The sequence below is a fragment of the Canis lupus genome, chromosome 7 (assembly GCF_048164855.1).
Source record: "Canis lupus baileyi chromosome 7, mCanLup2.hap1, whole genome shotgun sequence".
In the NCBI taxonomy this organism is placed as follows: domain Eukaryota; kingdom Metazoa; phylum Chordata; class Mammalia; order Carnivora; family Canidae; genus Canis; species Canis lupus.
In genome coordinates this window covers 71712648-71779398 of record NC_132844.1, presented here as the reverse complement: position 1 = coordinate 71779398, position 66751 = coordinate 71712648, and the positions used below count along the sequence as shown (strand labels likewise).

The window sequence follows — 66751 nt, the reverse complement described above, 5'->3', positions numbered from 1 at the left end:
ATATGATCCTGTTACTCCCCTGCTTTAAATTCTAAATTCCCATGGTTTTTCAGATACTGATAAGGCTGCCATAACAAAGTACCATAATCTGAGTGACTTAACAGAAATGTGTTGTCTTACCATTCTGGAGCTAGAAGTCTGAACTCAAGTTGTCAGCAGGATTGGCTCCTTCTGAGGCCTGTGAGGGAAAATCTGTTCCATGGCTCTCTCCTAGCTTCTGGTAGCCTTGGGTATTCATTGGTTTGTAGATGACCTTATCCTTGTGTATTTACTTTTCTTCCATCTGTGTGTACTTGTGTCCAAGTCCCCCTTCACCTTTCTAAAGATTTTATTTTTAAGTAATCTCCACACCCAATGTGTGGCTCCAACTCACAACCCAAAGATCAAGAATCATGAACTGAACCAGCCAGGTGCTCTTCCTCCTTGGTATAGGAGCACCTATAAATGAGGTCCTGATGACCTCATTTTAACTCGATTGCCTCTGTAAAGATCCTCTTTCCAAATAAGATCGTATTCTTAGGTACTGGCAGTTAGGACTTACACATATATTTTTTGGGAGACATAGCTCAATCCATAACAGGGTTGAATATGGTCTCACCCCAAATGAGTATAGCTCAAACAGGCCCTACCAGGTAGAAATATCCCTGAGCACTTCATTCTATCCCAGTCTGATGACTTCAAAATCTCTGCAGTGAATTGGCTCCCAATCCTAGCCTCGGTTTACCTGAATGTTGCCTAATTCACACCCTCTAACCCTTCCCCCAACCTACATGAGCTTTCACATGTGCCTTCACTTCATTCTTCCACACAACCTGTCCAGAGTATGTTCCCCTCCCTTAGTCTCGGTGATGTTAAAATCTTCATGGTTAATGGCACGCATATCTGATAAAAGTAGGAAACAATAAATATGTCATGTTAAGTTAGCGAACTCAATGTAAGTCTATCTAAAAACTGGCCAACACATCAGGGAAATACAAATCAAAACCACAATGAGATACCACCTCACACCTGTGAGAATGGGGAAAATTAACAAGACAGGAAACCACAAATGTTGGAGAGGATGTGGAGAAAAGGGAACCCTCTTACACTGTTGGTGGGAATGTGAACTGGTGCAGCCACTCTGGAAAACGGTGTGGAGGTTCCTCAAAGAGTTAAACATAGACCAGCCCTACAACCCAGCAACTGCTGGGGATTTACCCCAAAGATACAGATGCAGTGAAATGCCGGGACACCTGCACCCCAATGTTTATAGCAGCAATGTCTAAAATAGCCAAACTGTGGAAGGAGCCCCGGTGTCCATCGAAAGATGAATGGATAAAGAAGCTGTGGTCTATGTATGCAATGGAATATTACTCAGCCAGTAGAAATGACAAATACCCACCATTTGCTTCAACATGGATGGACCTGGAGGGTATTATGCTGAGTGAAATAAGTCAATCAGAAAATGACAAACATTATATGATCTCATTCATTTGGGGAATATAAAAATTAGTGAAAGGGAATAAAGGGAAAGGAGAGAAAATGAGTGAAAATATCAGTGAGGGTAACAAAACATGAGAGACACCTAACTCTGGGAAATGAACAAGGGGTACTGGAAGGGGAAGTGGGTGGGTGGTTGGGGTGACTGGGTGATGGGCGCTGAGGGGGGCACTTGGGGGAATGAGCACTGGGTGTTATGCTATATGTTGGCAAATTGAACTTCAATAAAAAAAATTTTTTTTAAATAAAAAGTGGCCAACAGAGGAGGTAGCATTTTTTAAAAAGATTTTATTTAGTTATTTGAGAGAGAGAGAGCATGCATGTGCATGAGAGGAGGGGAGAGGCAGAGGGAGAATCAGACTCGCTCCTGAGCAGGGAGCCCAAACCCAAGACCCCAGAATCATGACTTGAACAGAGAAGGCGGATACTTAACCAACTGAGCCACCCAGGCATCTCAGAAAGTAACATTTTTAATTGACTCTCGTATGGACACCCAACACCTTGCCTTTCTTCAAATACTACTCTTACCTGAAAGAAACTAGGACCCCTTAGAATGCAAGGCTTGGATGATAACAGATTCCATATCTTAGGGAAGAGAAGAATCAGGACAGAACTTGAATGTTCTATTATTACCAGAAAGTGAGGATGCTTCAAGAATAGCAAGGAAAGGGGATCCCTGGGTGGTGCAGCGGTTTAGCGCCTGCCTTTGGCCCAGGGCGCGATCCTGGAGACCCAGGATCGAATCCCACATCAGGCTCCCGGTGCATGGAGCCTGCTTCTCCCTCTGCCTGTGTCTCTGCCTCTCTCTCTCTCTCTCTCTGTGTGACTATCATAAATTAAAAAGAAAGAAAGAAAAAAAAAAGAATAGCAAGGAAAGTGTTAAAAAGGACAAAGGAAAGTGAAGGGATGGAACTCTTCAATAAATGGTGTTGGGGAAACTGGACAGCAACATGAGAAAGAATGAAATTGGGCTACTTTCTCACACCTTGCATGAAAATAAACAAAAAATGGAACATAACACTCCTTGAAGAAAACATAGGCAATAACCCAAAGAAAATGAAACCTCTGACTTGAAAAAATACATGTACCCCTACATTTACTGCAGCATTCTTTACAGTAGCTAAGATATGGAAGCAGCCTAAGGGTCCATCAGTAGATGAATGGATAAAGAAGATGTGGTAAACACACACACACACACACACACACACACTATGGAATGTTACTCAGCCATAAAAAACAATGAAGTCTTGTATTTGTAATAACAATGATGGATCTAGAAGGTATAATGCTAAGTGGAATAAGTCAGAGACAGACAAATACTATATGATTTCACTCATATGTGGAATTTAAAGAAAAAAACAAATGAGTAAAGGAGGGGAAAAAAAAGACAAACCAAGAGACAGACTCTTAACTATAGAGAACAGCTAATGGTTACTGGAGGGGAAGTGGGTAGGGGAATGGGGGAAACAGGTGAAGGAGATTAAATGTACCCTTGTCATGATGGGCACTGAGTAATGTATAGAATTGTCGAATCACTATATTTTACACCTGAAACTAATATAACACTGGTATTCTGTTAATTAAAATTTTCAAAAGAGGTTAAATAAAAAAAATTAAAAGGACAAAGGAGTCAACTTAAAGGAGCTCTCATTGTTCACCTGAAGACAGTTGAACCTGAGAAGAAAGGATGAGAAGAAAAATGATAATTGGGGTTCATTGAATTAAATTAAGGCTGTTGAATGCTGTGAGATTTTACAATACTCAAAGATAAAAGTTAATATAAAGTGCACAAAAGATGGCTTGTAATAGAAAAGAATATTCTGAAAATTGATTTTAATAAAAAGGGAATTGTTCATTTTGTCTCTTGTATCAATTATGTGTCTGTTTATGAAGCAGAGAGATGTGCACTTTCATCTAGGTAAGCAGAAAAGAATTCTCAGAAAGCCAAGAAGCCCCACTGTAAATATGAGCTTGGCAGAAATGAGAATGTCTGACAAGGGGTGGGGTCAGACGCAACAATGAAAGAGAAGGTGGTTTCAATAGGAAAATAAATCAACCAAAACATCACTGAAAAAGAGAGCTAATAAAGTCAAGCCAGTTAGATCCTTATCTTCTAGAAGATTCTAGATCGCCCTGCTAATTATAACAAACTATAAATAAAGAATGCATCAGATTTAATAATGCTAACAGATCTAGTCAGTATATCATAATGAGAGGAAATGCATTATGCAACATTGGTCAAGAGAGATTTGTTAAGCATGTTATATTAAGGAGAGAAAATGGATTGCAAAATTCTAAAATCCATGCATTTTGAAAGTTTTACTCATCACCGAGATACAATTTCACATCCATAGTCCCGGCTATATAAATAGAGTAATAATAAGTGCTGACAAGAACATGGAAAACTTGGAAACTTCATACACAGCTGGGGGGAATGCGAAACGGTGCCATGGGTTTGCAGGACACTCAGGCAATTCCTCTGAAGGGGGAGGAATGTGAGCAGAAAGAGTAGCAGCTCATACTGGTTACCAACAGCCCAGATTTGAATTGTAAGCTGTACAACCAGCCTCACTTCCAGCCCAAGTCCAGGTAGTCAAAATGCAGATCCTAAGATTATTGAAACCTCAGGGTGATAGGAAAATAAAACATACTGATGTCCTAGAAAGGTAAACCAAGAATGGAAGAGTAAAGAGAAGAATGAAGAAGTACATTTAAATCCATAGAACTAGCTTTCTGATTTTTAGTGGAAATGAAGTGATCAGTTTTATAATCGTTAAAATTTGTGCACTTGTTTGCTTTATTAGGGATTTAAGATATTTAAGAGCATCTTATATATCAGACATATGATTTTCATTAAATATATAAATTAGTCTAGGGATGCCTAGGTGGCTCCCAGGCATCCCCTTAAATAAATTTTTAAGATGTATTTTTATGGGTGGCTCAACGGTTTAGTGCCGCCTTCAGCCCAGGGTGTGATCCTGGAGACACGGGATCGAGTCCTGAGTCGCGCTCCCTGCATCGAGCCTGCTTCTCCCTCTGCCTGTGTCTCTGCCCCACCCCCTCTCTTTCATGAATAAATAAATAAATAAAATCTTTTTAAAAAAAGATGTATTTTTATCTCATAAATAAATAAATAGTCTAAATGTGAACCAATATTAAATGTCTGCATAAATTTGGTTTATTAAACCATAAGTTTTTACACCGTAGTTGTGTAAACAGCACGTAAGCAGGAGTGTTTTGATGCTTAAATATGAATTGTTTAATAAATTCATAAGGGTAACAAACTTTAAACAGAAGTGCCTTTTTTTAAAAAGATTTTATTTATTTATTCATGAGACAGAGAGAGAGAGAGGCAGAGACACAGACAGAGGGAGAAGCAGGCTCCATGCAGGGAGCCTGATGTGGGACTCAATCCCAGGACTCCAGGATCAGGCCCTGACCTGAAGGCAGACGCTCAACCGCTGAGCCACCCAGGCATCCCTAAATAGGAGTGCCTCAAGTCCTTTAGACAAAGGCAGTCCCAGGAGTGGAGACCCTGTAGTTGGAAGCTGGGAGACAGGCAGGTAAGGGTGCACTAACAAACAAGGTTGGTTTTCTTCCTAAACTCATCACGAACAGTTAGCTCTTCTGAATTCAGCATTACAGTGTCCCAGTGAACAGGGAACCCCAAAGCAATGGGTATAAGGAGAGGTGGGTTTGGGTGGGCAAAGTCCAGTGCATGGGATGGGCAGTCAGACCCAGCCAGAGGTGAGCACTGATGGGTGGTCCTGGGAAGCCAGGAGCAGTTTGAGCACAGGAGTGGAGAGGGAGGGGTAGCGGGAAAATGCTACAGGACACAGCTTCCCCTCTGTCAGTCATGAGTGCCGTGCTGAGGCCAAGAAGGACGAAATGGCCTGGAAACTCTTTCACAATTTGTTTCTCCCACATTTCCACAAGTGACGCTTGCCTAGGTGGGCACCGCCTGGGATCAAAACTTATTTCACATCAGCACAGTCTGCTCCTTTAGAATGAACAACTCCCAGAGCAGAGCGCCAGCTTACTAGCAGCTTGGGATAAACCATATCCACCCCCTTGATCTCTGTCTATGCGGGCCTGGAACCACCCTAGAGCAGCCATTGCTCCTGAGAGCGTGAAGGTGGCTGTTCCTACATAGCCACAGCCACACCTCTGAGACCTCCCTGCATCCCACTACCCCTTCACTGAACTGTACCTCCTCCACCACCAGGATGCTCTGAACACGGAAGGCCTGGTGTGTGACCGAAATTCCTGGCAGCTCGTGTGCTCACTCTCCCGTGTGACAGTATGGGTTAGTAAAGATGTCCCCAGGGTGTGCTCACCAGCTTTCCGCAGCAAAAGGGAAACGCTGACCTAGAAAGAGATAGGGCAAAGATAATAGGGGACGTCTTTCCAACCGAATAAGAGAAACACAAGAGGTAAGCGTTTGATCTAGAGAGAGAAAGAAAACCAAAATCTGACTGCCGGTCTTCAGGTGACATGAAAAGATGGGTGGATGTGGATTTGTTGGAGAAAGAACTAAGGTGGCCACGTGGCTCTGGGGGCTAGAGAATCTCTCACCTGCCCTGTGCACTCTGCCCACCTGGGTTTGCAGTTTCTAAAGGGTACCGTGACCATGCTCCACTGCGTATCGGCTATGTGACGTTGGGCAAATTACCTACCCTTGCCGAGCCTAAGGTTCTTTGCCTGGAAGGTGGAAATAATAAAACCTTATCTCTTTATTTACTACTTTATCCAAGCACATCCTACAATTGTTGGAACAGAAATAACCCTGCAACACATTTCGTCTGTGGTAAATACACAATAAAGAGGCTATTCCTATTACCGCCCAACAGTATGTGTGTAAGTCAAGAACATCTGCCTGAACACCGTTTGTGAAATACTTAAATAAAAAGCCAACTCTCCTTTCTGGATCTTGGAATAATTCTTGAGTGTAATTCCCATTGGGAAGCACCACGCCAGCCCCAGCCATCAACTGTGAAGTCAGCTGCGGCCACGTCTCCAGACCAGCCTCCTGCTGGGGCCCAGAGCCGTCCTTCTGTGCGGTCTGGCCAGGACTGCCTCGGAGGGACTGTGGACCGCACTGTAATCAGTGCTTTGCAGTGCTTGGGTTTCTCAGTCTCTCCTGCACTTTGTCATGATCTTAATTCTACCAGTCGAACAACCCTGTGAGACAGATAGCATATCTGCTTTTCGTGCTCTTTAGAGATGCAAAACTAAGGTCCACAGAGTTAAGTGGCGAGCTCCCATGACAGAGGCCATGTGGACACACAGAGGGGAACCTCGACCTCCTGGCCTCTTAACGGGTGCACTTCATGCCACAGCACCTTCCTTCCTAGGAGCAGGGAAATGACGCCTGCTACTCCAGCCACCACATCTACCAATCTACCAATGAATGACTACAAGACGCAGAAAAATCATTACACTGGCAGCAACTGCTCCTAAAAACCTTGGGACCTTCATCATGTCACCAATTACTGACTTTTCCCTGTTTAGTTGTTCGGTTCTTTTTAAGCAACAGCTGGCCATAAGGCTAAGACCACTCAAGTGGGGCTGGCCGCAGGTACCCTGGGTGAACCTCACTCCCTTGGCTCAGTGTTACTCTGTGAAAACCCTGGCTCTCTTCCCTCTCTGGGCCTCAGGATCTCCACCTGTGCAGTGGGCCGAGCAGTGCCTACCTGATGGAATTGTGGGGATTGGCTGGAGGGGTATGTGTGAGAGCACCCTATCCAGAGTCTGACACATAGTAGGTACTCAATAAAAGTTAGGTGGGTTTTTGTTTATTACATATTGTACTTGAACACTCCCTGCACGGATAATGAGAAAAATTCGGTTAGAGTCACTGACTCTGTCACTTGTTAGCTATGGAACCTTATGTAAATTGCTTAAGCTGGCAGCCCGGGTGGCTCAGCAGTTTAGGGCCGCCTTCAGCCCAGGGCGTGATCCTGGAGTCCTGGGATCAAGTCTCATGTTGGGCTCTGCCTCTGTGTGTGTGTGTGTGTGTGTGTGTGTGTGTGTGTCTCATGAATGAATAAATAAAATATTTTTTTAAAAATTGCTTAAACCCTCCGGGCCTCAGTTTCTTCATCTTATAATACCTTCCTCACAGATAGTAATGAGGGTCAAATATGGAGTATTCAGAGCATTTTATGAGCTGAGAAGGGCTATGTGAGGTTTGTAAGGAAATGTCAGAGAGGCTCTGGGAAAGCCAGATAGGAGTACAGATTAGACTCGGTACGCAGCCCTGTGGCTCAGGAAAAGATAGAAGAGAGAACAGGGAGTCAGAGAGAGGGTTCCTTGATCCAGCCTTGGTCCAGACTTGCTGCTAGGGGTGAAGCAGTGAACAAAATAGACACATGGTGTTTACACTCTAGAGAGTATGGGGAGCAGAAGAGGAGGGTACTGACTTGGAAGTCAGAAGTGCAACCAGAAAAGGGGACAGAGAGAACTGAGACCCCAGGCCTGAAAGAATGAACTTGGATTTGTGGGAGAGACAGGTGCTGAAAACAGAACCATGTGCCCCAGGACAGGGAGAAACCAAGAGTCCAAGGTAGGAAAGAATTGAGGGAGCGAGGTTGAGGTGATGTGGAAGGAGTGTGGTTGGTGATGGGAAGCTGTCCTAAGAAGGAATTCCTGACATAGGGAGGAGTGTAGTAGTAGACACTGGGATGGGAAAACTTTCTCTGAGAACACCCACCTCTCAGGCAGGCAGCTCCCCATCCCTCCAATTCTGATATTTATTCTTCTCCTACTTCCTCCTCACAACCTGACCAATTCCTATGACTTGGGGCAATCCCCAAGCTATCTGAGGGTACACGCACCTGGATCACTCTGGTGAATTACATGCATGGCATAGGGAAAGACACGGCGTAGCCGCTGGAGTGTGCCCTTCTGGAAAGCCCTTCACCTCCAGATGGCTCCTGCTAACTTCCATCTGCACTTCTTACAATGACCATCCCCACTTCACTCCAACTCCTGTACGGGATGCTGAGCTCCAGGGAAACCAAAGAGTAGCAGAGAGACAACTACGTGACCAAAAGAGGAGACTGTGCCATCACTTGGGAATAAAAGCAGCAAACGCAGCTGCAGGTAGGATCGTTGACTCCAACGGGTTCGCCCCCCTTTCCTTCTCCCTTTTACTTCATTCCTTTATTGGAGTCTACTATTCATTCAGCAAATGTTCAAAGTCTTGGTTCTCTAGGGCACAATGTGCCAAGTGATGCGTGTAAGGGAGGAGATCAATGCATCCTCTGTTTCTAAGAGGCTTACATTTCTGAGGAAGAAAAAATAAGCAGAGGCAAATGACTTTCTCTGACTCTGTTTCTCTGCGAATCAAAGGCTATTCATTTCCCACTTGGCCCTGGTACTAACTTCTTGGACATCATCCTTCTCCTCAGCCACAGGTACCATCTCAGTTGGTCCTGCTGCCCCTCCTCCCCTCTTCAGATTTCAGGACAATTCTAGAGCCAGCTCTCCCACCTGGCTAGGGTGAGAGCATGGAGCTCCACCCTCAAACACCTGGGCTTTGATCTTCTCCAAAGGATAGACGACAGCAAGAGAGCATCTAGAGACCCTGGAGAGACAGGAGGGTGGCTAGAAAATGGGGATGGACAAAATGCACTTCACTTTGCACCCAGAAACAAAGACACTGCGAAGGAGCAAATTTAATAATTGCTTGTGTTTTATTGGATATCAGCATGAGGGGAGCAGGGGAGGCAGTAAAAAGTAGAGAGGATGCTAGAAAACACACTCATTGAATCTTCATTTAGCTCACACTCCATTCTTTTGATTTCCAACTTAGGGTGTTCCCCTCTGTCATTCTCCTAACCCCACTGTGACCCAGGGTTTGGAGGACTGAGGAAGCCAGCTGGGATGTTCCAAACAGAGCCAGTAGGATGAAGAACTCTGGGAGGAAATTAATTAATACCTGGGCGTAGATGAATATTTCCCCAGCTGCCTCCTGGATACCGGTTAACATTCCCCCAGCTAGTACCTGGATACCGGTTAATATCCCCCCAGCTAGTACTTGGGTATCGATTATTGATACCCCAGATTCCCACAGAGTGTGGCATGAGCCTGGTGCCCCATCCAGTTCCAGGACCTCCACTTCCCCAGGACACTCCTGGATTCAGGGTTCCCCAGGGGTGCCCAGGCATAGGTGGCTGTCGAATCCTGTTAGTAAGAGAAGGTAGGTTTCGGGCAAGGACTTCTCTGTGGGCTCCCAGCACATTAGAATGGAGTGGCTGTCTAAACTTAGACTCCTGGTAGAGTGAAGCCTCAGGTATGGGGCCTGCGGAATGTGCAGAGGGTCCTGCGGGCAAGAAACTGCTGCCCAGAGTGGGGGCAATGGCACCAGAAAGGAAAGACTGTTTTTCACGCAGCACTTCACCTATGTGGTCCTCAATGGCAGCAGCCATCATCTGCCAAGGATCCTCAGGGGGCCAGGAATCCATGGAGGGCAGTCTCTCAGTTGGGGGCCACCTCTGAACTCCAGAACCTCCTGCAGGTAGGAAGCCATCTGATGGAGAAACGTTGAGCTTCAAAGGAACCCTTGTTAAATCATTTGGCCCAGGGTCTGGTTTGGACTGAGGAAGTTCAGAGTTGGAGTGGCTGGTCAAGTAAGGTTGTTCAAGCAGAGGCAAGTTGGCTCCCAAGTGTTGGATTACTTTCTCCTCCACTGCACCAATGCTTCGGCCAAAGAAGCCTGAGGGAAAAGAAAGAGGAGGCCACAGAAGGACTGGATATTTGGTTCCAATGCCCACCTTGGATTCTCTTTGCTCCAAATTCCTTCATTTTCCCCAAGGACCCAAGGGACCCTCTTGCCTTTACCTCTTCCCTCAATTCCAGTTCCCCTGGAGCCTTCCAGTTTCCACCTGTGCAAAGGGTTGGGTACAACCTCCATACCTGGGAGATGAAGACAGATCAGAAGAAGCAGGCCCAGAGGAACTCCGCTCCCTGCCATGCAGCCCTGCATCTTGCTCAACTCTAACATCTCTCTCTCTCTGCCCCAAGACAGCCAACCCTTTATCCTCTTGGTGGGGTGAGGGACAGCAGAAACAAGCTGAGCCAGTGGTTGTGCAGATAATAAGGCTGTACATTCCACTCTCATTCCTAATTCAGTCTGTGGCAACAGGTGCCACTTGAATGTCCTAGGGAAGCTGGGTGTGTCCACCCCGGTTTCTTTCCTAAAGTTCCCCACCCCTTCCTGACCCAGGTGTCCTGGTTCACTGCTGGTCACTGATTGCCAGCCCTGCCCTGCCCACTCTGGCTTCCTACACCAGGCACAGGAGTATCTTCAATCTTGGGGTCCTGATCTCATCATTGCCTTTTCAGCAATAGAAACATTCAATTCTCTTTACTTTCTCTTTGGGATCCAGATCATTCTCTTCCAGCACTCTTTTCTCATACATCGCCATAGCTCCTTTACCTTAACCACAACCTGTAGGAGCTCAGGAGTACAGAAGTGCCCCACATTGGAGAGGCTGCTCCTGGATAAGATCTTGTATGTAAGGAATAGGCCTGGTTCCCATCCTTAAGAGACGATGGTGTATTAATTTCCTACCACTGCTATAACAACCACAACCTTAGTAGCTTACAACAATACAAGTTTGTTACCTTACAATTTTGAAGATCAGAAGTGGGCTCCCAGCACATTGTTCTCACTGGGTCAAAATCAAGGAGTCACCAGGACTGTGTTTCTTTCTAGAGGCTCTAGAGGAGAACCCATTTCCTTGCATTTTCTACCTTTTCTTTTTAAATTTTATTTCAATTGTATTTGCCAACATACAGTATAACACCCAGTGCTCATCTCATCATGTGCCCTCCTTAATGCCTGTCACTCAGGCATTTCCTAGCTTTTAGAAACCACCTGCATTCTTTGGCTCATGGTCCCCTTCCTCCATGTTCAAAGCCAGAAACAGAAGATCTTCTTACATTGCATGACTCTGACCTTTTCTTCTTCTTCTTCCCTCTTCCACACTTAAAGATCCTTACGATTACACATTGACCCATCCAAATAATTCAGGATAATCTCTCTACTTTAAGGTCAGCTAATAACCTTAATTCCATCTGCAACCTTAATTTCCCTTCACTGCGTAACCTAACATATTAGCAGGTTCCAGGGATGATGTGGATATCTTTGGTGGTGCTAGGGAGGACACCATTCAGCCTACCACAGACGGTCAAATGGGTCCACAGAATATAAGAAATACTGAGAGGGAGTAGACGTTCCCAACTAATAATAGAGGAAGATATTTAAATGCTATTGTCAGGGACTCCTGGGTGGCTCAGTGGTTGAGCATCTACCTTCAGCTCAGGGTGTGATCCCAGGGTCCTGGGATCAAGTCCCACATCAGGCTTCTCTGCCTGTGTCTCTGCCTCTCTTTCTCTGTGCGTGTCTCTCATGAATAAATTAATAAAATCTTTAAAAATAATAATAAATAACAAACTCTGTTGTCAAATGGCCCTGAATTGATAATTGTTGAATCTGTGTGTGGGAGCATAGAGATTCATTAATTCTTTTGTCTACTCTTAAATATGTTTGAAATTTTTACAATAAAAAGTGTACAAATGCCTTCATTTTCCCTGTTGCTTCCAGGAGGCACCCAGACTGGGCTTCCTGGTTACATGAAGTCTAAAATAAGCTGTTAGATTTTCCTTTTCCATCCTCATCCCCAGCTCCAGATTGCTAGCTACTGGATGAGTGGGAAGCTTTTTTCCAGAACTGGGCAGGGGAGGGCATTGTCCTTTTTCAGTGACATCCACCAGATTTGCAAAAATTTTTGACCTTGACCATACCAGAGACTAAAGACTGCTGACTAAAGGAATTCCCACATCAGAGTCTGTATCCTTCCTGTAAAGCCTATAATTGGCTGAAATCCAGGGCCAGATGCCTGGCCAAGTGTGACTCACCAGTGGTAACAAAAACAGGACTATTCTGCAGCCTTTCTCTGTCTTCAATCAACCCTGCAGGTTGGCTCAGCTGCCAGGTCATTTTTGATCAACAATAGATCAAAATTTGGGACCAGTTAATACCATCCAATAGGAGGGAATAGATTAGATCCTAGGGTAGGGATAAATTCCTTTGTAGTCAAACAGAGGTTCTGAGAGGTAGCCTTGCTTTGGGGTGAGGCCCTTCCTAAAGGGACAAGCATAGCTCACTCTCCTGTCCTTGGGTGATGAGAACTTCCTTGGCCTCACCGTCTCACTACCACTGCCTCAATCTGCAGGACACAGTTTGCCTGGCCCTTACCACCCTCTGCTTTCTCTCTCTTCTCCTATGGAGGCCACTCTCCTTCTCCACTATAGTGCTCTACCTCTTACCTCCCATAAGTCTCTCTCTAGAACTGCAGAAGTAGCAGCAAAAGTGTGGAGGTGGAGAGGACACCTGGCTCTGTTCTGCCATAGGCTGTGGCATTTTTATGTAGGCTAGTGAGTCACCATGCTTGGCTACACTCCCTATCATGCTACCATCCTCTCTGTCTTTTATTCTCTCCACCCGTAGCTCCCAGAACAACGCCCACCTGGGCTCCCACCCAGTCACCAGGAATCTGATCTGGTTGTTGTATTCCAGCCTTCCCAAGGTTTTCCAAGTGTCCCGGAAAACCAGGAAATCAATGCTCAGATTCCTAGAGAGGATGGCTTCTAGTAAGTGAGGCAAACTAATGGTAGAGAAGTAGGAACCTGCATGGGGCGGGAAAGGGAATAATTAGGGCCCTATATAGGGAGAGGGAAAGACCTCAGGTGAATGGGGAATAGAGACAGAATGGATTTCCTGAGCAGTGAGAGAGAAAAGAAATGGGAGGAAGGATCTTGGAGACCAGCCTCTGCTTTCAGTTAAACAAATATTTATTGTTTTCCCTTTGTGGGTGTAGCTATAAAGTATAAGAGAAATACTGTTCTAACTTACGAGTGAAAATGAGGGACATGGGGATCTCTAGAGATATAAGAGAGCACCGTGCAGGTCCTAAGGGGAGACCCAGGACTCCGTGCAGGTCCTAAGGGGAGACCCAGGACTCCAAGTCCTAAGGGGAGACCCAGGACTCCAAAAGTCTCCATCTAGTTCACACAGTTTATTGAACCATCTGTCCAGGGTCCAGAGAGAGTGGGCGTCTACTCCAGTGTCTGAGGCTCCCCTGGTGTCTCCCTCACACAGGGAAGCATCTGACCATTGAAGGAAGTGGCAGCCAGGAAGGGGTTCTGAGACAGAGACCTTGAGAGGCAAGAAGGAATGTTAGGAACCCACAGAGACTGTAGTGAGCTCTATAGGGCAGGGTGGGAGTGGAATCAGGAGTGTGAGAACCCCATGGCATTGGTTAACCAGATAGATGGCAAAGAGATGTCAGTGAAAAGTGGTCATTGCTTTCAGGCAACAGTTTGGACTATGCTTTATTTGGCAAATAAAGAAAGGGGGAGGACGACTTGTCCAGGAACCAGAGTTACTATGGGACATTTCAGGGGTTTCCCAGTCAAGAATCTGAATGGGAAGGGTTAGCTACTGGATTGTACCATCTCAAAGACATGACAGAGGAAACTTTAGAGAATGGTTATCTGGCAGGGAGGGCACTGTAGTACCAGGGGAATCTAAGCAGTAGGAGAGAATGAGAAAAGGGATTTGGAGTCTACAATTTTGGGAAGTAAAGAAAAAAGAGGTGTTACGGGGCGTCTGCCATATTAGAGCAATGAAGGAAATAGAGCAGCTCTCTTGGGAAGGAGGAGGGAAACTGAGCTAACCCCATGCCGGCCTCTGGACTCCCAACTGAGATGTGTTTGCGTGTGTGCCCACACATGCATATATGCAAAAGCTAACTTATGGACTGGTAAGTGACTCTCCCTGGGGTAGGAAAACTTCAGGGTCGGCTAGCTGGGGCCCCAGAGGCTTCACTTGGGCCAGAATGTCCCGGATACTGCGGCAGGGGAGCTTTCCAGAGCCGCAAGACTTGGCACCAGCTGAAGGATCAGGTTGAGGAGAACCATCCGGACCCCCACTCAATGTTGAGGAGACAGAAATGCAAGGGTGACCAGAAGAACTGGACTTGCTGCCGCAGGGCTGAAGGATGATTTTGCCACTGGATTGGGAGCTGGAGCTGCCGCCAAAGGTGCCAGTGCCTGGTGGGGAACAGGGCCCCTGTGAAACACCACCACAGGGATGGAAAGATGAACTACTGGAAACACTAGAACTACTGTGGACTCCAGAACCAGAGAGGGAGCAGGGCCCCTTAGAGCCACCTCCACAGGGCTGGACCCCACCAGAGCCCACTGGCTGGAACACAATGGCTGAGGAAGCTCCTGACTGGTAGATGCTGGAACTAGAAGAGCTATGGCTGGGGATGATGGGATTGCTGGAGAAGTATTTGCCCTCAGAGATGGGGGGCCCAGCTGCAAAGGAAGGGGCGCCTGGAGAGCCTTTGACAGGGTTATCTTTGGTGAAGTAGCCCACAGGGTAGATTTTGCCCCTACTGTAGGTCATGCCTGGCACCAGGTAACTGTCAGAGGAGCCACCCACCACCTCATAGCTGCCATAGGATTTGTCTACAGAGGTTATGGGGGGGCAGGGCTTGCCCGGAAGGCCACCAGTGCTGCAGGGGGCACCTTGAACCCCTCCAGGGCCACCAGAGCCATGCTGCTCCACCACCACCACCACAGGCCTTTGACCTCCTGACACGGAGTGGGAGCTGGAAATGTAGGAGCCAGAATGGGAGACAATAGGCCCCCCACTGCAGGGAGAGTCAGGGACATCTGAAGTACAGGGGCGTAAGTTGACCCTTTGGCCACCGCTGCTGGATATCCAAGAGCTTGGGGAAGCGGATAAGCTGGAGCCTCCTCCAGACTGGGAAGAGCTGATCAGTAAACGGGAAGAATCATCACTGATTGGTAGGGCTGAGCCAGCCCCTGGCTGGGCGCTGCTGCTTCCCGACTGGGAGGAGCTGGATCCGGAGGAGTAGCTGATCTGGGAATACCCGGTTCCTGGCTTAAATAATGAAGATCCCAAAGAACCACCCTGGGCGACACTGGATCCGCTGGAGCCACCACTGGAGCCACCGGAACCACTAAGGCCACCGCTGGAGCCACTGGAACTGGAACTGCTGGAACCGCTGGAGCCACTGTGGCCACTGAAGCTACTGGAACCACTCTTCCCAGTTAGGCAGGGGTCACTGGGGGAGGTGATACGCGTGTCCTTGCAGGGGTCTGAGAGGGTCGCGATGCTCTTAGCCAAGGCCCCTGGGGAGGAAGTAGTGGTTAGTAAAGGCAGAATGGCTTGGCCTCCTCCCTCAGCTTCCAAGCCCGCTCTGTCACTCTGTCTTCTGCTTGGGATCTCTCCTGGGAGGGACCTGGGAAGAGCGTGGGGTGGCGAGAAGTGCTGCTGTCTGTTAAGGAAAATGAGTCAGCAGAGGAAGGGCTGTTTCGGTGTTCCGGGAGGAGGCAGGGACAGGGAAAATGAGACTCCAAAGGAGGGGCTGTCAAAGGAAGAGAAGAGGGGACCAAGTGGCAGGGGCTCATAGGTCCAAGGGTCCAGAATAGAGGCAGGGCATGGGGGAGACTGCTGCTCCTCAAGAGGGCGCCTAAATCCCGAGGGGAAGAGTCCCAGGTAAGACTGAGGGACCCAGGGAAGGGGGAGACAAGACAAAACAATAAGTGGGGAAAGGAAAGGAATACGGAAAGAAATAAGCGGGGAAGGAAAGGAAAGGTAGCAATGGAGATGTGAGGAAAGAGGCATCCAGGGGCTGGGGGACTGAGGTTAGGGTTCGGGTGCTGGAGGACTGAGATTCCATCACCAGCCGCCTTGAGAGAGTCTGGGCTTGGGCAAAGGGTGGGAGCTCTGATCCCATCTCAGTGCTGCCAGTGCCAGGAAAGCTGGGCGGGGGCCGGGATGTGGGGGCACCGCCGGTGCTTCAGAACCTGCCAGTTCAGCGCGACAGGACACCGCACCCAAGCCAGCCCTGGGTCCTGGCCCAGCCCAGGCACCCTAGGAGGAAACCTCCAAGGCTCACAACCAGCATCCGCTTCCCTCTCTCCGCACCCAGCCATCACACATGCCACCTGCCCCCGGGGCTCCCACCCTTAGGTCCTGGCAGGGGTGAGACCACTTCTTTCTGTTACCAACCCTGTGCCTCTCCTCCCAGGCTCACCTCACCCTATCCTTCCTCTGCTCCCCATCTCAACTCCTGCAGGTCCTGAGCAAGTTCTAAACCTCTCCGAACTTTAGTTTATACATTCGGAGAGGCCGAATCTGTCCCCCCACAAGCAGTGCCCGTGATGTCCCCATCCTCTCCCCAAAGAGAAGTCCTGTGTCCCCCTCCATACCAAAGCCAGCTCTGTCCACAGCCCCCCTCACTCGGCAGCGCTGCTCACGGAGAATGCCTCCTCTCCTCCTCCGCTCCGGCCACGGCCCCCGACCGGGCAGGCTCACCGCTCACCTGCTGGTCCACGGCACAACCCCAGATTGGATTCCGGCTTTGCCACTTTCTAAGTTGTGATCTTGAGCCAGTTTCTTTTCTTTTCTTTTCTTTTTTAAGATTTTATTTATTTAGTCACAAGAGACACACAGAGAGAGGCAGAGACACAGGCAGAGGGAGAAGCAGGCTCCGTGCAGGGAGCCGGATGTGGGACGTGATCCCTGGACCCCAGGATCACGCCCTGAGCTGAAGGCAGACGCTCAACCACTGAACCACCCAGGCATCCCTTGAGCCAGTTTCTTAACCTGCCCTAGCCTCAGTGTCCTCACTGGTACAGTGGGAATAACGAATCTCATACAGTGCTGATGATCAAAAGTGCTAACGTGAAGTGCTAGGATAGTGTCTGACACATGAAAAGTACTCAGTAAGTGGTAGCAGTTACTACTATTAAAATCCGGTCTTCATCTTCTAGTGCTCTGATAATTGACAAGAGCAATAACAACAGTAACCAATAGTTATAGAACTCTCTAGGATTCCCAAAGCACTTGTCACATACATTATTTAATTTGAGACTCAGGAAGACTAGAGGTAGTCTGGTTGTAGAGTTTCAGGAAGTTGAATACCTTGCCTGGAGTGACAAGGCAGGGAGGAGCAGCCCTCAGACTCAGGCATCAGATGCCAGAGCCCATGCTCTTTGCCCTTGCTGGGTCGTCTCGGGGTTTCTCCCTGGATGGTGATTCCTCCCAGCTCCCAGCACCCAGAGCACTGGAACCCTCCAGCCTCCTGTGACCTGGTGTCTGCATCCTGCCTCCGCCACAGCTCCCCGTTCTCTGACTCCCAGGGTCCCAGCCTCCTACCTGGCAGGAGGAGACCAGCCAGCAGCAGTGCCATCATTCCTCGCCCTCCCACATGCCCCTCCTGGGGTGCCTGCGAGGAGCCCATCTTGGACTGTGCAGCCTTCTAACAGCAGCTCGTGGACACCCAGGGCCTTTATGCCAGGGCTGGACATTCTCCGGGCAGGAGTCACCAAGGGGAGGGGTGGGGAGGTGAAGGGGCAGGTGCCCGGGGCACCTTGGTGTGGCTGGGAGGAGCTCAAGTAATCAGCTGGGGCATCTGCCTACTCAGCGGCAGAGGTGGCTCGGTGCGGGGTATCCGCGGCCACGGGGCCTCCAACAATCCTGCCTTCCAGCCCGCTGACGGGCCTGCCCATGGCTCGTCATTGCTTCACCTGGAACCAGGCACTCTGCCCACTCAAGCGGCCACTCTCCCCACAGACCCAGTCACCTGGCTCCTGTCCCACTCCCCATCCTCCTCCCATGCACAGACGTGGACATTCAACTTTCCCAGGTACCCGCTCTGGCCCCCCACCACTACCCCATGGCTAACCCCACCTGGCTTCCCGTCCATGGCCCCTGGATCTGCCCCTTTCCTTGGGATCTGTCCCTCAGCCTCCACTTTCCTCCTGCAGCTCAGAGAATCTGCCCTGCACCCCCAGAACCCCCTGTGGTCACTGTCCGGGTCGCATGCCTGCCACATGCCTAGTATGTGTCCAGCAATGAATGAGTCCTCTCCCTCCTACCCACTAGGAATCTGCACTCCGAATACCAGCTCCCTGACCTCTCCCTTCCGGGGGCGCTCCTGGGATAGGGTGAGGGGTGCTGGGTGCCAGGGCCACAGCCTGGGGAGAGGCCTGGGCTGGGAGCCCCTGTCATAGCTGGGTCTGAGGTTACTCACAGGCCACTCATGGCCTCTCCCGCACAGCTGGTGACCCTGACTCCCGGGCGTGAGCCAGAAGCTAATGAGGCTAATTGGGAAGGTGGTGGCCCTGCAGACCATTAGCTGGCTCCCTGGCCTGGATGAGGGGACAGGAAGCAGCCAGCCCTGGTCTGAGGGTGGTGAAGGAGGGTCAGGCAGAAGGCAGACTTCAGGGTCCCCTAGGATGAAAGGCAGGACTGGCCGACCAGAGTCCTGAGTTCAGCTGGGAGGGAGGCCGGTCCTCCTCCATCATGTTCCCCTCCTCCTGCTTTGGTCCTGGCCCCACCCCAGCCAATTAATTGCTCACTGGTATTGCCCAGAGTATCAGTATCGGAGGGAGAGGCCTGGGACCAGGTCAAGCTGCCTCTCCTCCTCCTCCCTGCACCCCTCACCCAGACTCTCACCTCCATACCTCCCCACAAAGACTGCCTATGCCCCAGCCCTGATTGCCTTCTCTCTCTCTCTCTCTCTCTCTCTCTCTCTCTCTCTCTCTCTCTCTCCTGTCCTGCCTTTCCCTCCAGCCCAGTGCTGCCCCTAGGACTTTCTTTGATGATAGGAATGTTCTGTTCTGTATCTGTGCTGCCAAATACTACTAAGCATTTGAAATGGGGCTAATATGGCCAGCCTAAGGAACTGAATTTTTTTATTGTACTTAATTTTAATTTATTTTTTAAATATTTTATTTATTTATTCATGAAAGACACAGAGAGAGGCAGAGACACAAGCATAGAGGGAAGCAGGCTCCCTGCAGGGAGCCTGATGTGGGACTCGATGGGAACCGTGGAATCATGCCCCTGACAGAAGGCAGGCACTTAACCCTGAGCCACTCAGGCGTCCCCTTAATTTTAATTTAAATGTGAACAGACATGTGCAGCTAGTGGCTACCATGTGCAGCTAGTCTAGCCCTTGATTTTACCAGCATTCAAAATGGGATTGGGAAGGAAGAGGGGCCAGGAGCTAGGGAGACAGGAGGTAACAGGACAGACTCCCCGAAGAGGGTTGAGGCAGTGGGAGAAAAACAAAACCACTGGCTTAGGACCAGGATGACCTGGGTAGGAGTCTCAGTTAACTTCCTGGCCTCCGGCAAGTCTCCCAACCTTTCTGAACGTCAGTGTCCTCCTCTGTAAAATGGAGATACTTTGAGTCAAGCCTACCTGACAGGGGGTTTGCGAGGATCAAATGGGAAATGAGGGATCCCTGGGTGGCGCAGCGGTTTGGCGCCTGCCTTTGGCCCAGGGCGTGATCCTGGAGACCCGGGATCGAATCCCACATCGGGCTCCCGGTGCATGGAGCCTGCTTCTCCCTCTGCCTATGTCTCTGCCTCTCTCTCTCTCTCTCTGTGACTAACATAAATAAATTAAAAAAAAAAAAAAGAAAGAAAGAAAACAAATGGGAAATGATCAGAAAGATTCGGTGAGGCTGAAGATGCAGCCCTCCGGGCACAGGAGTTTAGCAGATGAAGCCCCACAGCGCCCCACCTGTGTCCTCCCCTGGGGACAGCGAGCAGGATGGCCCACTCCCCAGCCCCAGGCTTTCCCTTCAGAGGCTCCAGCCCAGCTGACCTGGAGGGGACCCAGAGTCTCCCCCCACCCCCGCCCCGCCCGCCCCACCCCTATGGAGCAGCGAGCAGCGTCACCCAGGGGTGCTACTGAACATGGTGTCAGTTCCTCCAGAGCCCATCCCGGCCACCTCTGTTCCCTCCCTGGACTCCCAGCCGCTGGCTGTCTCAGGGAAGAGGGGGGCGGGGTGGGCTGGGAGCAGAGAGGGGAGTGCCCGAAAGAAGAGGCACAGGGAGCCTTGTGGGTGGGCAGAAGGGGAGGAACGTCGGCAAGGCCTGTGGGATAGTCTTTCCCAGCGCAAACAGAGGTGGCAACGTCTGTCCTGTTTTCTCTCTCTTCATTCCTCCCAGATGCCGTCAGACCTTGGCCAGGACAGCCAGGGCTGGGGGAGGCAGAGTGTCTCGGCCTCTCTCGACAGCTGCAGCCGCTCGCGCAGCCTGGTGTTCAGCCTCCGTCCTTCTCCCACCTGCTGTGCTCCTATCCTCCTGTCCTCTCTGTCACCTTTCTCCCTGATCCCACCAGCGCGTCTCCCCATGTGTGGGCCCTCCCAGCAACTCTCCTCTCTGCTGTTTTACTATGTCCCTTGGACTCATCATGAACACTTCTTTCAGCTCAGGCAGTAAAAATCTGAAGCTAATGGGGCTGAGGAGGGCAGGAAGGGCCATTGGCTCGGCACCTGCCAGGCCTGGGCTGTCCCGTGGGACATTCACCAATGCCTACAGAGGTGAAGGAGGTCTGCTGTGCTCCCCAGCAAGTGCCCCGGCCAACACCTGGACTGAGGGAGAGAACATGGTGGCCCGAGGCAACCCCACACACACCAGAGAATATCAAACATTTTTTAAGACTTTATTTATTTATTAGAGAGAGAGAGAGAGAGAGCACAAGCAGGGGGGAGGTGCAAAGGGAGAGGGAGAAGCAGGCTCCCCACTGAGCAGGGAGCCCAACGTGGAGCTCCATCCTAGGACCCTGAGATCATGACCTGAGCCACAGGCAGAAGCTTAACCGGCTGAGCCACCCAGGTGCCCCTAGAAAATCAGACCTAAGGCACATGCCTTCCAAGGGCAAGGGATTGGGAGTTGGTGACACGTTTATGAAGAAGGCAGGTTGTGTCCACTCAATTGAGGCTGCCTGGGGCTGCTCGGGGCTGCTGCTGCTGCGTCCAGCATTGGGCACTGGTTCAGTACGCTCAGCCTACACGGTGCTTTAGACTTTGCAACAAGGAGGGCGATGAATTGTCCTTGACCGTGAGGAGCTGAGGTCCAGCTGGGGATAAACACACAGCCCAGAGAGAAGGCTAGCATGGAGAAAAGAGAAGCACTTGGTTCCGAGGTGGTGTCAGGACATTCCCTGGGCCTTGGGGAGTGCTGAAGGCAGGGAGTCAGCAGCTCAGACTCCAGGCCCTGGCTGTGCTGAAGGGGTGTTTGGAACAAGTGGCTGGCTTGGAAAGTATAAATGGGAGCAGCAGAGTGGAGGCACAGAGGGGCTACTTGGGCCAGCATCACAGGGGATGCGTAACAGCAGGTAAGGGAGGAATATGGTCAGTGTAGGAGGATGCAGGGATTGGAGGGTTCTGAACAGGGGGAACAGTATAGTCAGAGGGGAGGTTTGGGGTAGAGAACCACCATCTCCTGAGGGCCAACGGTGGGCCAGATACTGTCCCGGCTACTCCAACTGCTCTGGTGCTTAGACCTCACAACAGCTCGGCAGGGTAAGAGTTTTTCTGCCCCAATTCACAGACAAGGAAACTTGAGTTTAAATTGGTTGCTCAGACCAGCGGGTAACTAGCACGAGAGTTTGGAAAGGACACACACTCAAGCCTGTTGGACTCTAGAGGCCGTGTAGGTCCCATCTTTCAGCTGACACCAGGCCATGAATCAATGGCAGTGGTCCACAGACAGATTTCAGAGGTTCCTTAGACCCAGTAAGGGTGTGTGCAAAATTCCTTGTGTGTCATCAAAGTCTCAAAGCTGAGAGGTCCCAAGCAAGAAAGTCAACAGCACATCCTGTCCCTCCCACTCAATCTTGTCTCCTTTGTGTTTTATCCACGGCCCTCAAAGTCAGGACAGAAGTTTTGGAACAAGTGTCCCATGCAGGGGTGTTTGGTAGACCTAGGACTTCCGCTTGAGAGAAGGAACGGGGAATGAAAACACAGGGGAGAAGAAGCCCAAGAGAGGGGCTTGTTTTGTGGGGGCAGAGGGCAAGAGGCTGCTCTGCACCCCAGGGCCTGAGCCTCTCTGCTCTGCTCCAGCCAAAGGCACTTCCGTCTCCTGCCCTCTCTTCCTCCCTCGCACTTTCTCTGCTGGGGTGGGCTCCTCTGTCCAGCTGTCACCCAGGGCAGGCTCACACCCCTGGCCCGCTCCCAGAAGGTCTCCCTGGGCCATTGCCCTGTAGTGGGCGTGGGTGCCCCTGAGTCACCCACACTCTCCACCTGGTCCTCTTGTGGCTGAGGACACGGGTCCAGGAAGCAGAGGACGAATCTGCACGTGGGAGTTCCTGCCCGAACCATGCCCACCTCAGCCCCGCTGTGCCCACGTGACTGGCTAAGTGTCACTCCAGTGTGGTCTCTCTCCTCCACCTGCCTCTGTGCTTTCTTCCCTGTGGTAGATGATGCAGCCCAGGACCCATGTTCCACATGGCCGGCCCCCTCTGAGCAGACAGATCCCAGGGCAGCTTATGTGTGCAGCCCGGCACGGCCATCAGCCCCGGATCTCGGATCTCCGAATGCCAGGCCCGCGCCCCCAGCAGGCGCTCGGTGGTTCTTCCCCCGCTGCCCCACTTCCCCTGGATCCCCCCTCTCGGCCTTCAGCGCCCTCCCAGCCGCTCGGCGCCCGGTGGGATGTGGCAACGGCTGAGGCCTTGCCCCCAGGAGCACCCTGTCTGTCCAGGCACATGAACTGGGCTCCCATGTGAAGCTTCTCAGCTCCACTGTGTTGGGGGCCCATCCGTCCCACCCTCATTCCTCACGGGTGACTGTCTCCCCGAGCCACTCGTCGCCCCCCTGGACGTTCTCTCTCCTCTGGGGGATGCAGCACACCTCCATTTAAAGAGCAGAGCTCACATGGCACCCCGAGGGAGTCCTGGGAACTCCCCTGCACCCAGCCTTACTCTGGAGCCGAGGGTGGAGCAGGACGGGGCCGTGTTCCCTAACAATCCCTTAGGTGAGTTATTGGGAATCCCACCCAGGATAACACGCCACCCTTAGCTAAGAATCACTGGGGAGCAGTCTGCACCTCATCAAAACGTTCAGCGGTGTGCTCTATGCTCAGCTCCACCTGGTCCTCCTCCATCAGCTCCAGCCCACCCGTGCCTCCTCTGGGACTGACCTCCTGGAGTTTGGCCTGGTCAGCCTCCACTTCTCCTCTTCCCATGCCCCACCTTCACCCTCTCCGAAGCCTGCCGGCACCCTCCCAGGGACCCAGGGCACTGCAGCTGGAGTGAGGACTGGAGCCCGAGGCAGGGGCATCTTTGGGCAGTGAGTCTCCGTGAGGAAGAACTCTGCCCCCAGCCTCCCTGCTCCCCCTCCTGTCTCCACCCCGCCTCCTGTAAGCAGCAGCAGGGAGTCAGCTGAGTGCGGGTCATGCTCCCAGCCTGAGACCCGCTGGGTTTAAGTCACATCTGATTTGGCCACCACCTCTCTTGCCTTGTGAGGAGGTGACTACAGAGGCTGTGATTAGCTGTCCGAGCAACAACAATATTTGTCCTCTTCTCTGTTCTGTGGAATGAGCGCCAGGGAAACCAGCACTCATTGCTCATTATGTTTACCTTTAAAACAGTCGTTCTTTCCACTGTAGCTATTAATGCTTCTTTATTGTTATTGGTCACCCAGGACTAGTGCCTCCCAGCTCCCTGGCAGTCCAGAGGATGGAGCCAGGGAGGGTGAAAGGGAAGGCCAGGGTACAGTCTGAATGAGCTTTTGGGAGCAGCAGGAAGGCGGAAGGCGTTGCCCCAAGAGGGACTCCCAGGCCAGGTGTGGTTCTCGGGCTGCTGGGGGCGGATCGTGTGGGCCCGTCTTCTGGACTTCTGCCTGGCTGGGAGCATCACTCTCACAGGGAGCTTCTCCTGTCCCCCGAAGTGTCCATCCCTGGCACCTGATGCATCACCCTTCCACACAGGTGGCCAGAAAAGCCCGAATCATGTTGGAGAGGCTGGCATCCCTAGTCCAGCTCTGTTCTCCTGGACCCCAGGACTAGAACCAGAGAGTAGCACTGAGTCCTCAACAGTGTGTAACAGATCCTCACAGTCATCCACATGTGCGGGGTTGATTCGGATCCTCTCAGTGACCCCAGGAGACAGAAATTATCACTTGTCCTTTGGAGCTGCAGAGGGAGCTGCAGACACAAGTCCAGGGAGGTAAGGTGATGCTCACCCTAGTGGCCTGGGCTTCCCATGCACTCAGGATGCCCTAAGCTGCTTTCTCCTCTTCTTCTTGGGTATTCCCATAGCCTGACTTCCTCCTTCACTTCATTCACTTCTTGTCACCTGCCATTTCCTCAAGAGGCCCCCCTCTATCTTTTCTATTTAAAATCGCACCCCACCGCTAAATATGACCCATCATGCTCCATTTCCTTCCTTTTCCTGAATTTTCTTCAGAGCGCTTATCCCAGCCTGACATCCCATTACTTCTGTCCTGTGTCCATCTGTGGGATGTTCCCTTCCCCCACCACAAGATGAGCCCCGTGAGGGGAGGGCCCTCCTCTCTTTGACTCACCACTGCATCCACAGCCCTAGAGCACCGCCTGGCTCATGGGAGGGACATAATCAGAGAACGAAGAAATAATGAATATGTTAGGCCACAGGCCAAGCAGCCTGTGCCTGAATTTTCCTGAGGGCTCCAGAGCCTGCCTCATCTCACCTCATGTGCCTGACTCACCTCAGAGAGGTCACCCTGGCGACCAAGAGGGTACTAGTGGGGCCTGAGTGAGGCCTGGGGAGTGTATGATGTCAGAGGCAAAGGGCAAAGAGAACTCTGGATGGAAACATCTTGGGGGGGCCTCTAGGCCGCCCTCTGGTGGAAAAGCATAGAATACCCAACACAAGGAAAGCCTCTCCGCCTGGGGTGGAAATTTGGAGATTATTACAGAAATCCCGAAAAGTCACATCCCAAGGTCACACAGAAAATATGTAGCGGAGAAGGGACAAAAACTTGGGTTACAATCGGATGCTTTCACCACTATGGGATTCGGTCTTCCTCCAACCACAGTTGAGATTAAGCTGTCAAAAGGAAGGCTAAGGATTTTTGAGGCTATGGTGGGGGTAGGGGGAAGCTGGGAAGGTGGAGTTGGTTTAATCCAACAAGTTCTTTGAGCTAGTGCCAGGCACCCAGTGGGCACGCAATTGAAGATTAGAGGAAGAAAATGTATAGCAAGAGAGCTTAACTTTATACTGAAGCAAGTTTTCAAATGAATTTGAAACATAAAATTGGCAGAGGAGTTAGGTCTTCCCCTCCTCAGCTCCTACAGAGGGGTGTGCCCCTCTGTAATTTAACTTTTATCACATTTTATCGCCATGATTTACATGTTTGTTTCCTCCCCAGACACACAGCTCCTTGAGGGCAGGGAGGACTGAAGCTGCTTCCTGGGATTGTCACCGCAGTCTAGCACCCCACACAGTAGATGCTCAATAAATTATTGTTGTATGGGCAAGTGGATGAACAAATGAGTGCCTTGGAGTTTCCCTGCCTAGAGATCTTCAACGAAGTGCAGACAACCATCTCTTCTGTCTAATCCAAAGACATGATTGGCCTGCCCAAAGGCTGAGCACTGTGCCCGATGCCTTCTCAAGTTAACTAGGCTTCTATAATTAGGTTATACCATGATACAAGTTCTAGGTTCTTCTCTTTCATTGGCCAAGCATTTACTGACTACCTGCCATGTCCGAGGTACTGAGCTATTGTTCTCTAAAACTGTGATCCTGTTCTATTATTTAATTCTCTGACTCCATGTTGACATAAGATGCAACACTGTCCCCACCGCATTCACTCCTAGGTGAGGTCAGTCAAAGTAGACAGGAAAGAAGCAGTATTGTCTAACCTCAATGATAGGCTGGCACAATGGGTTCCCCCACTGTGTTAATACTCCATACCCTTCAGTACCACTCAATCTCCTTCCCAGCTAATAAGCACCCTGTGTTTGGGTGTCAATGCCTGCTGCCTATCAATAGGTATTAAAATCTCCAATTACCTCATGCTTCCCCCTTCTCTCTCCCACTCACCCACCTGTTGTGTCAAACCGGAAAGAACTGATTTGGAGCCAAGTCCTGGATTGTCTTCACTTTGGCACTTGGGTGATGTCTTTTTTTTTTTTTTTTTTTTTAAGATTTTATTTATTTATTCATGAGAGGCAGAGAGAGAAGCAGGTTCCATGCAGGAAGCCCGATGTGGGACTTGATTCTGGGTCTCCAGGATCACGCCCTGGGCCGAAGTTGGCGCTAAACTGCTGAGCCACCCGGGCTGTCCTTGGGTGACATCTTAAACAGATGAGTTACCTCTCTCAGAGTAGTTTCCTCATCTGTGAAGTGGGGCTAATAACTTGCTTTCTTGAACACCTTCAGAGCCAAGTACGAGGATAAGAAGTAAGACCTATAAACACAGACAAGGCACCATCTCTGCCCTCCAGAACCTCATACTTTACAAGAGGAGAAACATGGAAACCACAATAATGTGGAAATTAAATAAGACGGAACCCTAGGTCCTTGCCTGGGCCACACTAAGGACTCCGTTCCTTTGCCTCACTTTCTCTCTCCTTTAAGAATGCTTTTCTCTTTCTTTTCACAACGAACTTCATCTCACTGGCTTGGGGGGTTGCTAGGGGTCCATTTGAGGGGTCCAGACTTCTTCCCTTCCTTCCCATACCTCCCTGCCCGAGCACACCCAGGCATGTGTGTGAGCCTCCTTATCACTGGGCACGACTCTATCAGAGGACAAAGACTTTTGATATGAGCTCCCAAGCTTGGCTTCCCTGATTTCCCCCCAACTCTCTTGTCCAACAATATCCCCTTCCTTTCCAGGTTATAAAGCCCTTCACTCTAATCATTACAGTCTATTTCTGTTGCCCAAACTTGCTATTTATTAATGAATTCAGCCACTCATAAAACATGTATGCAATGGTTAGTTTTATCTGTCAACTTGACTGGGCAAAGGGATGCCCAGGTAGCTGGTAAAACATTATTTTGGAGTGCATCTGTGAGGTGCATCAGCGAGGCGGTTTCTTGGAAGAGAGTAGCATTTGAATGGTGAACTGAGGGAAGAAGCCTGCTGTCACTGGTGGGGTGCAGGTAGGCATCATCCAACCTGTGAGGGCTGAATTAATTGAACAGATAAGAAGAAGGATGAACTTGCTCTGTTTGAGCTGGGACATCGATGTTCTCCTGTCCTCGGACATCATCAACACCCCTGGTTTGCTGGCCTTTTGACTGGGACTGGTACCTGCACCAACTGTTCCCCTGGTTGTCAGGCCTTTGGGATTATTCCACTGCTTTCCTGGGTCTCCAGCTTGTAGATGGCAGACTGTGGGGATTCTCAGCCTGCACAGTCTCAAGAGCCAATTCCTGTAATAAACCTCCAGGTATATTCCATTGGTTCTGTTTCTCTGAAGAACCCTCATATAACCACTGTATTCGGTGTCAGGGTTACACAGATGAATAAAGGGATGGGAAGCTATAGTGATTAAAATCAGAGACATTGCTGTAGGATAGATCTGAGTTCAAATCCCAATTTTGCCATTTGTTTCTCCTTGTATGCTCCTCACTGTACCTGTCTGGATCCAAAACGGTGATAAGGGGACACCTGGGTGGCTCAGGGTGATCCCGGGCCCGGATAGAGTCCCACATAGGCTCCCTGCATGGAGCCTGCTTCTCCGTCTGCCTGTGTCTCTGCCTCTCTCTCTCTCTCTGTGTCCCTCATGAATAAATAAATAAAAATATTTTTTTTAAAAACGGTGATAAGGATGGGGTTATTGTGCAAATTAGGTGAGAGCTTACTGTGTAGACATTTCACAAGGGTGTCCATACAGTACATGGGGGTCACAGGTAACTGCGGTGGCTTGTAGTAAACTGTACTCTGCGTCTTACGCTGGGTTGCCCAGATCCTGAGACAAAGATTCAAAACAAAGGGGACTCAGTTTAAAAAGGCAAGGGGGAGGGGACAACCGGGGCTCGGAGGACCGGAGTGTGCACGCCCCGCATCTGTGAGTCGCCCTTGAGGGGCTGCGGGGAGCTGCGGGGGAGCGCGAACGCCAGGGGACGCCGCTCAGGTGCTCCCAGCGGGCAGAGGCGGTGGCGGGCTGCCGGGGTGACAGCACTTTGCGGGCAGAAGGCTCTAGGCGCTAACCAGGTCCCCGAAGAAGCGCCCCGCCCGCGGCGAGCAGCCCGAATAGGTCATTTCCCGCCCGAGCTCTGGCGCAGGCCCCGCTGCACCGCGGACCGCAGGCGGCGGGGGACAGAGCAGCGGCGACGCGGAGAACCACCACCGGGCAGCCCGGGTGTGATCCTGCGGACACGGGATCGAGTCCCACGTCGGGCTCCCTGCACGGAGCCTGCTTCTCCCTCTGCCTGTGCCTCTGCCTCTCTCTCTCTCTCATGAATAAATAAATAAAATCTTAAAAAAAAAAAAAAAAAAAAAAAAGAACCACCACCGGCTGCGGAGAGGGAGGCCTGCGCACACGGCGGGCGGCGCGGGGCACACGGCGCCAGGTGCCCGCCAGGTGCCCGCCAGGTGCCCGCCGCCGGAGCTCGCAGGGGCAGGGCCCGCCCTCTGCGCCTGCGCCGGAGTCCCGCAGCCCCTCCCCCGCAGCCCCCAAGCCCCCCGCAGCCCCCCGCAGCCCCAAGCCTCCCAAGCCCCTCCCCCGCAGCCCCCAAGCCCCCCGCAGCCCCAAGCCTCCCAAGCCCCTCCCCCGAAGCCCCCCGCAGCCCCAAGCCTCCCAAGCCCCTCCCCCGCAGCCCCCAAGCCCCCCGCAGCCCCAAGCCTCCCAAGCCCCTCCCCCGCAGCCCCTCCGGGCCGGGCCGGGCCGATCCCCCCGCCGCTAGGAGGCCTCCCTGGACCCCCTCTGAGCCCGCGGCGTTGCTTGCCCAGGCTGTTTGGGTTCCTTCTCAGAGTGATTTAGTCACACACATCCTTCCTGTGTGGGACATTGTTTAACTTTAAAGGCAAAACCTTTCTTCCTCAGCTGAATTTTAGACTTCCTGAGAGTGGGAACCGTGTATTTTTTACTATATTCCCCTGTGTCACGTGGCACTGACGGACACACTGAGGGTCTATAAGATCATGCCCGAGGGACTGAGGGCTGGCTCAGCGGAAGAGCGTCGGCCTTCGGCTCAGGGCCTGATCCTGGAATCCCACAGGGAGCCTGCTTCTCCCGCAGCCTGTGTCTCTTCTCTGCCTCTCTGTGCCCCTCATGAATAAATGAATAAGATCTTAAAAAAAAAAAAAAAAAAGATCATGGCTGAATGAATAAATTTCGTGAACCAGGCCCCTTTGAGGCCTATTGAATTCTACTAGGCCCACCCCTACAACCCTGTTACTTTCCAGGATTATTTCTAAATTCTAAAACTAGGTTTGGTTTCGTTTTGTATTGTTTTCAAACTGGTCACCTACAGGTTTTGATGGGAGTCGCCACATAAACAAATGGGTCCTAAGTGGTGAATGTTAAGGTCATGCACATTCAATTGCTTTTAACCCTTCTCAGCCCCACCCTGGTAAGCCACTTGCTCCACATTAGGTCAGGGTAATCTTTTAGCTCTTGCCTTTTGAACTTTCCTGCTCAAATACTCCTTTAAAGAATGGTTTTAAATTATGTATTTATTTTTTTAAAGATTTTATTTATTTATCCATGAGAGACACAAAGAGGCAGAGACAGGCAGAGGGAGAAGCAGGCTCCATGGAGGGAGCCTGACGTGGGACTCGATCCTGTGACTCCAGGATCACACTCTGGGCTGAAAACAGCACTAAACCACTGAGCCACCCACCCAGGCTGCCCTGAATTATGTATTTTTAAGTCAACGGCTAACATTTTTAATTATAAGTTAAAATATTGCAAAGGGTATACTTTCCAGGAAATTGTACATACTTACCTGTTAAAAGCCACATCACTCAAATATAGCAGATGGGACATAGCATAATATTTTTGTACCCACAACACCCTTTTAATAAGTGAGCAAGCCCTATAACCAGTCCACAAATTTAGCTTATATTTCTTTTTAGTTTTTTCCATTCCACTCTCCCTACAGTTCTATCCTAATGAAATATATTTCCATTGTGTCACTTTCTTTTTGTATTTTATTGTATTTTGGGGAAGTCCTTTTGTATATCTCCGTAACAAAAACATGTATATAGATTGAAATGTATTTCCTGTGACTAGAAGACCCGAAGTGTTGAAAACAGTTATTCGGCAGCGGGTTTATAACTACAATTACTACAGGACACAAGTTGTCAAAACTACAAATATTGACAGTGATTAAACAGAAAAGCAAGTTTGGTTTTTTTTAAGATTTTTATTTATTTTAAAAAAAGATTTTTATTTATTCATGAGAGACACAGAAAGAGAAGCAGAGACACAGGCTCCATGCACGGTACTGGATGCGGGACTCGATCCAGGAATTTCGGATCACACCCTGAGCCACGCAGGTGTCCTGAAAAGCAAGTTTTTATTTAAGATGCCTCCCTTGGAGGGCCTGCCTTTGGCCCAGGGCGTGATCCTGGCGTCCTGGAATGGAGTAGCATCAGGCTCCCGGCAAGGAGTCTGCTTCTCCCTCTGCCTGTGTCTCTCATGAAATAAAGTCTTAAAAAAAAAAAAAAAAAAAAAAAAAAAAGATGCATCTCTTAATGAGATGGGGGAAAGGGCTGACTTCTGTTTCCCCCTGACTCTTGTTTGGCAACTCCAGGAAGGGCACTCGGGTCCTGTTTAGGGTGAAAAAGAGAGCCCAGCCTCTCTCTGTCAAGAGGGAGTAGAGTGGTTTGTTAATGGAGGCAGGTAGAAAACAGTACGGTCCTCGGCAGATTCATTTTAGGAAGGGGATACATATACTTCTGGAAATTGATCCCCTTAGAACTTAGTCTTGCCCACATGCCCTTGGGAAAAAGTTTTCTTTTTTTTTCTAAAAGATCTTATTTATTCACGAGAGAGACACAGAGAGAGAGAGAGAGAGAGGCAGAGACAGAAGCAGGCTCCATGCAGGGAGCCCGATGTGCGACTCCAGAACCACACCCTGGGCCAAAGGCAGGCGCTAAACCGCTGAGCCACCCAGGGATCCCCGCGAAAAAGCTTTCATGTTCAGTGCAAATCAAAAGCTATTTAAAAGAGACTTAAGGGCGGCCCCGGTGGCACAGAGGTTTAGCGCCGCCTGCAGCCCAGGGCGTGATCCTGGAGACCCAGGATCGAGTCCCACGTCGGGCTCCCTGCATGGAGCCTGCTTCTCCCTCTGCCTGTGTCTCTGCCTCTCTCTCTCTCTCTCTCTCTCTGTGTTGTTGTGTCTCTATGAATAAATAAATAAAATCTTAAAAAAAAATAAAAGAGACTTAATATGGTTTCTCATTCTCCAAAATAGGGGTTCCAGAATGGGAGAAATGTGGGTCTGAATGTCCTTGTAACTCTGATGGTTACATTTCCAACTTCCTCCTGCTGAGCTCCACGTCCTTACGCATATGGGCAAGACGGGAACTTAAGAGTACTTCCAGATCTCCGTAGCTTTGTGCTCTGGGGAGGGCATCTCATTATTCAAAGACCTAATCATCAGCAAAGCAGCAGCCAAGATTCAAAATGAAGAAAACATGGTTTTTATTTTTCCATTTCATGGAAGAATGGTCTCCGTCTTCCGATAGTTCCCAGCTGTCGGCCACCAGGGGGCAGCAGAGAACACAGGGCCACCAACCTGGCCCCAGGAGCCCCAGGGGTGGGGAGGAGGGACCAGGTTGGAAGCAGGTAGGTGGGTGGACTGGGCATGAGGTAGGGGTGTATGCTTCAGCTGTCAAAGAAAAAAGGAGGGGGAAAGGGGGCTGGATCTCAAGAGAGGACAGATAAGAGAATGACGCTTTCAGAGTTCAGAAAAAAATTGAAGAGGAAGGGGATTGAGGCTGATGGGAGAACTGGAGAGGAATCAGAAAGGTATACTTGGGATACTCAGCCTGGAGCCCTAAGAAGCCTCTGGGGGAGTCCCTTTATCTGTACTCTTCCCGGGGTGGGTCAAGATCTGGGTCCTCTTGAGGTCCATGGTCCACTTCAGGGGCAGGTGGCCAGGGGTTTTCTGGAGGCTGGGGTCCTGCTGGCCAGGGGTCATCAGGCCGGGGAGGCTGAGGGGGGTCGGTTCTCGGGGGTTCAGGAGGCCAGGCTCCGGATTCAGGCAGGTCTCTCCAGGGACGACTGGGGCCTGGAGGTGGAGGGTCCTCAAAGAGAGGGGGTGCCCCTGGCCAGGGATCACCAGGGACTGGGGGGCCCTGCGGCAATGTTGGGGAGCCCTCCTCCTCTCCAGTCTCTGTGAGTGGGGGACGGGGGTGCTCTCTGCTGCCTGAGATGCCTGTGGAAGAGGAAGGGGAAAGGTAGAAGGTGGTGAGGGCCAGATCTCCCTGCCCCAGCTGGTCAGGGGGAATAGGCTCTCTGGGATAGACCACAGCCTGAGCAGACATCACAAACCTACCTCAAAAGTCAGTCTCAAAGAGCTCTCCACACATTAACAACAGACCGAAGTGATCTTAAAATGACATAAAAACCTTGTCCGGAATCATTAACTTGACCTACTTTAAACCAACAGAGCGGGCAGCCTGGGTGGCTCAGCAGTTTAGTGCCGCCTTCAGCCCAGGGTGTGATCCTGGAGTCCTGGGATCAAGTCTCAAGTTGGGCTCCCTGCATGGAGCCTGCTTCTCCCTCTGCCTGTGTCTCTGCCTCTCTCTCTGTCTCTCATGAATAAATTAAAAAAAAAAAAAAAAAACCAACATAAGTTGACATAAGCTCCATTCAGCCAGGGTTGGGACCCTCACTGGCATGGCCTCTGTGCTGGTCTACACCTCCAAAGCCATCTACACCTTGGGCCCATGTGGCAACCAGACCCCACCCTTTGCAAACACATCCACCCTCCACAGGCCTCAGTCGTGATGCATACTCACCCACACACCTGGATTCTGATCTAAATTGCCACATGGACCTACACTTCAACCAGCAAAAACATTCTGAGCTAAAATGCATTTTCCTGCATCACCTTCAACTTCTTAACTCCCTCCTTCATGTGAAAACCCAGAATCTTCTGAAGTCTCCTCCATCCCTAGGCATCTAATTCACCCTTGCCCCACCTGACCATCCTCCATCACCCCAAATTGCACTCCTTGCTCTGTTCCCAGATTACCTCCAGCACACAGGTAAAGGACCAGGATCCCCAGTAGCTTCCAGTTGAGCATCATGGCTGTCTCCTGGCCCCCAAAATTGGGGGTGGGCTGAGTGTAGGTGCCTAGGAACCCCAAGAGGCTTTATAGGGATTGAGAGGAGGTGTCCAATCTCTGGGGAGGGGCCAGCCCAGTGACACAGGAATCCCATCAGAACCTAACTGGTTGAACCCGTTTGGAAAGCCAGGGCTAATGTGTAACCTCTGACGGTGGCGTCCCTCACTTTAGTGCCACCCCTCCTTCATTTTGGGATTCAGCCACCCCAGCTCTATTGATGACCTAGACCTCGGTCACCCCACCCTTGTGTTCATGTCCTCCTCCACACACTCTGCAGCCATCAATACCTACCTGTCATCTCTAGTCACGGGGACTTCCACCTTTCATTCCTTGGCACTACTGGAAGCCAAGGAATGGAAGCCAACCATGCGTGGGGAAGCAGTGTAATTACAGGGGCCAGCAGGCAGGACGCCGCGGCAGGAGCAGGGAGAGATGCTCCTTCTAAACATACGGAACGCAGCTAGGATGGCCCCAGCCAGCACCCCGAGCTTCCCCCTTGGGACTGTTTTGTCCTTGGAACTCCCAATCCCCCCTCCCCTCAGGACTGGGACGTGCAGTAGCACATGCCTTCATCAGGCACTCAAGGGGCCTCCCAAGCTATGACATCAGAAGAATTACACCCAGGAGCCATGTGGGAGATGGCAGGCCAGGAAGTATGAGGACACCCTGATTTCTTCCCCCACCCCGGAGCTAGCTCCATCCGTCCCAGCCCAGAGGCTCAGGAGGAAACTGCCTCTGCTTCCTGTGGATCTCCGCCCCTTCCTCCTCCCTCTGGAATCCTGCTCACTGCCCCTCTGGCCACTGCCTGGTCCTCCCTGCCCTTCCCCCTCTGCCCCCAAAACCCCCCACCCCATCTTGTAGACCTCAGTCCAGTTTTGTCTCCGTCTCTTGGAGCCCTCAGAAAGGCTGCCCCTGGTCTGGAGGTCCAGTAAGCCTCTAGGAAGTAATGCCTCCCTAACACATCTCCCACCCTCCCCAGGCTGTTCCCCACCTGGTCTGCTCCCTCCTGGTGAGGGACACCACTGTCCCTCTGTGGCTCACTTTGAAGCCTTCATTTTGCTCCTTCCCCCAACCCTGCCCCAAGCCCAGCTCAGGAGCCCATCTCTCCAGGCCTCCTCAGTTACCCTGCTAACTGGTCTCCCCACCCCCTCTTCTTCCCTCCCCAACCCAAACCCCAACTTCCACAGCCAGCCTACCTAGCTCTTAAGAATGTCAGCCTAGGGGATCCCTGGGTGGCTCAGCGGTTTAGTGCTTGCCTTTGGCCCAGTGTGTGATCCTGGAGTCCCGGGATCAAGTCCCACATCAGGCTCCATGCATGGAGGCTCCATGCATGGAGCCTGCTTCTCCCTCTGCCTGTGTCTCTGCCTCTGTGTGTGTGTCTCTCTCATGAATAAATAAATAAAATCTTTAAAAAAAAAAAAAGAATGTCAGCCTAGGGATCCCTGGGTAGCTCAGTGGTTTAGAGCCTGCCTTTGGCCCAGGGCATGATTCTGGGGTCAAGTCCCACATCTGGTTCCTTGCATGGAGCCTGCTTCTCCCCCTGCCTGTGTCTCTGCCTCTCTCTCTCTCATAAATAAACAAAATCTTTAAAAAAAAGAAGTCAGCCTAATCATGTGGTTGCATCCCTGCTACAAGTACTCCAAGGGCTTTTTACTGACCTGGAATAAAACCCGCACCCCACCAGGTCCCCCTCCATGCTAGCCTGCCATCTGCAGGACTCCAGCCAACGCCGCTGCTTGCTTCCCCACCTCAGGCAGGTCCTCCACACAGCCCCTCCTCAGGGAGGCAGCATCGGGTGGCCCCTCCCTGGTCAGGTTCTATCACCTTGTATGTCTTTTCTCTTCCCAAGGACGCCCGTCCGTTCACTTAGGTACCTGTCCATCATCTGTCTCTACCACCGGGACAGCAGTGCCTCGGCAGCAGGGACCCACTCAGCAAGCCCACCACTATGGCCCCTGAGCGAGGACACTGCCTGACTCTGAGCAAATGAGCGATGTTTTATATTCCTCACTCTGGGCAGTGGTCTTCTTCCAGAAGTAGAGTTTTAAAACAAAAGTTGAGAAAAAGAAAACCTGGGGCTTGCCAGAAACTTCTCAAGCAGCCTGGGGAAGGGGTTTTGAGAAAGGCACTACCTAGAGAAAACAGCTGGGGACCACCTCTCGCATTTTCCGGGTGGATGGAGATGGCTGCAGGGGAATTCCCTCTCAGTCCCAGAGAAAACATGGCACACTGTAATCACCTTTATTGAGCCACAGCATTCAGACATCCTGGTGGCTGGTATCCACGAGGGCAGCTGGCCGGCCCCCCACCCTGAGCCCCCAGAGGCAGAGTCCCCAGCTGTTCACCCTGAGCCCCCAGAGGCAGAGTCCCCAGCTGTTCAGCCACACACTGGAGCAGGACAGTTCGGGTTGCCTCCTTGAGAAATAGCTTCCTCTTTGGAAATGGCCTCACTCAGGCCCTGCAGATCACTGAGCAGGACAGAGAGGGATCCTAGGAAAGAAGACCCCCAGGGATAGCAGCCAGACAGACAAGGCTGTTGCAGCTCCGGTTGCAGAGAACAGGACTGCCATCAGATGGGAGGGTTATGAGGGAGGGTGTTCTCTGGCCCAAGGTGGGCATGGATGAGGGGCTGTGGGCCTCCAAAGGTCATGGAGAAAAATGCTCACACCATTAAGAGCACCTGGAGGAGAGATTCCTTAAGTCCTGTACATCCATCCATCCCTTCCTATCTAGACCATTACCTTTTATGGACTCCCTGGTGGTGGGTGCTGCCAGAGGCACAGCTGCTGAAGACCCTGGGTCCCTGGGGCTGGACTCCACAGACTTTCCCTTATCCAGGAGGGAAGGAAGAACTGCCAATAGTCGCTGCTGCTTGTAACGGGAGAGGAGACCCTCCTGCTGCAAGGTGGCCTGGGAAGGAGAGGGTCAAATGCCACCTAGCCCGGGCAGAGCCACCCCTCCCCAATGAGGCCTCTACTCCCCAGGCAGCTCCAGGGCCCAGTCTCTGACCCCCTACCAGCATAACGTTCTTGTCCCTCTCTAGCTCCTGCAGGCGCTGGGTCAGCCGCAGCCCCTCCTCCTTCCGGGCCTCATCTTGCAGGCGCCTGAGCTCCTGGTTCCGCTCCTTCTCCCAGGTGGCTTTGCGCTGCATCTGGCGCAGGGAGACCACTAGTGGAAGCCAGGGTACAGAGGGCACAGGTGTGGGGCAACCCAGAGGTAGTGAGGCACCATGAGAACAGCTGGAATTGTGGGCAGAACACTGGGGGGCTATGTCTTCTGCATGCTGGGCACAGTGGCTGATGCTCCACAACCCCATCCCTGAACCTTCCTGGACTCATTTAGGGAGAATCTGAATGTGTACTGAATATTCAATTTGGTGCAATCAATGTCTTCTTAATGTGTGCCAATGACACTGAGGTTAGGGACGCCTGGGTGGCTCAGCTGTTGAGTGCCTGCCTTTGGCTCAGGGCATGATCCTGGGGTCCCAGGATCAAGTCCCATATCCGGCTCCCTGCAGGAAGCCTGCTTCTCCCTCTGCCTGTGTCTCTGCTTCTCTATGTCCCTCATAAATAAATAAAATCTTTAAAAAAAATCTTTAACAAAAAATAGATGAATAGCTGTTGCATCTAGTTAGAGGAAGTACACAAGTGGGCACTGCATGAGTCTTGTAATTTGGCTAGGTATTTGAACTTTTCCCTATTATGACATTGGGGGGAAGCCTCTGGCTGGGTCAGTCGGTAGAGTACATGATTCTTGATCTTAGGTAAGTTTGAACCCCATGCTGGTTGTAAAGATTACTCAAAAACAAAATCTTTTTTAAAAAAGTTGGGAGACGGACACGTGCAGCACAGAACATCATGTAAAGATGGACACACAAAAGAATGATGTGCCAACAAACCAGGGATGCCACTGATTGCCAGCAACCATGAGAATGCAGGAGAGAATCATAAAATAGACTCTCAGAACCTCTAGTAGGCACCAACCCTGGCCAGCATCTTGACTTCAGACTTCTAGCTTCCAGTACTGTAAGAGAACAATTTTCTATTGCTTTAAGGCAAAAAAAAAAAAAAGAAAGAAAAAGAAAAAAGAAAAAAGAAAAAAGAAAAAAGAAAAAGAAAAAGGAAAAGGAAAAGGAAAAGAAAAAGAAAAAAGTTGGGGGTAATGGTTGGTGTGAGGTTGGGATGGCCGTGGCCTTGTGGAGGGGGGTGGCTGGGCAGGGCTCAGGGGGCACTAGGGCTGGCCACCTGCTGGTGCTCCTATGTGTGCTGGCTGAAGGAGTGTGTTCACCGCCTCAGAATGTATTTGTGCCATTTCTTGGTAACTTCATTATTTGCATACTTCAAAAACAGCTTTAAGATCCTTGGACACCTGGGTGACTCAGCAGTTGGGCACCTGCCTTTGGCTCAGGGCGTGATCCCAGGATCCGGAATTGAGTCCCACATCAGGCTCCCAGTGGGGAGCCTGCTTCTCTCTCTGCCTGTCTCTCATGAACAAATAAATAAATCTTAAAAAAACAAAACAAAAAACCCTTATGTCCAACACTGCCTTCTCCCCGGACGACCACAGCCACCCAAGCAAATCTCACCTGCCTTGCCATGCTCCCTCCGAGCCTCATTCAGTCTCCTCTCTGTTTCTAAGAGCTGTTCCCGCAGCCTGGTTTCCACTTCAGCCACCTTCTCTTGCAGAGCTGGGGGGGGGGGGGGGGGGGAGGGTGGGCGGGGGTGCAGATGGGATGTGTCAGAGGAAGCTTTGCTTCTCCGTTCCTCACAGCCCTCCGTGGTAAACAGACTCCGCATCCTGCACACCTTGCCCATAGAGCTCCTGCTGCTGGGTCAGTTCCTGCCGGAGATTGGCAGCCTCCTCTGTGCTCTCCTGCTGGCCCTGGCGAGCAGCCTCCAGCTGCAGCCCCACACTAGCCAGGGACTCCTGGGTGCGTTGCAGCTCCTGCTCTAGCTGCTGGGCGACCTCACTCAGCTGCTGCCGCTCCGCCTCCCCTGGGAAGAGATGGCACTCAAAGGTCTCTCCGTGGCCAGACTCCACTCCTCCCTCCCCAACACACCCAACTCTGGCCCCTGCTCCAGCTCTGTAACGCCAGGACCAAGCGTACCTTGCTCCCGGGCCCGGCCCACCTCCTGCTGGATGATGTGGGCACTCAGCTGCAGCTCTGCATCCAGGCGGTTCCGTTCTTCCCGCAGCTGCTCCAACTCAAGGCTCATGTGTGTGGCTGGCGGGGCTGGGGGGCAGCTGCAGCAGGGAAGGGAAAGAGTCAGGGGCAGTCACCTAGCCTGATCCCTAAGCCCCCATCCCCTTCAGTCCTCACTGTCTGGGGTCCCAGCAGACACCACCTTAACCCCCTCCCATCCACCGCAGTGCCCCAGGCTTCACCTCTCCTGGCGCAGCTGAGCAAGGGCCAGTTTTCGAGCCATCAGGCCTGGGGGAGAAAAGGCAGAGAGCAACGGAGAGGAGCTTGAGGAGGGAAAGGGGAAGGGATGCATGGTCTGGTGACAAGAAGGCATGAGGTCAAATGTGGGAGGCAAGAGCTGGGGAAGGCAGGGGCAGGAGTACAGCGTGTCTGGCAGTTGCCCTACCCACCCCGAATCGTGTGGACCCTGCGGACGGCATAGCTGACTCGGCTGCTGAGGCAGGGCAGCCGGGCTGCAGCCCCTTCCACTTCAGCCATGGTGCTCTGGAGCCAGGTCTGAAAGCTGGAGAAGGCACACATCACTGACCCTTCCACCCCACTCATCCCCTGAAGGACCTGATGTGACTCGTAGGAACAACTCCTTCTATCCTATACTGCTGAATATGCAGGGAACAGGCAGGGAAAACCATAGCAGGGAAAAGAGAAGCTGAGGCCGAGGGCTGGGGCACCAACTCTGTCCCACCAGTCGCATCTGAGCCCCTCGGCCTCGGCCAATGAGGAAAGCCTGAGCGCTCACACCCTTTAGTGTCTGTTAGATAAAAATGATCCCATTGCTCCTAAGGACCACATGGCTTTGCTTGGTCCCAAAACCTACAGCAAGCTTCTCCTCTGGGTCCTATCAATCAGTATCTTTAATAAGAGCCCTGTGGTAAAAACAAGAACGAGCTTCATAGGGTCACACACCTCATCCTGACCCAGAGCCCATAACACACAGAGTTCAGTACACATCAGTACAAACAACTCTATGGGGGCTGACACCATAAGGATGGATCATCTCTAGCTCATTTGGACTTTTTTTGCCTGCAGTCCCTGGACATGTCTCCTGGTTTTGGAAACCTCCTGGCACTGTACGCCATGTGTGGGTATATGAACTTAGGTACATTTTCCCTAAAGAACAAGGCACACAGTTTCCAAGAAGGTATCGCCTATGTATCTTTTATCTTTCCAAGCAACCTGCAGAGTTTATTTCTCATAACCTATGTTTTGGTCACTAATATGCATTACAGATCAAAGCTACCCTCACAATTCCCTGACACTAGTGAAGGCCAGACCCATGAGCATTATGGGCTGGCCGTGCCCCAAGCGGTACAGCAAAGGCTCATGAAAACTGAGCAGGGCCAAGGCAAGGGCAGAACTCTCCAGGAGAGTCCAAGTCTGTATTGACTGAAAAACACATAGATGATAAAGGCTGATGATAAAGGTTGTATCCCTTGCAGCACAGCAGAAACCCATTATTCAAAAACCTCCAACACCTCCTGTGGCTCTTATTAAAGCAATTTCCTGATGAAGTTTCCAGACCATCTAGAGATAGACAAACAAACATGATTAACAATCTGAGTGTGGGTTGTTTTAAGCCTCACGAACTTTCTGGCAATCAGTCATTGGCAAGGACCATTTCAGTGATGTCCTGGTGCCAAAGTAAAGCCCTGTGCACAGTGCAACCTTCCCATTCTCCTGGGAACAGGAGGCATGCACGATGAGGTGAATCTGGGTGGTTCATTATAAGTCTAAGTCCATGAGAAGTGGAAATTTTTCATGATTATTTTAAAGTGAAATTAATCCTCAAGGTACAAACCCAACAGAAAGTGATGGTGGACAAGGACCTAGCCAGCCTCACAATTTTCTACACCAGTAATTCTTCTGTTATCCACCCAGAACAGCCTCGTGGTAACAGTCAACATTCAGAGTGCGGATGACAAGCGGGCACCGTGCCAGGAGGCCTATGGGGGCCCACCTCAGTATTCCCAAGTCCAAAGCTGACAAGGGGCTGTCACCAGCACAAAGAAGCATGCGTTCCGCTTAGAGGCCCTCCTACAGGTTGTAAAACAGGAGTTGAGAAGGACACACCTAGGAAGTTGGTATGAGAGGCACTGGCTTGCAAATGATTAAGGAGGAAATTGGCATACATGTCACAGACTATCTAGTAAGCCAGGAGGTGTACAGCTTTAAAATAAATACATTAAACTTGGTGTATCCACACTCTGCATCTTCCAACAGCTCTGAAGGTGGAGAACCTCCCAGTGAGCGGCACTATAGGAGGAAGCACGGTCTCACCTCCAACCAAACATGCATGGGAGTTGTAACAAGCGACCCTCCTGAGTGTGGAGCAGGTCGCCCCAGGGAAAAACAAACACAGGGACTTTTACAGTAAAGGGCTGGGTACCTCTAGCCCTGCATCCCCCAATTGCCAGCTTTCCAGCCCCTCTTGCCTAAGCTCCTAAACTTCCGGCTACCCAGGAAACCAGGGAAGCAAAAATGCTACTCCGCCTATCCTCCATCCCATATACCTGCTGACAAAATTGGCCACAAGCCTCAGCTGCTCCTCGGCTGTGGCTGTGTGCTGCTGCCTCCGGCGCTGGGCCTCCTGAGCACGGCTGAGCTCTAGCTGCAGGGCCTGGGAAGGAGGCAGTGAAGACAGGGGTCCCCTCCCCAGGGCTCGTGGGGGGCAGTGGTGAGGCACGCCCGACCCCACCCAGCCTCGGCCTGGCTCAGCCACTACCTTGGTGCTCATCCGCTCCACCTCCACCTCTGCGGCTTTGTCCTGTAGGGAGCGCTGCAGGATGGCCTGCTCCTGGCTCTGAGCCACAGCTCCCTCCTGGAGCTCTGCCACCTGGGCAGGGTGGGGAGGAGGCAAGACGGGGCACAGCTAGGGCAGAAAGCTGGAGGGGGGCACTGGGAATGGAGGGGCTGGTGTCAAAGTCTCTGAAAGAACATCATGCAGGGAGACAAGCTTGGGTTCCTGAGATGGAGTCTGAGTCCAGGTTTCCTTCCAGAAGCATGTTCCACATGCCCACACCTTGAGGAACCACACTGTGACATACCAACAAGGATGCACCACCTCAGCCCATGCCACCCATGTTTGGACTTTGTCACCTCCTTAAAAAAGCCATTCCTGACCATCCTGCCTAAAGCACGCCCACCCTGGGGTCTCTTTCTGTCACGCTTTTACACTTTTCTTTAGCGCACACCATAATCACTTGACATCATCTGTCTGCTGGCCTGCTGTCCCTGCTGCCCAACGTAAGCTCCGTGCCAGCACTAGTGTTTGTTCAGGACTATGTTCCCGGTACATAGGGTAACTCTTCAAGAGATCTTTGGTGGGTAAGTACCATCCCTTGTGTAAGGAGCCAGGAGTTGGTGGGGGGACGAACAGGGAGAGAGAGTCAAGTGAGAGGGTGTGTCAAGTGACCTGTCCCTTCAGCTGCGCCACACATCCTCTGTGCTCCAGCTCTTGGGCCTTCAGCTGCACCATGAGGGCAAACACCTTCTCCCGCCAGCGCTTCAGCAGGGCCTGGCACTTCCTGCTGAACTCGGGCTCCAGGGAGTCTGCAGGCTGGACCTGCGTTGGAGGAAGGGCCAGAAGTGCGCCCAGGCTTTGTTTTTTTGTTTTCTTTGTCCCACCCAAGCCACAAGAGCCACAGCAAGAAGAGGGCTTCACTGAAGAGAAGGTCCCAGAAGGTTCTGGCAGCACGGCAACTCTTCCCACCCTCGGGGAGTTGCTGGAGGCAAGGGGCCTACCTTCCTGGTCAGCTCCTCCTCCTGCATGGCAAGAATGTGCATGAGGCTCTGCACCCGCACCTGCAGCAGCTCCGCCGTGGTGTGCAGGCCATCCCGGTCCTCCCGCAAGTGCTGCAGGAGGAAGCGCAAAGGAGGGAGCGGCTGCTCTGCAGGCCCTCAAGCCTGATGCCACCCCTTGTCAGCAACTGCTTTCAGGGGCCACCCATCTCCCAGGATCTGATCCCTGAGCCTTCTCACCCCACCTCCAGCCCACACAGAGGCGCACTCTCTCACTTGCACTGTTTCTAGAAGCTCCTGTCGCTCCGATTCCCAGGTCTGGCTGTGGACCTCAGGAGGGACTTGCTCCCCCACATATCTCCTTAAATTCTCAACCAAGGTCACTTGTGCCTCTAAGTCTTCTTCGGTCTTGCTGGGGTTGGGATGGGAACCGGGCAGCCATCAGTGAGGCACCCTGGAGACCCGCCACATCCACCCACCTGCCGGATCCCATTTGCTGCCCACCCCCACTTTACCTCAGCTGCTTCTGTAGCAACTCGGCCTCTCTCTGGGCCACAGCCAGCTCCTTGGCTTCCCCTGCCCTCCTAGTTTCCAGACTATTCAGAGATTTCTCCAAGCCCTCAGCTTTGCTGGTCAAACTGGAAAGAGCCTCCTGGTGTGCCTGTGTCAAGGACAAGAGCTGTGGAGAGAAGAGAGGGCACAGAGGGGCCAGCTCACTCCCACATCTGGACTTTCTGAATCCACTCCCGCTCAGACCCTGTCCTTGCAATCCCACCTTCCATAACCTTAGAAAACAACGTGGCAAAATGGAGACAGTCCCTGGTGCCCCACTGTCCTCCGTCCACCTGCCATTCTGTCAGCGGTCCCTGCCAGGTCTCTCTCCACTAAATGTATCTTCACTTCTGTCTCCAACCTTAGCAAGCCACCCTCCTCTCTGGCCTGCACAATACCAACAAACTCCTGACCAGTCTTCAGAAGCCTTCTGGGGCAGGGGCCGCATGCGTGGCTCAGTTGGTTAAGCGTCAGACTTTGACTCCGGTCATGATATTGGGGCTAGAGACAGGCCCCGTGCTCAGTGGGGAGTCTCCTTGTCCCACTCTGTATTCCCCTCCCCCCATTCATTCTCTATCAAATAGATGAAAAAAAATTTTTTAAGATTATTTATTTATTTATTTAAATCTTTATTTATTTATTTTTTAAACTTTTATTTATTTATGATAGTCACACACAGAGAGAGATAGAGAGAGAGAGAGAGGCAGAGACACAGGCAGAGGGAGAAGCAGGCTCCATGCACTGGGAGCCCGACATGGGACTTGATCCCGGGGCTCCAGGATCACACCCTGGGCCAAAGGCAGGCGCTAAACCGCTGCGCCACCCAGGGATCCCCTAAGATTATTTATTTATTCACAAGACACACAGAGAGAGGCAGAGACACAGACAGTGTCTATTTAAAAATTTTTCATCAGGGCACCTGGGTGGCTCCGCGGTTGAGCAGCTGCCTTTGGCTCAGTCCCGGGATCGAGTCCCACATCAGGCTCCCTTGCATGGAGCCTGCTTCTCCCTCTGCCTGTGTCTGCCTCTCTGTGTCTCTCATGAATAAATAAAATCTTAAAATAACAAAAACAGAGCTCACTGCTCTCAAGGTAAAGTACAAAGTTCTGAACAGGCCCCAAGGACTCCCCGTGCGTACACCATCCAGGGCACCCCCCCTCTTCTACACTCATACCCCTTGACCCTCTGGCCTCCTTATGCCCCACAGGCTGCCAAGTGTCGCCAGCTCACCAGCCAACTCCTATTCAGCTCAAATGACAACTTATCAAGATGCATCTTTCATAAACCTAAAGGCCATTTTTTTTTTTAAACTACCTGCTGTGTCCATTTTCTGGCTAGATTGCTACCTTTCCCTTATCAACTTCTAGGCACAGAGTATATGTTAGGGATATTAGCCTTTTTCACGATATGAACTGTAAATATTTTTTATCATCTGTTCTTTAATTTTACTTTGTCATTTTTACTGTGTCATTGTGTTTGTTCAGGACTATTTTCCCGGTACATAGGGTAACTCTTCAAGAGATCTTTGGTGGGTAAGTACCATCCGTTGTGTAAGGAGGCAGGAGTTGGGGGGGGATGAACAGGGAGAGAGTCAAGTGAGAGGGTGTGTCAAGTGACCTGTCCCTTCAGCTGCGCCACACATCCTTAATTTTAAAATTATAAAGCCAATGTATCCATCTTTCCTTTAATGACTGGATTTTAACTCATAGGTAGAAAAGCCTTCACCAATCTGTTATAAAGGAATTCACCAGGGGTACCAGACTGGCTCAGTCAGTAGATAGAGCATGCAACTCCTGATCTCAGGGTCATTTTGGGTGTAGAGATTACTTAAAAAAAGAAAATCTTTAAAAAAAAAAAAAAAAAAGGAATTCACCCATGTTTTCTTCCAGTATCTTTATGGTTTCACTTCTTAACATGTCAACTGGTTAGGATGGTCTCCCCTAATGCCCTTGTCCACATTAGGGCTTCCTGTCCTTCTCCTTCCTGGCATTTCTCCCAATTGCAATTAATTAATTAGGATTACATAAGGTGTTGAATGTGCAAGTCCCCCAGTTGGGTGTCAGCTCCACCCACAAGGACTCAGGCTGATTTGCCCACCCCAGAGTCCCCACACAGATCTCAGATGGCAAAAGGTAGCACTGAGAAATGCTTGCTGAATGAGTCCTCTCCTTTCCCCAGTCCACCTCAGGAGACCTCTCCCACCCTCCTCACCACCCCTACAATGCTCCCACATGAAGTGGGTATCCTGAGTGAAGCAGGAACACAAAGTACTTCCTACTGAACAAAGACCAAAACACCCAAATTCGTCTTTCACCTTCCCCAGACATCTTATTACTCCACTGGTCATGGGGACTTTTCTGTGAAACTTGCTCTTTGCTAGGAAGCTTCTGGCCAGTTCCTCCAGCAGGAACTGAACCCTTCTCACCCCCATATTCACCTGCTCCTGGTGCAGCCTCTTAATCTCTTCCAGTTCCCGCTGGCTCCCTTCTTCCAGGTTCTTTCGGACAACCTCAGCCCCAGCCAAGGCAGCACGCAGGCCCTCAGCCTCAGCCCGACCAGCCTTCTCCGCCCGTGCCAGAGCCTCCAGCTCCATGGCCTGGGCCTCCAGCTTCATCTTCTGCTGCAATGAGGTCTCCCGCAGGACTCGGACCTCCTCCTCAAGCCGCCGCAGCTCTTGCAGCTGCCGAGAGATCAGCTCAGCCTGCTGGCTCAGGGCCTGTGACCCCTCTATCTCCACAGACCTTCAAAGAGGTTAGCACAGGTGAGACCTGTCTGGTGCTGGGAGGGTGGTGGAGGTCACAAACAGAGAGAGGAGGAGGATCCTTCTGCTACTGTATGAGGAGATAGGGGGAGGGAGGATGAAGGTGGGCCAGGGGAATCTCTGCATTTGCATCATCACTGTCATTTATCATGGCAGTCCTAAGCATATTAGGCTCACTAGTGGCACTCACAGGACCTAAAGGCTACTTGAGTTCACGGAACATGATCTCTTTTGAGCTACATACAGGCAGATGCATCAAACACGCACATCATTAGGCCCCACATTCTGAAATAGAGATTGGAAGACACCCAGAGACTTCTGAATTCTGATTTAAGGGTAAGGAAAAGTTGGAGGAAGTTTCAGAGAAAGACAGGTCATCATGGCTTCTAGTATCAATACAGTGAGACCAGGCACTAATTAAAAGCCTTTATTGAGTGTTAGATATCCTGTATCTATCCTGTATCCAGGAGTCGACAGCACATTAATAAGTTACATAGTCCACTGGTGTCTTGTAAAGTTTAAACGAGCTTACGATAACATGGATCTTGACACACCTCCTCCACTGAGGCCCAGAACCACAGGATTTTTCTTTTAAAATGGTGGGGATCTACAGCCTAGAGATATTTTTTTTTTTTTAAGATTTTATTTATTCATGAGAGACACGGAGAGACAGATGTAGAGACACAGGCAGAAGAAGCAGGCTCCATGCAGGGAGCCTGATGTGGGACTCGATCCTGGGACTCCAGGATCATGCCCCGAGCCAAAGGCAGACACTTAACCACTGAGCCACCCAGGCGTCCCTACAGCCTAGAGATATTAACTGGCCAAAGGACCCTAGTTGGTAGCCAAACTAGCATCAGAGTCTCTGTCTCCTGACACCCACTCTGGGGCTCTCCCCTTTTCATCATCATGCTCCTTTCTCTTGGACGGGGTCCAAGGCAGACCCATCTGCAGCCCCACTCTAGAGCAAAATGGCAGAATGACATTCCAGTACATTTGAGAAGAGACACATGACGAAACATCAAGAGTAAGAATCACAATTTTTATAGAAAAACATTGGCAAATAGCACGGTCAGCTCTAAAGGCAAGTCCTCCATCAGAATCCACGCTACCACAGTACAGCCTATACTCCTGGTTTGTACTTCTTTCTCTCACCCTACTACCTCTTCCCTTAGGGCTTTTAAATCATTGCTATCAGGATCTCATTCATTTTCATTATCCCCATCTGTAGCATCGAGCACATTGCCTTATCCTTTATGCCTTATCCTTTATCCTTAAGCTCCAGGAGTTGCTTATGCAAAAATGCACAAATTAGGGAACTAAGGGCTGAAACAGGGTAAGGAATCTATTTCAGTGAAAAGGGGTCACTGGCAAGCAAGCCCAAGAAAAGAGCAACAATGAATCCCTACCTGCCTCTCCGCCCCGGCTCCTGCCCATTGCCAGAAACATCCTGTTCCCACGTGATCACTTGAGGTCTCTGGTTGTCTGGCCGCCTCTCTGAGACATCTTGATGGGCTGAGGTTTGGACCAGGGGAATGTCTGAAACCCAGGTGGGAGCCATTCTTGGTACAGTTGGAAGGGGATGAGCTTGGAAGTGGGATGGGGGAATCAACCCAGTGGAACCTGAGGAATCACAAGGACACAGATGGTCAGTTTTCTAAGGAAAGGCAATCACCAGTCCCCTTGCCTGGGCCCACTGACCTGAAGGTTGAAACATCTCCACATTATCTGAAGTCTCTAGATTCTGTGTCCAGCCATCTATGTTTCCCTGGACAATAGGAGAAACAAGGACACCCCAGTTCAATTTTCAGGCCACCTTCCAAAGAGAAAGCCCCTACAATAACAAAAGTCATAATCCTTTAGTAACTTCTCAAGAGAAGTAGGAAATACCCGAAGATCACTTGCTTGACCCAACCTGGTTCCTGATAGAAGAACTATGGCAATAACCATGAGATGGAGGTAATTAAGGCAGGCTGAGAGGAAGCTCTTAGACTTTACTCCTACTTTTAGAATTCTGGGAAGCCTTTACCCTCTTCTTTAAGTTTCTACGGCCTCTGCCTTTCCTTGTCGGAGGTGAGAAAGGAGGTACGCAGTGCAGGGGCTGTGAGCCCAATCTCCAGAGTTTTCTCCATGGCTCAGCAAGGCCTTCTGGAAGCCCATCCAGACACCACCAAGCCATGACTCCTGGGTCCTTCCCTATTAAAGCACTGGCCCAAGGCCTGGGCCCAGATGAATGTGGCCACATGTAGGGCAGGACACCTCCCCAGGTCCCCTGGGAACAGGCAGCCTAGACCCCTTGGCCGAAAAAACAATTTCCTGACATCTCATCCAGAGCCTTCCGGCCGCTGTCCTCAGTTTCCCTCTTCTATGCCCTCAGCTGCCATTCCTGCCGCCTACCGTCCTCTCTCCGGGGTCCAGAACACGAGAGGTCTTTTCAAGGTCTCCCTACCCTCCCACCAGAACGCACCTAGTCTCCCCTGCCTGGGATTCCTATCACCCTCCCTACAGCCTCATCTGCTCCTTCCTGAAAGCGTTACTCTAGTCCCTCACGGCCGCATCCCCTCCCAACTGCACGCCTGCAGGCTCCCAGCTCTTTCCACTCCCGCGTCTCCCCCGATACCCGAGCCTTCCCCTGCTGGACCCGGGGCTCTAAGGCCGTTGGGACCACTTCATCTGCTCCTTCCCCTGGTCCCTGTGCCCCTCTTCCCCTATGGACCCCTGAGCCCACCCCGAACCCCCTGTCGGCCCCTTCCCGCCCCCCAACCGACTCTTCCCGAACGCCCCTTACCGAGCGCGAGGCCCTCCGCCCTCCGCCCTCCAGCCACCACCCCGGCCCTCGCCCCGGGCGCGGCCACCGCGCCTGCGCAGAGCGGGCGGCTCGGCGGGCCGCCGGGGGAGGGGGGAGGGGAAGGGCACGCAGGCGCAGTGGGGTCTAAAGCCAGGCCCCAGGCCCCAGGCCCCAGGCCGTGGGGGACGCCTCCGCGCGCCCGCGGCCCCTCCCAACTCCGGGAACCCGGGAAAACAGGAGAACTAATCAGGAGAGGCGGAAGGCGGGAAATCGGAGCTCTCCAGAGCGCCGGCCAATGGAGCGGCGGGGGGCAACGGAAGCGGCCAACCAGGAGGGCCGGTGGGGGCTCGTCGCTCCGAGCTCGGGCCCGGGAACTCGGAAGGCGGGCCAGGCGCTGCCCGCGCGCGGAGGCCACGCCCCCCCCCCCCCGGCCTCCCCGCTGTCACCCCGCGGCCGCGCGCGAGCTCGGGCACTGCCTGCGGGGGACGGCACGTGGAGGCTGCTCGCGGTAGGTGGGCACCAGGCCGGGCACGGGAGGGAAGGCCTGGGGCGGCCCTGCCTGACCGCGGGAGCCCCTTCCCCTTTGCGCCGCGCCCGGAGAAGCCGGGAAGCCGGGGCTTAGCTTCGCTTTGCTGGAGAACCGAGGGACCGTCTTCACTGTCTGTTGGGGGACAGTGGATTCGCCTCCCGCTGGGGTTAAAGGGAACTGGTTGTGAGAGGGATTGGCCTGAAGGGCGAGGCGGCGCGGGCGAGCAGGACGGTTACTCGATTTGGATAAGCAAGTCTGATAGGAAGCTTCTTTTCTACAAATTACAGAGGTGACAAGGTAGTGTGGTACAGAGCAGGAATCCCATACACCCATCTACAGACTGCATTTCCCTGGGAGGCGCCTAATGTGTTGTTGCCTTGCACAGATTGAGTCTCCTGAATACCTGGGGCAGCCTGAGGATCCGGCTCCACCAAGGTGCCACAGGACGTGTTCCTCTCTGCGCTGCACTGGGACCTTCCCCGAATTCTTCGGTTGCAAAGCTGCTTGACAGTTTTGTTTGTATCCCGTGCCTAGGCGCCCTGCACTCTGAAGTTGCACTACTCAGGCCTGGGTTCTCCTCTGAGTTTTACCACTGATCCCTGGTACAAATTCAAGCCTGTGCTCAAAGTTGAAAAAAAGCACAAAGCACAGCTCAAATTTGCATCAGACAGAAAGTGAACTTAGGGCAGCGTGCATGGCTCTGGTGTGGGACAGGTGATAGACTCCTGAAGTGGAACAGGTGGTGCAGAGAGGGCACCACCCATGCTGCCCTGCTTCCAGCTCCTGCGCATAGGAGGAGGCAGGGGTGGTGATCTCTACACCTTCCACCCCCCTAACGGGGCTGGCTGCACTTATCGCTTGGGCTGTAGGGCCGACCTGTGTGATGTGGCCCTGCAGCCCCAGAGGGAGCCTGGCCTCATCTCTGGAGTCCATGCGGAGCTGCACGCTGAGCGCCGGGGTGATGACTGGAGGGTCAGCCTGGAGGACCATAGCAGCCAAGGTGAGCAGCAAGCAGGGCAGCCTTGCACCTGGGCAATTGCAGTTCTGGGCCGGAATGATCAAGGGGCTTCACAGGGACCCTGCCTGCCTCCCAAACGCCCTATCAGATTGGATGGACAGTTGTCTTGACCTGCATCTTCCCACTCAAGGTGTGCAGTGTCAGAAGCTCTCTGTGGGACTGGCCCCCAATGGTCGCTGCCTAGCTGGAAGCATCTAAACAGGGGCTGGGAGGTAGATGCAGGGCCTGCCATCATCAGGGAAGTATCATAGTGGGGATGATCTGGGGCCTTGGGAGCCAAACTCAGATGACTCAGTTTCCAAATTTGTTGAGGCACCTTGTTTTTGTCTGAAGGCGGTTATATGTTGGATTATGTTTTAATGATCAGGGCATAGGTCTTGCTCCTTGACTGGCAGGCATTTGTAGTCAACCTCAGAAGGCCTGGGCTTTGCTGCTGTCCCTTCACGTCTCTGGGTCTCGAGTTCCTCATAGGTATAATGTAAGGAAGGCTTTGTAAGGTCGGTTTCAGGAGTGTTGTGGAGATTAGGTTAACTCTGGGAGCCAACATTCATTTAGTGCTTACTGTGGGCACCAGGTACTGTTCTAAGCGCATCGAATGTCGGTGAACACTAATACAGTCCCCATTTTACAGACAACAAACATTAAGCATAGCTTAATTTTCAGGTGACATAGCTGGTAAGATAGAGCCAAGATCTCAACCCAGACAGTCCATGGTATGCCATTAACTGTTTTTGTGTTAGAGCTGGGTGAGAAACATGTCTGAGGATGGCACCTCAGCAGAGTGAGGGAAGGAGTCCATTCCTTCCATATGCCTTGTGGGACGGCATAAAAAATAAACTTGTTCTCAACTCACTAGGAGCTTAATATCTGGTGTCACCTGCTGAGGGACTTCAGGTGTTGAGAAGTTGATGACAAGTGTCATGTTCTCCTCCCTCATGTTCCCCAGAAAAGCGAAGGAGGCCAGATTTCTCCTCTCCTGACTCTGGTCATTTCTGTTTTTGTCATTCTCTGTATCTGTCTGGTGCCCTGCCATCAACAGGGACTCTGGTCAATAATGTCCGACTCCCAAGGGGTCACAGGCTGGAGTTGAGTGATGGAGACCTTGTGACTTTTGGCCCTGAAGGGCCCCCAGGAACCAGCCCTTCAGAGTTCTACTTCATGTTTCAACAAGTCCGAGTCAAACCTCAAGATTTTGCGGCCATTACCATCCCGAGGTCTAGTGGTGAAGAGGGAACTGGGACTGGCTTCCAGCCTATGCTGCCCCCACAAGGGGCCCCAAAGCGCCCCCTCAGCACCCTTTCCCCTTCCCCGAAAGCCACGTTGATCCTCAATTCCATCGGTAGTCTCAGCAAGCTCAGACCCCTTCCCCTCACCTTTTCCCGGAGTGGGGGTGGGCCACAGAAACTGCCTGTTCCCACTCCTCCTAGGGAGGTGGGGAGTACCCCTTCTGACCCACCCCCAAGAAATCGGAGGAAATCAGCTCACCGAGTGTTGGCAGAGCTGGATGATGAGGGAGAGATTCCTGAGGCTCCCCCAGTCTTTATGGAGCCCAGAAAGAAACTCCGTGTAGAGACAACCCCACAGACACTTGCTGGGTAAGTGGAGAGAACTTTCTCAATTTTAATTCCTTTTTTATTCTTTTTTAGTGCCCTAGGCTGGAAGGTGGCCTTCTGCTCTGGGGATAGGAATGGGGATGGGAATAGGAGGTGGACAGAGGTGGAACAGATGTTGAATTGGCAAGACCTGGGTTAGCTCTACTGTTGAGGTTCACCACTGGTCCAGTGAGTCTATCTAAGTTCCCTCTAGGATTACCCAGGGGAAAGTTCTAGGCTACTACAGGTTTCTAGTGACCCTGATTTTCTGTGTCACTTTCTTCAGCAATCGACGTGGATGCCCTTGGAAGCACCCAGTGAGCACTCCCAGGGCTCCCCCTGCAGCTGGGGGCGGGGAGCCCTGTGCAGCCACTTGTTGCTACCTACCCCAAGAAGAAACAGTTGCCTGGGTTCAGTGCGACGGTTGTGATGTCTGGTTCCATGTGGCCTGTGTTGGCTACAGCATCCAGGCTGCCAGGGAGGCTGACTTCCGGTGCCCAGGGTGTCATGTAGGCATCCAGACTTAAGGCCCATCACCGGGGTACCAGAGGACAGGGAGCCAGCACCTCCAGGCTAGGGGTAGACAGTGGAGCACCGATGGATCCTAAGAAATGCTCCCATCTTCCCTTGCCTCCCTGGGAGGGAATGACTACAGGGGATCGTGCCCATTGCTATGGACACTGATTCAAGGCTGGAAGAGGCCCTCATGGCCAAGGTGACAGAAAGGATGGTTTCCTGCCAAAGATATTGTTGCCTCCGGAAGTTGCAAGCTGGAAATTCCATTACAAGCTGTAGGTAGGTCCTTGTCGTCAGAGGCACTAGAGTGTCTGGTCAGAGCACCCGTCAATTGCAGAGGCAATCCCTGGGCAGACTTGGAACAAACAAGCGCTTAATGTTCTTGGATGGCATCACTAAGGCATACTGGGAAAACCCAAGACATGACCTCAAAGCTTTTACGTTGTGGGTAAACCACTGACACAGACCATGATCTTGAACTGGCTTTTCAGAGCTTTGCTTCTATTTCCAAATAAATAAGCAACTTCATTCAATCCTAGACATTTATTCTTTTTTTTTTTTTTTTTTTCATTTATTCTTTTTCTAGGTCTGACACTCCTGGCTTTCCAGTTCTTGAAAGAATGGTATGGTCTGGAAAACTAACTGACTCTCTTTTTTTTTTTTTTTACAATAGTCACAGAGAAAGAGAGAGAGAGAGAGAGGCAGAGACATAGGCAGAGGGAGAAGCAGGCTCCATGCACCGGGAGCCTGATGTGGGATTCGATCCTGGGTCTCCAGGATCGCTCCCTGGGCCAAAGGCAGGCGCCAAACCGCTGCGCCACCCAGGGATCCCAACTAACTGACTCTTAGGGGAAGAGATGAGCAAAGCACAGAGAAATGTGAACCTGCTCACTTGAAATAGAATGGGCTGGAGGTGGGAGAATGGAGAAGAGGTACCTAAGGTTCCTATTTTAAAGGAAAAACAGGGAAGCCCTTGTGGCTCAGCGGGTTTAGGACTGCCTCCAGTCCAGGGCGTGATCCTAGAGATCCGGGATCGAGTCCCACATTCCCACATCAGGCTCCCTGCATGGAGCCTGCTTCTCCCTCTGCCTGTGTCTCTGCCCCCCCCCCCCCCCCGTCTCTATGAATAAATAAAATGTTTAAAAGAAAAGCAGATCCACTGTCTTAAAGTAGATGAAATTTGGTCAAGTTCTTGAGGATGGTGGAACCTTTACAAATTTCACCAGTACTATGATAGAAGAGAGAAAACCTGGTACACCAGGTAGAGCAGATACTCACTTTATTCAGCATGAATGAGCCTAACCCATCTACAGTTAGCCAAGCCAACATATTGTCAATGGTGTAGCTCTTACTAGGAAAGCTTTATGTTGACCTATTAGCAATCTTTGTCCATTTCCTTCTATCCCTACTTAAATCAGCCCAAGGTTTGGTTGGTTTTTTCCCACATCAAGAGAACAGCTCCAGGCAAGAGCCCCAATTAAGTAATGGCAGAGCCAGGACAAAAACATGGGGGTTTGGGGAGTTGCTCATGGACAGACTAGGCCAAAACCTCAAGTGGAAACCAAATGGACTTTGGTATTAACAAAGCATATAATAGGGGATCCCTGGGTGGCGCAGCGGTTTAGTGCCAGCCTTTGGCCCAGGGCGCGATCCTGGAGACCCGGGATCGAATCCCACATCAGGCTCCTGGTGCATGGAGCCTGCTTCTCCCTCTGCCTATGTCTCTGCATCTCTCTCTCTCTCTCTCTCTCTGTGGGACTATCATAAATAAATAAAATTTTAAAAAATTAAAACAAAACAAAGCATACAACAAAACAAAGATGGAGTTTCTAGTTGGGGCAATAGCAGAAAAAAGGTATCTAAAGATCATTCCTTAGTATAAAAACACTAAGAACACTTCCAGAGTAGAGAGAGGAAAGCAAAAAGCCAGGTCCTAATAGGCAATGAGCTATAAAAATAAGGCATGCCAGGGATGCCTGGGTGGCTCAGTCAGGTGAGTGCTTGACTCTTGATTTCAGCTCAGGTTGTGTGATCTCAGGGTCCTGGGATGGAGTCCCAGGAGTCTCCAGGCTGCTTCTCTCCTGTCCACCCCCATCCCCACTCTCTCTAAAATAAAGTAAAAATAAGGCATTCCACTCAGATTTCCCCAGGCTCTGAAGAACTAGTTCACTTATAGGGGCACTCTCCAAGTAAGTGGGTTCCAATACCGGCTCTCCCTCGGACACCCTGTGGCTAAGCAGTTTGAATGGCACCTTGGTTTCAGGTGGGATCTAAGAGCCATTTATATCTAACTATTGGGTATCCCCAACCCCTCTTCAGTAACCACAGGAGGACAAACCAAAGACAAAAGTATCTACTTACTGTGTCCCAGGCTTCTTTATTTAAGAAAGTGATAAGTGATGTGGGGATTAAAAACAAGAGCATCCTTGAACTTCACCTTTCCTCCAACCGGCCACCCCCCTCCCCGAAACTCCCTGCCTCTACACCCTTTGTGTTCCCAGATCCTTTCTTAGTGAATGAAGAACTTAATCCCAAAGCCCTGCTACAAACCCCAGGTTCTCCTTCCCTAGCGCTCCTTCTTCCTCTGGCCCCCATTCCTGGGAAGGGCCAGCACCTCAATTTGAATGCATGGGAGAGCCCAGAGTGGTGACAGACACAGAGGGAAAGCCTTCACCCTCAGGGAGAGGGACTGAGGAGTAGAGCGTAGTGAAGTGAGGGCCCCCATAGCCTGGGGTACCAAAATGGGGCCCTGGCGCCAGAGGAAAGGATACTGGTGCCCCTGAGAAAGGGGACCCAGCAGCCTCAAAATCCTCTCGTTGCGAATAGTCACTGCTTGATCGTTTGCCCTTCTGCCGACGATTGCAGAACCACACTCGGACCACCTGGGATGGAAGACACGAGGTACAGTGACACTTGATCTGAAGCTCAGGGAAATGGGGCTGGCTTTGCTTAGTCATTTGACCCAAAGCCAACAGGTCTAGAGCTGTTGGAGGGCAAGAGGCAGAGCTAGGGACAGGGAGGTGGTGACAGGGGAGGAGACTGGAGGACACAGGGACAAGGCACTCACATCCTTCTCAAGGCCGAGCTGCTGGGCAATGTGGCTGATCTGCTGCAGGGTGGGCTTCGGGCACTGCAGGAACATGTTCTCCAGGTTGCCTCTCACTCGGTTCTCAATACTTGTTCGCTTTCTCTTTCGGGCCTGCACGAGGGTCTCTGCTTTGCATATCTGGGGAGATAGGGAGTGAGTGGCAAGGGAGGAGAAAATGGAATGGCAGGCTTTGGATCTCTTGAGCACCATGAGGGTAGTGAGTCCAGAGCTCGTTGCTAAGGGTCCCCACTGACTAGATGGGTCACCAGCAACAGATGGTATGAAATAGAATCCTGGAAATGTGGGTCTAGACAAGGCAGTTCTGGACCCCTTTCCCAACAGAACCAAGGAATTCTATTCCATCCCACTGAGGATTACTGCCCCCAAGAAGGAAAGTGACAAACCAGGGACAGAAGCATTGAAAACTGGGCTAAGAGACTGGGGCAGTTCCCTGAGCCTCCCTCCCCACCCTCACCTCCTGTAGATTTTCATTGTTGTCAGCTTCCTCCACCCACTTCTGCAGCAGGGGCCGCAGCTTACACATATTCTTGAAACTGAGCTGCAGAGCCTCAAAACGGCAGATGGTCGTTTGGCTGAACACCTTCCCTGGGGAGACCAGTTGAAAAAAACACAAGGTGAGGCAGGAAGGCAGGAGGCAGTAACTTCCGGACCCCAAGACCCAGGGCCTCCCCATCTTTTCCCTCCCAAGACCTCACACCAGGGTTCTACTTCTTCCCACAGGGAGCTCAAGGTCCAGGTATTTTTTTTACCCTCCCTCTCTACCCTATTTCATGTGTGGAGGTAAAGCCTGCCCCTGCCCCCTGCCCCCAAAACACCCTTCCCTTGCTCCCCTGGTGGGAAGAAAAGCCCAAGCCCAGGCCTGTTCTTCCAGAGGTGTGTTCCCTGTGTACTGTGGGTCAGGACAATACTGAGGGAGACCCACCAAAGAGAACCCCCAGGGTGAGCCCCACATCCGCCTGAGTATATCCTAGGGTGATCCTCTTCTGCTTCAGGAGCTTGGCAAATTGCTCCAGGTCTTTCTGCAGGGCTTTGATGTCTTGGGACTGCATCCAAAAAAGGCAGAGGATACATAAGAACACAAGTGTGTAACTTGTCCGTCCCCCTTCCCACCTGGACCCCAAGAACCTGACTGTGGCCTCAAGGAATGGTCCATGGAGTATCTGCACCCAGATTATCCACCAAAAATCTAGTGATGACCTATCTACAAACGTCATTCACCCCAGAAAACAATGCATCCAGTCCACACAGAGCTCCATGCATGCACAGACGGAAAGGCAGGCCCTGGCCTCCATGAGAGCAAACACCCATCCAGTTATTAAGGGAGCTGCTGCCTGTGAGCCCACTAATACAAAAGATTTTATGAGTATGACCCCAACTTGAGGCGGTTTTGAGACTAGACAAAGTAAAGGGCACCATGTCTCTAATTGTCATTTCAGTATATTCTCCCCCAGTGTGCTTCCACAGTAGGACAGGGTATGCATAGACACAAACACACAACAAAATGTATTTCTGAAAAGGTGTGAATTAAATGATAGGTAGACAGCTGGTGCTCATTTTTAAAATCAAACTATTCCTTATTTTTACTCTATCTTTTTGCAACATACAGGCATTCTCCTTGATGAATTCAACAGATTTAGTGCTCTTTCTGTAAACCAGTGGCTACACAACTGGACAGAAAGCCCTGGCCTCAAGGGGCTTCCATTCTAATATGGAGAGACAAGTAATTATCCAGTATGTTACTAGGTTAGAAGCACTATGGGAAAAGGTACAGCAGGGTAGATTATGGGCATGGGGACAATTTTAAATAAAAGAAAGTGATGCTCGAGCAACCCCATGCGGTGAGTGGTGCAGGGTGAAAGGCTGAGGGCTGGGAAGGGATGAGAGGAGCTCACGAAATCCAAGGGGGAGTAGGGTAGATTCTGTGGATACTGTGGTGCGTGAAACGGGGAGCTGCTGAATGGATGTGGAGTAAAATGATCTGATTTTGAAATGTTCACTTCAGTTGACATGTTGACATCAGACTAAGGAGGCAACTTCAGTAAACACCCCCCTGCCTCCCGCATCCCACCCCATCTCACCCCCCATAGACAGGGGGGCTGGGACTAGGGCGGTAGTGATTGCTTCAGGGTGTATTTCCAAGGCAAAGATAGCTTAGTTTCCAAAAGATGGGATGTAGAATGTGAAAGGAATGAGGACGACCGGTTGGGGCCTTGAGCCACTGGGTGTTAGATAGGGTGGAGCAGTTCATGTCGCCATCCCAGCAGGAGACAGAAAATGTGGTTGTCCTGTCTACAAGGCATGTGAGCTTGAAGGTAGATGAGAGGAAACTAAGGTAGAGCAGAAGGTGATGGACAGGCACTCCAATGAGGGCAGGTGGCCAAAGGGACCAGTAGAGCAGCTAAAACTTCTGTGACTTCCCGGAGGCTTTGAGAAGTATTCCGAGGGTGATCAATCCCATCAAGCTCAAAGAGGCCAACTTCGACTCAGTTCATGCTTCAGACCTTTAAATGTCTTCCGCTCCCCATCATGGCTAGGTGATGGGGAGTGGAGTAGGTCCAAATCCTACTTTGGGGATTTGAAATACAGTAACTTCTGCTCAGATCCTAGCTTCATCATTTAGTAGTTAGGACCCATGAAACAGGCTAATAATGCCTCCCCGGGAGATTTTGTGCCGGTTAATGAGGTAATGATGTAGGCACTGAGCACACAGCCAGGCACTTAGGAAATGGACCACAATTGGCATCCATTATCATTCAAGGCCCAGTCGCCTCCTACGAAGTCTAGGACTCGGCTGGCTGAAGCGCTCGCACCTCCTTCTGGGAGGTCTAATGGCTTAGTACTTGATCTCTAATTGCTTACACTGGTCTCTTTGGAGGGCTGGAAGCTACATCCTTAAGAGTCCTTGGCAGGGGGACGCCTGGGTGGCTCAGTGGTTGAGCGTCTGCCTTTGGCTCAGATTGTGATCCCGGGGTCCTGGGATCACAATCTCCCCACAGGGAGCCTGCCTCTCCCTCTGCCCAGGTCTCTGCCTCTAGGTCTTTCATGAATAAATAAATAAAATCTTCTAAAAAAGGAAGAATCCTTGGCCAGGGCTGTACACATAAGTCTTTCAGGCCCTCAGCAGACCCTACGTTTGGGGAATGGCCTGGCGGGGACATCCACCACTTCAGTTTTTGTCTCATTTACAACTTACGGAATTAAGGCCGATATCAGTTAAAGTTCTCTACGAGGGGGTGCCAGGGGGTGCACTTGCGTAATGGTGACTCACTGGCCCCAAGGCAGAGGTCAAGGGAAGACAAGCCCTAAACTTGACGGCAGGTAAACCCAGCCCCACGCTTCCACACAGAGCCCAAACAGGAGCTTCTGGCAGAAATCAGTCACACCCTACCCTTGCAGGAACAATAACCCTAGGATAAGCACGGCTTTTACCCTCAGGCCGTACTTAACCCGAAGCCCAAGGTCCTGAGTCCCGTAGGGATCAAATTTTCAAGAAGGGTTAAGGTGGGAAGAGGGTCTCAAACCCCAAGCTGGGTCTGGTACTGGGCTGGTCATCAGAGTGATGCCACCCCAGTCAGGCCAGGCCTGGAAGTGGGAAGGGGCTACTAGACGCGCAGGGGGGTGGGGGGACAAGGCCAGCCTGGGGCAGCTTCCGACCCGGGGCTGCCCAGCGCTCTGCTTGTGGCTTCTCAGGCCGCACACCCCTCTCTGCCCGGGTGGCCGCCCCAGCCCGGTCCCCTGTCGGGCTCCGCGCCTAGGAGCCTAGGCCACCGCCCCCGCCTCCCGCGGCCGCCCCCAACCCGGCGCCCCAGCCCGGCTGCAGCTCACTCGCCTCCTCGGGGTTTTGCTCCAGCTTCTCCTTGTCCGGCTTCACGACCCCGGGCGGGGCGGCGCAGGGCTCGGGGGAGGCCCCCTCGGAGCTGCCCTCCAGGCCGGCTCCCCGCTCGCCCTCCGGCTGGGAGGTGTCCAGGCCGCCTTGGGGCAGCAGCCCCACTCCCACCTGAGGTCCACAGTACGCCATCCCCCCGCAGAACTCATAGGGCGGGGGGCACGCGGGGAGCCCCCACACCTCGGCGCCAGGTCCGACCCCGGGCCCGAGGGCCGGCCCGCCCGGAGGCCCCGGGAAGCTCAGCCAGGCCCGGGGGTCACCCCAGCCGGGATCCGGCCCTCCCGGCCCGTCGCCTCCACCGCCCGGCGGGGGCGAGAAGGCCAAGTCGGAAGCCAGGTGTCCCGCCATGGGGAACAGAGGCGCCCCAAGCCGGGGGCCTGGAAAAATGAGGGCTCTCCTAAGGGCTGCTCAACACCTCTCTCCCTCCCCAATCCCACCCACTGGCCTTGACCTCTGGCCCCGCCCCCTGGATGGGTGGAGGACCAGGGCGGTGGGGGTGGGAGAAACTGAGGCCAAGGGCGCTGGCCTGAAGGTGGCGGTGGTCGGTCGCTCCAGCTAGGCGCCCGGTCAGAGCCGTGTGGGGTGGCCTGGACACCTCCTCCCTGTTGTTCAGGAGCCCAGGTGCTGGACCCCCCTCCAAAGACTCTGGCACCATCTCCTGACTGGGCCCTGCCATCCTCTCAGCCCCTAAACACTCTGGAGTGTGCCTGCGTGGGGAGCCACTGTAGCCACCCCTCAACTCCTTAACAGCCCTCATTCCCAACCGCCCCACACCTCGGCATTCCCATCCCAATTACTGGCCAGCTTCCGTGACACCAAAGCCACAGATGCCCCGTAGCCTTCTGCCCAGCCAGCTGAATTCCACCCCATCCACAAGGGCAGGCTGCCAGGCAAGGCCTCCCTTCTGTGCCTCGAGTCTTCTGCCCCAGAGCCCCGTACCTACCAGACCCAGGGACTGGCCTCCACTTCCCCTTCTAAGGCCCAGACTCTGGACTGACTGGGCCCACATTCTCTAACCTTTGTGCAGACAGAGCACTTGGACACATTTACACCCCAGGCCCCCCACAAGGAGACCCCCACACCGGGTTGGTTCCTCGTCTCCCATCAGAGACCCAAATATCTAGCCCTGTTGTTGGCTGTTCCTCCTCTAGCCCTAGGCCCTGGCTGGGGAGAGCCAAAGGAGAGAGCTGGGCAGAAAAAAAGTATCTGAGTTCAGGTTCAAAGAAGCTTGGAAGGCACTGGGGGAAGGGGGCAGCACAATGGCCTTGGTTGGACAATCCCAGTCCCCAGAGGGGGCAGCTCGAGCCCTAAACAAGTGCTCAACCCTTGAATGGGCCTGGATGGCTCCCCTGGGGTCAGCTTCCTGCCCCCCAACCCCCAGCCCCAATCCCCCCCACAGAATCCCCCTCAAAGCAGCTAAAAGAACTCCAGCAACACCACCCCCCTAACCCCTCAAAGCCTGAGCCTCAGACGGGGCCCCCCATTGAGACCTAGGTATCCTGCTCCCCTTCCTCTGGAGGACTGGGGTGTCCAGCCTCCTCATCCACCCCTCCCCCAGAGCCCCAGGCCAAGGGATGCACTTTGTTTAGTGGGGCTGGTTGAAAGAAGCTGAAGAGGTGGAGAGCGATTTGGGGAGGGGGTGCAGGAAGCCTGCCCTAAACTCTCCCGCCCAGGGTCTATTTTCCTGGGCCTTCCTGACAGTCCTGGGGGCCCATACTGTTGGCTTAGTACTTGATTCTGTTTGCAAGAGAATAGCTCTCGGGCATCCTGTCTATGAAGGAGGATGTCTGCTCCCCAACCCTGCCTTAAATGGAGGCTCTAGAGTAAATTGGGAGATGGGATCAAAGTTCCCCACAGCTTGAGAGGTGAGAATCCTGAGCTTAGAGACACTGACCTCTGCCGACTTTGAGGCCTGTCTTCAGCTGGGCCCATCTGTGGTTGTTTGCTGGGGCGAGTGGCTCAGTGTCTGCATTCTGAGGGGCTAGGCATCCTGGTGGGGCCCTCCTGAAAGTGCCCTGCTGTCTGTACCTCAGTATCTAGAAGGCTTTTGAGCCGGTTTTTCTTTTTTCTTCTGACCTGTATAACACAGCCCTGTTCATGTGCCCATCTCTGAATTTTTTGGACAACTAACTATATGCGTGATTTCAATACCTTTCCATAGGTCTGTTGAAAGATCTAACTGCATTCACCTCTAAGCCACTAACTGCCCAAAAGGCAGATAGATTAAGAGGCCAGGTGGGGGTGGAGAGACGCGCATTAGAACAGGAGGGGGCCCCTCCCCAGCCATCTCCGCCCCCCCCCCCCCCCCCGCCCCGGGACAGGGCCATCACGGCACCTTTGTCATGCATCTATCTGCTGTCTGCCATGAAGGCAGCCTCCTGGAGGAGGGGGAAGGGCAGCCCTAGGTCTTGGCTGAAATCCCCTACACCATTGCTTCCCAGAAAGCGTATTCTACGCTCCCAGAACCCTCTCTCCCCATGCCAGTCCAGGGTGCCCCTTGCTGCCTAACTTCTCAGCGACTCCTCAAACACCTTCCCAGCTTCCCTATTCAACACCACCACCAGCAGTGGAAAGGAGACCAAAATCTTATTTTTTAGATTACAGTTTGCAATTGCTCTAGGTGATGTTTCTGGCCTGGGCAAGAGGCCCATTCCAGAGAGACAACCGGAAGAGAGGTGGGTGCTAGGATCCCTGGTCAGCTTGTAGTGGGACACCTGAGCCAGGTCAGCCCCATGCTCCCCTGGAGACCTACTCAGAACCTTAATGACAAGTTAAATTTGTTTAGAGCCCAAGCCAGCCATTCCTGGGGTTCTTGGGGGCTGACCCAGGCTGAGACATGCTCCCCTCCCCATCTCCATCCTCCCATTGAGCCTGGGGGAGGGGGGGCTATCCTTGTGCCAGCCAGCTGTCTGCAGGACAGCCCAAGGTTGTCGGCCTAGAGGAGACTTGGAAATGAGATTGAGTCACCAGACCTGACTCAACTTTCCTGGATCATAATTACAGAATCACTAAAAAACTTAAAGTCCCCCAAACCAATTTAGGGCTGGGCTCACAAACTCTCCACATATACCTTTATTATATGACCTTGCAATGTCAAGGCCCTTCACAGAGACAATGGGAGTATCTGATTGCAAGGCACTCACAGGAGACTCAGGGAGGGCAGGCAAGGTCCACACTCCCCATGTGTGGCTGGCTGGCTGGCTGCAAAGCGAGGTCAGCCAAACTGTCCCCTTGCTGGGGCATCGGGGTGCTGTCTGGTTGGGAGAACCAGCTGAAAGGGCTCAGATGGAGACCGGTGGAGACCTGCCCTACACCAGTGTAGCAGACCACTTATCTTGATTTCTGGGTTCTATCAACCTGTAGGCAAAAGAAAGCAAGGAGGGCTGAGGTGAGAAGGTTCAGGCTTTGCCTACTCTGGGAGATTATCAGAAGTCAGAAGTCAGGAGTAAAATGTCCATAGAACAGGGTTCTTGGTCCTGGCTCTGGCTCCCTAGCACCTCCCCTATCAGTGCCTCAGTTTCCTCACTTAATAAGGAGGAATTGGATTAAATGAACTCTACATTTCCTTCCAGCCTCAACATAAAATTGCTGCCCCGTTCCTATATTCCCCTCTATCTACCTTTGTCATGCGTTTGCCATGGGAATATAGATTTCTCTCTGCACACTGGTGAAGAGAAATTGGGGTTGGAGGAGTGGGGGGGGCACAGTGAGAGGCTGGCACTGGGCTTTTCTGTACCCCACCTCCCCACCCCCAAGCAACCTTCCTGGGAGATCTGGCAGATATTCCCACCAAGTCTGATCAAATTACATATGAGGATTTTGAGACGCCAGTGTGCTCTTGATTTTCAGTGCTTGGGAGGTTACAAGAAACACCAGGAGGTAAACTTATCATGGAAAACAGAGCCCAGGTGTGTGTGCACAGGCACCTGTGTCTACTGGGAAGGAGCACCCAGGCAAAAAGCCTGAGAGGAAACAAAAATCCTAACTGACTCCTTCTTCTTTTCATATTGCTTCAGTTGCTCTCTTTAAGTCCCTGCCTCGGGGATGCCTGGGTGGCTCAGCGGTTGAATGTCCGAGAGAGAGAGAGAGAGAGAGAGAGAGAGAGAGAGGGAGAGAGAGAGAGAGAGAGATGTCAGAAGATCCCTAGGGTCATTCCCGGCTCTAAGATTCTAAGCATCCCTGCTGTCCTGCCCTTCTTCCAGAGAAAGGTGTACGGTAGCACCCACAGCGATCACCGCAGAAGGCAGGAGCCCACAGAAGATCCAAACTGTGTGTGTGTTGGAGGGGTGCTTAGAACAAGGAAGCTCTGAAAGGTGAGGCCATGGGGGCCCCTGATGGACCAGCTAGACTCTCCCCTCTTCTACCTTTACCTGGGCCACCCTGACTGCTCATCTGAGCTCCTGCAGAGACCCAGCATTGGCCGGGTGCTCCCCCAAGACAGGAGGGCCTCTGCTCACTTCAAAGGGCATCTCAGGCTGTAAGCAGTCCCATCCCTCAGGGGATCAGGTGGCTTGAGGTCCTGGGGATTCAGGGTTCAGAGGCAGCCTGTCTGTCAGCTAGATTAGTTGCAGTACTGCTGGAGGACAGAGGCAAGGGCCCCACGTGTTGGGATGGGCTCCTTTCCAGGGGCTTTACAGAGAGTCACACACACTAGTGGGACAGGGAGGAGCAGTGGAAAGGAGACCAAAAGGCCTGGACCAGGGAACTTGCTGCCTCTAGTCTGGCCAAAATGTCATGCATGCATCCATACAGGCCATGCCCTACCCTGAGTGCTCTTGAGTGCTAAGCCCTGGTGGAGAGCCCTTGAAGACCAGGTAGAGAAAGGGTTCACCAAATACATGGGAGAGAAGGCAAGCAGAATGGCTAGGCTGGTCAGCCAGGGAAGTATGCTCAGAAAGGGCGCAGGTAATATGATGGAAGTAATGAAGGAGTGGTTGGCTGAGAGGCCTGCTTAGCCGGGTCTCCCCATCCCCCCTCCCCTCCCTCTGACACTGATCAGTCCACACTTGTCACTCCAACCGAGTCCGGGCCCCACCCCAGCTCCCAGGTATTTCTGAAGAGAGTAGATGCAGCTCTGGGTCAGGAAGCCTTGCTCTTTCCTCTTCTCCCCACATGCAGTTCTGCTTTTTTCTCGGCTTGCTCTTGCTGGAGTGGAAAAACTCCCACATGCTGAGAAGTCCTGGCCTGTGTTCTCCGATGCTCTGGTTCCCTAGCGACTCACAAACTACCAGTGTCTGGAGGCCATGTGACTCTGAAATGCCAAAACTCCTGAACACCAAAGTTACAGGAGAGCAAACAGTGGCTTTCTCCACCTCCACTCCCACCACTTCCCAAAATGCCTGGAATTCCCTTCTCCAACTGATTAACCTTCGCTCATTCTCCTAGACCTGTCTCCACTCTCCTGCATCCCAGCAAAGTCACGCTGCATCCCACCCTCCATCTCTTGCAGCAAGTGGCTTGCTCATGCCACACTTATGGCACTGATGACACTGGGTCTTGTCACCTCACCACGCTGAGACCTGTTGAGGGTGGAAAGCCATTGCGGTCCCTGCACAGCATCCTGCTGACATCCAGATCTAAACGCTATTGCAGACTGTATGGCCCAAGGCTAATGTAAATGAGCCTCTCTGAGCCTCTGAGCCCTACTTTCCTCATCTGGGAATCCGAGATAAAAATAGTAAGGACTGGGCAGCCCCGGTGGTGCAGCGGTTTAGCGCCGCCTGCAGCCCAGGGCATGATCCTGGAGTCCCGGGATCAAGTCCTCTGCCTGTGTCTCTGCCTCTCTCTCTCTCTGCATCTCTATGAATAAATAAATAAAATCTTAAAAAAAATTTTTTTTAAATAGTAAGGACTATTTTTTTTTCCAAGGTAAGGACCTTGGAAGTAAAAATCCAATGAAAGAATGTATGCCAGTGTTCATGTAAAACCCACCTATAAGAATTCAAGGACTAAAAAAAAAGAAAAGAATTCAAGGACTAGGACATCTGAGTGGCTCAGTGGTTGAGCATCTGCCTTTGGCTCAGGGTGTGATCTCGGGGTCCTGGGATCCAGTCCCACATTGGGCTCCCTACCTGGAGGCTGCTTCTCCCTCTGCCTGTGTCTCTGCCTCTCTCTTTCTCTGTGTCTTGTGGATAAATAAATAAAATCTTTTTTTTTTTAATAAATAAAATCTTAAAAAAAAAAGAATTCAAGGACTGGTAGCTGCTACTGTCATGTGTATTATTGGTGATGCACAATGTACAGCATTTTCATGACCCTCAGATGTTTGCTAGATAAAAAAAGAAGATGTAAGTTAGAAGGTGCTTCACTTCAGACCCCGACCAGTCTCCAGGGTTCCTGTGAACTACTGGTGGGGGTAGGGAAGTGACTGTCAGAAAAAGGCCAGTTATTTCCCAGACTCTGGATTTGAAAAAGCTGGAATTGTGTTTTCACCTGAAGGGAAGGCTTGGGAGCCCAGAGGCAATGGGGAGTTCTATTCCTATTCCTCTGCTGGGCTAAAGGCGGGGAGTTACACTTACATCCTACATTTGCCAATACTCAACACCTAATATGCAGTCTTTTTGGCATCACTGGGTACATAATAGGGTTTGGGTTCAGAGATATAATCCCTTAGGTGGAAGGAAGAGATACTATCCAATCTCAGTGGAGGATGCTATGTCTAGAGCACCCGGCATATTTATTTGGTGCCCAAACTGAATAAATAGTTGAATGATAACGAATGCCTGGTTCCGTATCTTTAGGCCTGTAGTGAGTCTTCCACCAAGACTGCCCCCTCCCCACCCCTCCACCCCACCCCCAGTCACCTTTGTTGTAATTGTTCTGCTTCATCAGGTCCTTGGCATGATGATAAGGTGCTGAGCTCTGACATTCAGTCTGAGAGTCAGCTTCTCCCAAGCTCTGGGACCATGGCCTGGCATGAGAAGCCCCATGCTCTCCTTGCAGCACCATAAGAAAGGCTAGTCCTCCAAGTAGTTTGAGATTCCTAAGGAGCTTGCCCAGCACTGAGCTGGGAAAGAGCAATGAAGTTCTATCACAGAGTATACCTGGCTGAGGGAAAATAAATGGTGGTCAGGGTTTATCCCTCACAGGCTTCAACATACGACATGGCCCTACAAGGTTCCTGTACTTTTAGGGCACCAAAGGGATAGTAAAGGAAATGGAGAGTGAATAGTGGGAAGGAAAACTTTTGTTTCTCAACAGGCTCTCACCCAAGCTCATTGCTTTAAATAGTAATGACCACCAGTATCTAAATCCCTGTACTTCACGTCAGTATGAACAACCACCTGTTGGCCCTCTTGACCTAGAGTCCTACATTGCCTCAAACTCAACACATCCAAACTGAGTATATCCTTAGCCTCCCCCCCCCCCCATAAAACAACCGGACCTTCTTCCTATATTCCTGATAGGTGACATCACCATCCAGTCTACCCACTTACTCA

The 66751-nt window shown here is 51.8% G+C and overlaps 6 protein-coding genes and 1 long non-coding RNA gene across 26 annotated transcripts in view; 1 reads left to right on the top strand and 6 right to left on the bottom strand.

Annotated features, from left to right (window-relative positions):
* Positions 1–9157: 9157 nt before the first annotated feature.
* C7H6orf15 (chromosome 7 C6orf15 homolog) lies at positions 9158–13177 on the bottom strand. Of its 2 annotated transcripts, none has more exons than XM_072833802.1 (2): positions 10324–13177; positions 9158–10198 (listed from the first exon to the last, which is right to left on the bottom strand). In XM_072833802.1, exons 1-2 carry the CDS (start codon positions 10601–10603, stop codon positions 9411–9413), a joined length of 1068 nt encoding a protein of 355 aa, XP_072689903.1. In that variant the 5' UTR covers positions 10604–13177; the 3' UTR covers positions 9158–9410. The 2 variants fall into 2 exon arrangements, with proteins under 2 accessions (XP_072689903.1, XP_072689904.1); XM_072833803.1 differs by having other exon boundaries at positions 10399–13177.
* A 678-nt stretch (positions 13178–13855) lies between these two features.
* On the bottom strand, positions 13856–17898 carry CDSN (corneodesmosin). Its single transcript, XM_072833801.1, has 2 exons — positions 17747–17898; positions 13856–15714 (listed from the first exon to the last, which is right to left on the bottom strand). The coding sequence occupies exons 1-2, from the start codon at positions 17829–17831 to the stop codon at positions 14303–14305; spliced, it is 1497 nt and encodes a 498-aa protein (XP_072689902.1). The 5' UTR covers positions 17832–17898; the 3' UTR covers positions 13856–14302.
* Positions 17899–31947: 14049 nt separating this feature from the next.
* PSORS1C2 (psoriasis susceptibility 1 candidate 2) lies at positions 31948–34432 on the bottom strand. Its single transcript, XM_072833799.1, has 2 exons — positions 33530–34432; positions 31948–32707 (listed from the first exon to the last, which is right to left on the bottom strand). Exons 1-2 carry the CDS (start codon positions 33582–33584, stop codon positions 32352–32354), a joined length of 411 nt encoding a protein of 136 aa, XP_072689900.1. The 5' UTR covers positions 33585–34432; the 3' UTR covers positions 31948–32351.
* A 1418-nt stretch (positions 34433–35850) lies between these two features.
* CCHCR1 (coiled-coil alpha-helical rod protein 1) lies at positions 35851–48747 on the bottom strand. 15 transcript variants are annotated; one of them, XR_012034514.1, is made up of 18 exons: positions 47904–48587; positions 47576–47642; positions 47284–47497; positions 45551–45854; positions 43077–43240; positions 42838–42973; positions 42565–42675; positions 42236–42385; positions 41546–41656; positions 41334–41440; positions 39216–39328; positions 39009–39054; positions 38731–38867; positions 38429–38617; positions 38209–38310; positions 36640–36774; positions 36365–36533; positions 35851–36113 (listed from the first exon to the last, which is right to left on the bottom strand). XR_012034514.1 is itself a non-coding variant. In XM_072833790.1 (18 exons), exons 2-18 carry the CDS (start codon positions 47589–47591, stop codon positions 36001–36003), a joined length of 2334 nt encoding a protein of 777 aa, XP_072689891.1. In that variant the 5' UTR covers positions 47592–47708; positions 48663–48747; the 3' UTR covers positions 35851–36000. The 15 variants fall into 15 exon arrangements, 13 of the variants coding, with proteins under 13 accessions (XP_072689891.1, XP_072689890.1, XP_072689895.1 ...); XM_072833790.1 differs by lacking the exon at positions 47904–48587 and adding an exon at positions 48663–48747 and having other exon boundaries at positions 36640–36791; positions 47576–47708; XM_072833789.1 differs by lacking the exon at positions 47904–48587 and adding an exon at positions 48663–48747 and having other exon boundaries at positions 36640–36791.
* A 52-nt stretch (positions 48748–48799) lies between these two features.
* TCF19 (transcription factor 19) lies at positions 48800–52850 on the top strand. Of its 2 annotated transcripts, none has more exons than XM_072833797.1 (4): positions 48800–49170; positions 50089–50191; positions 51249–51804; positions 52088–52850. In XM_072833797.1, the coding sequence occupies exons 1-4, from the start codon at positions 48958–48960 to the stop codon at positions 52326–52328; spliced, it is 1113 nt and encodes a 370-aa protein (XP_072689898.1). In that variant the 5' UTR covers positions 48800–48957; the 3' UTR covers positions 52329–52850. The 2 variants fall into 2 exon arrangements, with proteins under 2 accessions (XP_072689898.1, XP_072689899.1); XM_072833798.1 differs by having other exon boundaries at positions 48801–49170; positions 49577–50191.
* Positions 52851–54671: 1821 nt separating this feature from the next.
* POU5F1 (POU class 5 homeobox 1) lies at positions 54672–59696 on the bottom strand. Its single transcript, XM_072831607.1, has 5 exons — positions 59256–59696; positions 56349–56469; positions 55881–56011; positions 55385–55543; positions 54672–55199 (listed from the first exon to the last, which is right to left on the bottom strand). Exons 1-5 carry the CDS (start codon positions 59658–59660, stop codon positions 54933–54935), a joined length of 1083 nt encoding a protein of 360 aa, XP_072687708.1. The 5' UTR covers positions 59661–59696; the 3' UTR covers positions 54672–54932.
* A 2670-nt stretch (positions 59697–62366) lies between these two features.
* Positions 62367–66751, bottom strand: part of LOC140637340 (uncharacterized) — a 9450-nt gene continuing 5065 nt past the window's right edge. For 2 of the 4 annotated variants that reach the window (XR_012034510.1, XR_012034511.1), the window contains exons 2-4: positions 66749–66751; positions 66116–66359; positions 62367–62669 (exon numbers count right to left, since the gene is read on the bottom strand). The exon at positions 66749–66751 is cut by the window's right edge and continues 194 nt beyond it. This is a non-coding gene — a long non-coding RNA (uncharacterized lncRNA). Of the gene's footprint in view, positions 62670–64298; positions 64832–65512; positions 65581–66115; positions 66360–66748 lie in introns of those variants that run through there. The other 2 variants (XR_012034513.1, XR_012034512.1) reach the window with 2 other exon arrangements.

What these genes read in the sequence shown, in the direction of transcription:
- CCHCR1 (XM_072833783.1), bottom strand. Translation starts at nt 48,119, where the DNA reads ATGTGGCCACATTCATCTGGGCCCAGGCCTTGGGCCAGTGCTTTAATA. An exon ending in GGAGATGTTTCAACCTTCAG is followed by an intron (nt 47,498 to 47,575) that starts GTCAGTGGGCCC and finishes GTGATTCCTCAG; the next exon opens with GTTCCACTGGGTTGATTCCC. An exon ending in AGAGGCTGCACCAGGAGCAG is followed by an intron (nt 43,241 to 45,550) that starts GTGAATATGGGG and finishes TTCTCTCCACAG; the next exon opens with CTCTTGTCCTTGACACAGGC.
- TCF19 (XM_072833797.1), top strand. Translation starts at nt 48,958, where the DNA reads ATGGAGCGGCGGGGGGCAACGGAAGCGGCCAACCAGGAGGGCCGGTGG. An exon ending in GGAGGACCATAGCAGCCAAG is followed by an intron (nt 50,192 to 51,248) that starts GTGAGCAGCAAG and finishes TGCCATCAACAG; the next exon opens with GGACTCTGGTCAATAATGTC. An exon ending in ACCCCACAGACACTTGCTGG is followed by an intron (nt 51,805 to 52,087) that starts GTAAGTGGAGAG and finishes CACTTTCTTCAG; the next exon opens with CAATCGACGTGGATGCCCTT.
- CDSN (XM_072833801.1), bottom strand. Translation starts at nt 17,831, where the DNA reads ATGGGCTCCTCGCAGGCACCCCAGGAGGGGCATGTGGGAGGGCGAGGA. An exon ending in GGCTGGTCTCCTCCTGCCAG is followed by an intron (nt 15,715 to 17,746) that starts GTAGGAGGCTGG and finishes CTTCCTCCCCAG; the next exon opens with GGGCCTTGGCTAAGAGCATC.
- POU5F1 (XM_072831607.1), bottom strand. Translation starts at nt 59,660, where the DNA reads ATGGCGGGACACCTGGCTTCCGACTTGGCCTTCTCGCCCCCGCCGGGC. An exon ending in CACCCTGGGGGTTCTCTTTG is followed by an intron (nt 56,012 to 56,348) that starts GTGGGTCTCCCT and finishes TGGTCTCCCCAG; the next exon opens with GGAAGGTGTTCAGCCAAACG. An exon ending in ACAATGAAAATCTACAGGAG is followed by an intron (nt 55,544 to 55,880) that starts GTGAGGGTGGGG and finishes CTATCTCCCCAG; the next exon opens with ATATGCAAAGCAGAGACCCT.
- PSORS1C2 (XM_072833799.1), bottom strand. Translation starts at nt 33,584, where the DNA reads ATGATGCTCAACTGGAAGCTACTGGGGATCCTGGTCCTTTACCTGTGT. An exon ending in CCTTTACCTGTGTGCTGGAG is followed by an intron (nt 32,708 to 33,529) that starts GTAATCTGGGAA and finishes CCTCTTCCACAG; the next exon opens with GCATCTCAGGCAGCAGAGAG.
- C7H6orf15 (XM_072833802.1), bottom strand. Translation starts at nt 10,603, where the DNA reads ATGAGAGTGGAATGTACAGCCTTATTATCTGCACAACCACTGGCTCAG. An exon ending in AACTGGAATTGAGGGAAGAG is followed by an intron (nt 10,199 to 10,323) that starts GTAAAGGCAAGA and finishes CTTTTCCCTCAG; the next exon opens with GCTTCTTTGGCCGAAGCATT.